Source organism: Lissotriton helveticus, chromosome 12 (genome assembly GCF_964261635.1).
Source record: "Lissotriton helveticus chromosome 12, aLisHel1.1, whole genome shotgun sequence".
Classification (NCBI taxonomy): domain Eukaryota; kingdom Metazoa; phylum Chordata; class Amphibia; order Caudata; family Salamandridae; genus Lissotriton; species Lissotriton helveticus.
In genome coordinates, this window is record NC_136073.1 from 36,050,349 (window position 1) to 36,122,437 (window position 72,089).

General features: G+C 50.0%; 1 protein-coding gene across 1 annotated transcript; it reads left to right on the top strand.

Moving 5' to 3' along the window:
• The first annotated feature begins 9,134 nt into the window (after nt 1-9,134).
• LOC144799333 (phytanoyl-CoA dioxygenase domain-containing protein 1-like) lies at nt 9,135-41,235 on the top strand. The gene is made up of 5 exons (XM_078670581.1): nt 9,135-9,223; nt 9,598-9,689; nt 14,523-14,662; nt 19,101-19,205; nt 41,215-41,235. The coding sequence occupies exons 1-5, from the start codon at nt 9,135-9,137 to the stop codon at nt 41,233-41,235; spliced, it is 447 nt and encodes a 148-aa protein (XP_078526707.1).
• The last annotated feature ends 30,854 nt before the right edge of the window (nt 41,236-72,089 follow it).

Sequence of the window (72,089 nt, forward strand, 5' to 3'; positions counted from 1 at the left end):
GAGTTATTCCATCAGTGAGAGCATTGCATGTGTTCCCCTCAGCATTCGCTTTTCAGTGTTGTCCTCTTCTAATACCCATTGTACCACGTATTGCAGTTGGAGACATAATAATACAGCTCCAAAGCCAGGAGACCCATCCCCCGTCTCGTGTGTCACGTTTGAGCTGTAACCAAGCTACCTGTTGGACTTGGCCCTTCTGGCAGGTTCACCCCTAAACTTTTAGCTTTGATATATGACTTTGTGTTGGTTGTTTTGGGCTTCTGCGCACTTTAACACTGTGTCCCAGTGTAAAGTACGTGCGCACTCTGAGTGCATGTTGTGAGGTAGGCCCGCCCTCCCATAGGAATGCATGGGGAATGTATGTGTCCATGTTAGTTTCTGATGTGTGGGGAGTGCAGGTTCGAGTTTGGTATGTGCAGGACTCGTGTGATTAAATGCTGTGCGATGATGTGTGCGGCGTTAAGGTGCCTAGTGTGGAAGTGCCACTTCTAGAAGTTGGCATGTCTGTGTAATAAAGGTGAAATGGCTGTCTTGCTTGTGATTGGCTGGAGCTGGCTGGTGTGCCTGGCTCCAGGAGTCAGGATGGTCTGCCCTGGTGGTGAATAGAGAGATTGAGAGCCATATGGGTGGGAGGAGTGCACCTGGGACCTGAATAGGGTTGGGCTTTCCCTACACAATGCTGGCTCTGCCCCCTGTGATGCGACTGATGACCCAAGCCTGTCCTCTGAATGGGGAGAAGGGGCTGAGCACAACAGAGTGCTCCAGAACCAGCTGCATCTGTTTTCCCCCACCCTGCACCTTCAGACAAAGGATTTAAGTGTATAAAAAGGGGCTGTTACCCCATGTAAAAGGTTCTCTTCCTGATCCTACCTTGAGGTGGGCCTGCTGCTGCTGGGCGCCAGGAGGACCGCCACTGGCGACTGCCTCCCTGCCTGGAGGGCCCTGTGAGCTGGCCCCTGGGCACAGCCTTTGCCCCCCACCTCCTACAAGACTATACTGGACCTCCTTTTGCCTATAGCGCCTGGGAGCACTTTGCTTTTCATCCTAGGAGTACTGCTGGGGGCCTGCAGTGCAGAGAGGCTGCCTGGGGATCCCCCCCTTGTTTCTTCATTTCAGAGCGCAGGTGCCCACCCTGCTTCTGCGTTATTTAAAATACACGGGTGCCTACCCCGTATTTTTCCGAGTTTTGAGGCACGGGTGCCACCTCGCTTCCTGTGTATCGAGAGAGACCCCACCTCGCATCTGTGCCACTCGTTGGCATATTTAAAATAGCGGGTGCCTACCCCGCTTGATCTTGCAATTTCTGAGGGTGCCTACCCCTTGGTTGCCCCAAGAAATATCACCGCCGATCGACCCAGGAGTCTCCGGAGCACTGCACTGGCTCCCTGCTGACATCAGAGGTGGGCCGCGCTGCCATTGAATTAGGCGACCCTGAGCCTGGCGGCTTGCCTGGAGGGCCGCGCTAGGATTGGCTGCCTCGCCAGCCTGCACCTCGAGCCGGGGGGAGCTTCCCCCGAGGGGAGGCTGCGCCGCTTGAGACCCGCGGCGGAAACCAAGAGACTGGAGAGCCCCACGGAGTCCGTGAGGCTCTCCCAAGCTCTGCCGCACAGCAGAACTGCCGCAGAAAGGAGCTGGGAAGCCCAGCGGAGACGCCGCCTCCCAACAGCCGTTGAGTGCGGGTGTCTCGGCGGGTCGCTCCTCTGCTAAAGGGTGCATTTGTTTAGAGCCCAAGGGGCCCCACCAACGACAGGGGCATTTTGTTATTTCGAGCCTGAAAGGCTCCAGCATCGAGGGCATTTCTTCTGCTAGTGAAGCGGCACCAGTAGGCAGTGGGCCGCTCCCCACTTCAATCTCAGTCCAACTTTGGGGGCTGCATTTTAGTTCCAGAGCCCACGAGGCTCCAGGGTGGCCTTTTCTATCACGAGTCCCCCGAGCGGGACTCCAACGTGTGGGGGCATTTGTATTTCGAGCCCACGAGGCACCAGCACGCAGTATAGCTATTCAGCGCCCACGTGGCTCCCACGTTGTTTTGGTCGCTACTGTTTATTTTGAGAGCCGCAGAAGAGAGCCAGGAGGCACGCTGGTGCCAGGCTCAGTTCTCCAGCTGCCTAGCACTTAGTGGGCAGCTGCTTCGTTTAGGCCCTAAGGAACCCTTGGGCATTATTCTTTGGCTGCGTGCGCAGCCAGCCCAGACATTCTGGACATTGGGCCTGTGAGCCCCTGAGAGGCCAAGTTGGCCTGGGGTCAGGTATGTAATTTTCAGCGCAAATGTGATGGCCTACCTAATGTGATTTCTGCATCATATGCAATGCCTTTTGCCTATACCTCTACATGTGTTTTTCCTGCCTAGGAGGTTGTTTTACCTAGTTTAGTTATACTAGTGAGGTTGTGTCCCTGCGTGATATATGCCTAAGGTGGTTAGGGTCGCGTAGTGTGTACCTACCATTTACCAGTAGTTACTGGTTGTGTTTTACAAGTGCTATTTTATGTTACAATTATCCTATGTTCTAAGTGCTAATTTCTACTAAGTGCTATTCCTGACAGTGGTCCACGTGGCCCTGTCCCATGTATATAATTCCCTGTAAATACTGCCCAGTGCCAGTTGGCACAGTGTACCTGTGTGATTATTATCTAATGTGTTTATGGTAATACAAAGGCTATTTTTATATATAATCTTGTGTGGAGTTCCTTTTGTGGGGGGCCTGGGATGTTGTTGTTGGTGGGGGCGTGCGCAAATACTTCACTTACATTGCCTCCGGGATCAGCCTTGCTGCTCGTGTCATGTTGCTAAGGGGGTGAGCAGGGGTTATCTTTGGAGTGTAACTTCCTTGCCCTACTAGAGTGGTGGTTTCTGCCTGACTTTGGCGCAAGCCGCAGCCAACCAAAATCCCATTTCTAACATCGCTCAAGTGGGAGGGGAAAGAGCACGGAACAGGCACCCTTATACCGCTCAGATGAAAGTACGCAAAGACATGCAAATGTTGGTGGAAAGCCAAAGCGGGAGGGAGAAGTTCACGGAAGACGCAAGGCCGCCATTGCTAAAAAAAAAAAAAGGAAGCGCTGGAGTGGGGGAGGAGCGCATTTGAAAATCAAGGTGAACGGCCACCAGTGGCTGCTACGCTGACAAAAAAAATCACGCGGCTGCTATTGTTCACATGTGCCGCCCCAAAAAAATGCTTTATCGATGAGAAGGTGCACGTAGGGCGAGCTGCGCATTTTGTAAATATCACATGCGGCCACCATTGCTATTAACAAGCTTTCGCCATTGCTGTGGCGGGGAGGGGCAGGGGAGCGGCAGCCTTTGAAGCCTGATGCCGAGGCACAGACAAATGGTGGTGTGCTATGAGCACGCGGGGGCGGGGGAGCGGCAGCCTTTGAAGTCTGATGCCGAGGCACAGACAAATGGTGGTGTGTTATGTGGCTGGCGATGGTGTGCACGCGCATAGATCAAGGGTTGGAGGGAACGAGCATATGGGGTGTGAGCGATAACCAAGTAAGAGGGGTAGCAGGAAGTGAGGCCGAGCGCGCGCTGGCGAAAGCAGTCTGCTGCTTTTAAGTCGATGCCAGATGCCAGCTTCGTGCTTGAATGCCTCACATGCACTGGCCATAAACCGCATTCCAAAGGTCTTTGGCAGACTTTACTTTTCCCCTTACTATAATCTCGCCAGCAATGAGCAAGCGCATTGGCTCAGCGAGACCTAAAAACTGCCGGTGCTCAGCACCGATCAGACCCGGCCCACTTACAGCCCTGGCCACAGCTTGTTTTGTATTTGCAGCGCGCTATGCGCGCTTTCACTTTTAGATGGCCATCTTGTTAGGTTTCGCACGTGGCGATTCCAGCACGAAAGCGATGTCTGGCCTGCAAGACCTATAGTCTCCGGCTCTGCTTCCCAGGAGACAGGAGATGGGCACGCGCATCCGGAATCGGATCAGTTTGCACGCAGACAGCATGCCGGAAACACAGGCGCACACACATAGATACGTGCACACACACAGACACACGCGCACACACACAGACACACGCGTGCACACACACACACACACACACACACGCGCGCACACACATACACATGCGCACACACAACCTCCCCCCCACTCACTGGGCTCTTTCCGCTACAGGCTCCGTCACTCCGCCGCATCAGCGTACCACGCTGGTTGTCCCTCTCTCCCTCGTCAGCGGGTCAGTGTCGGCAGCAAGCGGGGCTCTCCACGAGCACGAGAGCCCCGCTAGCTCACACGCTCACTTCCGGCTGGCTTCACGGGCACAGGAGCGCAGGGTAGGCTCCCGTCTGCTTGCTGTCTTTTTGCGGCCCTGCCCCCGTCCCAACACAGCTTGCCTGGCTTCCTGTCCAAGCCGGGCTGCGGCGGTGACTTTCTCAATACGTGACTTGTGTTTCTAGCGGCTGGTGTAGTGTTGTCCCAACTGCCGGTCCACGCGTCACTCTTGTTGTATATTCTTTTACGAGTAGTTGCTTTTATGGCAGCATGCCCAGGCGGTATCCGTTGCTTTGTTTCTCATTGCACCTTATGCAAAAAGAAGGGGTCCGGAGGGTTGGATACACGCAACCTTGTGTGGAACTCTTGGGAACTCACTTGTACAGACTGGCTTCTGATTAAAACCGGGACCATGGAGTAATGTGCGTGTTTTCATTGTGAAATGAAATTGAAGTTGCCAGGCCAAATCTGACTTAGGTCTTTTGATATTCGGACCTTTCTGTAATAATTGCGTCCCCGTTACTCATAATGCACCCATCAGACTTCTAACGGATGCAAGTTACTCCTAAAGATATATGTAGTGACACTTTTATTTTACCATCGACACAAAACAACTTTCGTGGCTCTAAAGCACCCAACAACTTCATGGTGTTTCTTCCCTTGAAGGCGAAGCTTCGAGTGACAGTGCTCCCATACAATCTGTCTTGCATTTGTGAAAGTTTGAGCTATTTGCGTTGTAAATTAAATTGTTTTTGACTTGTTTTTTGCTTGTAGTGGAGTGGATGTATGTTGTTTGCTATTTGTAAAAGTACTGTATACTGATGCATGGAGTACCAACTTTGAGCTATTGGCATTGTAAATGACAATGCCTTTTATTAATTAATTTACAACCTGCAATCGGTGCATAAACACGCACTTTGAACGTATAGTCCTTGCTTACGATGAGCAAGGCTGGCAGTAAAAGAGACTGCCTGCCTTGCTTCTCATAAGCATGGACTATAAGTACAAAGTGCTTGTTTACACACCGATGCAGATGAATAAAAGGCATTGTCATTTACAATGCCAATAGCTCAAACTTTAATAATGCGAGATCTATTGCATTGTAAATGCTTGTTTTTGGCAGGCATGGGTAGACTCAATGATTTACCCAGAATCACGGGATGCCGCCGCCGAGGCTCAAACCCAGTTCCCCAGCTCCAACGACGGCAGCTTTAGCCACAAGGCCATATCCTCTCCCTATTGCATTTTCAATGCTTGTTTTTTCATGGCAACAGCAGTCCCTTTCCGATTGCTACTGGCTTATGGTATAGAGTCGTAACAGTAACACCCCCGCCCCGCAGCAGCATTTTGCACGCCTTTCATCGGAAACATCTCCTTAAAAAGAAAGCAGGGGCCACTCGATCGATCACCCAGATCAGCCTCTTCAGGACTGACGTCACGGCATCAATAGCGTGTTATACCAGATCCATGTTACAACCAATAAAAAGCAAGAAGCGCCCTCTGCAGGGGGTTTGGGGTGTGGAGTGAGAACCTTTCTTAAACAAGTTTGGAGGGAATACGTCCCAAGGCAGCCTTGGGGTTTCCACTGTACCCCAGAGAGGTAGTGTCACTTCCCTGCAGGTGTGAACCGCCCCACACTGCAGCAGCCACGGGGAAGTCCCACTCGCCACTGTGGCCAGGGCACCCCGGGGCTCTATTCTGTTTCTGGAGGGACCCCTCCCCTGTTCATAGCAGGCAGAGGTGGCTAATTGTTTAACTCTTGCGATCACAATGGACATTTAACAGCAGGAAACAACACCCAGCCTTGAACCCGGACAGTGGCGAGTGCCCCGAGGCGGTTCACAGCACATCTGTCTCGAGCAATGAATGCCTCGACTCTGCCCCCCCCTGGGCCAGGCCTTACTGGCTCTGGGGTCAAGTTTACAGCCCCCACTGGCTGGGGAGATGCGTATCTCGAGTTCCTCCATCGGTTGAAGGGTTACTTGATGGAAGCTGTGTTCCTGTTCTTGGAATGTTTGTGTATTTATGACAAGGATGAGGCGTAACGGCCAGAGTTGCCGACTACGGAGCTGGGGAACCAGGCTCGAGTCTCGGCGTTGGCTCGGCATCCTGTGATTCTGGGCAAATCACTGAACCTCACTGTGCCTACCAAAAATGAATGCGTCCTCCAGTAAGGTATCTGGTGCTCATGGAAAAGGCTCCAATAATCTGCATTATGTTGGTTGCATCTTGTGTATGGTGGCTGTATCAAGAGTATAATTGCTGTATCTGATTTATGTTGCTTGAATCTTGTGTATGGTGGCTGTGTCAAGAGCATCATTGCTGTATCTGTTTATGTTGCTTGTATCTTGTGTATGGTGGCTGTATCAAGAGTATAATTGCTGTATCTGATTTATGTTGCTTGAATCTTGTGTATGGTGGCTGTATCAAGAGCATCATTGCTGTATCTGTTTATGTTGCTTGTATCTTGTGTATGGTGGCTGTATCAAGAGTATAATTGCTATATCTGATTTATGTTGGTTGTATCTTGTGTATGGTGGCTGTATCTGCATTATGTTGGTTGTATCTTGTGTATGGTGGCTGTATCAAGAGTATAATTGCTGTATCTGATTTATGTTGCTTGTATCTGCATTATGTTGGTTGTATCTTGTGTATGGTGGCTGTATCAAGGGTATGATGGCTGTATCTGGTATGTAAAGGCTGTATCAAGTGTAAGGTGGCTGTATCTGATTTATGTTGCTTGTTTCTTGTGTATGGTGGCTGTATCAAGAGTATCATTGCTGTATCTGCTTTATGTTGCTTGTATCTTGTGTATGGTGGCTGTATCGAGAGTATAATTGCTGTATCTGATTTATGTTGCTTGTATCTTGTGTATGGTGGCTGTATCAAGAGTATCATTGCTGTATCTGTTTATGTTGCTTGTATCTTGTGTATGGTGGCTGTATCAAGAGTATCATTGCTGTATCTGTTTATGTTGCTTGTATCTTGTGTATGGTGGCTGTATCAAGTGTATAATTGCTGTATCTGATTTATGTTGCTTGTATCTTGTGTCTGGTGGCTGTATCTGATTTATGTTGCTTGTATCTTGTGTATGGTGGCTGTGTCAAGAGTATACTTGCTGTATCTGATTTATGTTGCTTGTATCTTGTGTCTGGTGGCTGTATTTGCTTTATGTTGCTTGTATCGTGTGTATGGTAGCTGTATCTGCTTTATGTTGCTTGTATCTTGTGTATGGTGGCTGTATCTGCTTTATGTTGCTTGTATCTTGTGTATGGTGGCTGTATCTGCTTTATGTTGCTTGTATCTTGTGTATGGTGGTTGTATCTGCTTTATGTTGCTTGTATCTTGTGTATGGTGGCTGTATCAAGAGTATAATTGCTGCGTCTGATGTATGTTGCTTGTATCTTGTGCCTGATGGCTGTATCTGCTTTATGTTGCTTGTATCTTGTGTATGGTGGCTGTGTCAAGAGTATAATTGCTGTATCTGCTTTATGTTGCTTGTATCTTGTGTCTGGTGGCTGTATCTGATTTATGTTGCTTGTATCTTGTGTCTGGTGGCTGTATCTGCTTTATGTTGCTTGTATCTTGTGTATGGTGGCTGTATCTACATTATGTTGCTTGTATCTTGTGTATGGTGGCTGTAACGAGGAGAAATATCTTTATTTCTGCTTGTTTTTAGGTTTCCATGTCTGCTGCATTCTGCAGCACACCTAGAAAGAGGAAAATGCCTCCATGGATTGTTTATATGCTTAAAGGTGTCCCTTCCTGCACTAAAACAATCCTGCCTGTAACACAGGCAGTGTTGCACCATGGTGCAAGGGTGCCAGCATTGGCACTAGGCTTCAGAAACGGTGCCAGCGCAGGGAGAAAGGAAAACAATGCACCGTATTGGATAAATGCGGCACGTTCCTGCCCTTTTCCAGTGGCGCAGGGCAGCGCAGGAATGTTTTTTGCTGCGCTGCTCGGTGCCACCATTCCCATATATAAGCCCCTCGGTTTAGAGGCCTCTCGGTGTAGAGACTAACCTCCCCCTCCTTGTGTCCCCTGCAGGCTGGGTCTAAACTGGGGTGGCAAGGTGAGCAAAAGAACGATGGATTGAACCCAGACCTCTTGACTGGGGGTGAATGTTTGATTTGCTTTGCATTCCGTCCATCATCTGTGTGTCTTTTGCTTTCTCACCCTGCAGGGAAGGAGCACGCCCAGTACAGCCTGCACAACGCCCACCTGCGCCTGCCGTGGGTGCGGGGCCTTGCCACCCACCCGCACACCCTCCAGGCCATCACCGCCGTGCTGGGGCCCCACGTGGTCCTGCTGGACTCCAGATTCATCTGTAAATACCCGGCCTCCGACGTGCCCCACCGAGGGAACAGCGCCCCCTACGTGGCCTGGCACCAGGACATCAAGTAAGTCAGACTGCGGGGTGCAGGCTCCAGGGTGGGGGAGGGGAGGGCTCAGCAGGGGTGATGTGTCTGTTTGTACTTCAAGGGTAAGGCCAAAGGATGGCATTCCTGCCCCCTGAGCCTGGTGAGGTCTGATTAACAGGCTACCTGGTGGGCACCATGTGGTGTTTAATACACAGGGCGGTGCAGGGGGCACACACAGCGTAGATTACAGCATCTTTCATCTAGGCAGTTCATGAGGGCATAGGGCTGACTGCACTACCAGACACATATCACCCTGTGTCATCCTGTGCCCTGATGTGCCATCATGTGGCTTATTATGCCCTCATGCACCATTCTGTGTCATCTTCTGCCATCCTGTCCCTTCATGAGTTATCCTATGCCCTTTGTATGCCATAATGTGCTATCCTGTGCCCTCATGTGTCACCCTCTGCCCTAATGTGCTATCGTGTGTCCTCTTGTGCCATTCTGTGCCATCATATGCCATCCTGTGCCCTCATGTGTCAAAATGTCGCATCCATGCCTGATGTGCCATCCGGTGTCATGAATAGCCATCCTGTACCCTCATATGCCATCCTGTGCCCTAATGTGCCATACTGTGCTCTCATGTATTATCCTGTACCATCATGTTCCATCCTGTGCCCTCATGTACCATCCTGTACCCTCATGTGCTATCCTGTGCCCTCATGTGCCATACTGTGCTCTCATGGGTTATTCTATATCATCATGTGCCATCCTATACATCTATGTGCCATCCTGTGCCCGTTTGTGCCACCCTGAGCCCTCATGTGTCATCCTGAGCCCTCATGTGCTATGATGTGCCCTCATGTGCCATCCTGTGCCCTCATGTGCCATCCTATGCCCTCATGTGCCATCCTGTGCCATCATGTGCCATCCTGTGCCCTCATGTGCTATCCTGTGCCCTCATGCCCCGGGGTTTGTGGATGTTTGGCTGACAGCGTCCTCCTCCTTTTACTTCCAGGTATTGGGGCTTCGAGGGGGGCCCGGTGGCCTCAGTGTGGCTTGCCCTGGATGACGTAGACGCAGAGAATGGTGTCCTGCAGGTTATTCCAGGTATGGATAAACTCCGATAGTCAATGCATGCATCACAACAGCCTGGAGCTTTAACACTGATTGGCTGAGAATGGGGGATGGGCTAATACTCTACTGGTGAGCCCCAATGTAATCACATAGGAATCTAGGACAGGGCTCCACAGCATGGGAGATAGATAGGGCATCTCTTTACCTTGAGCTCCAGTGTCGTGACAGAGGGATCTGGGACAGGACTATACAGCAGGGGAGGAAGGCCATCTGTTAAGCAAGGAGCCTCAATGTCATGACATAGGGATGTGGGAGAGAGTTATCTAGAAGGGAAGATAATGCACCTCTTTGCCAGAGAGTCCCATTGTCATGACATGGGGATGTGGGAGAGAGTTATATAGAATGGAAGATGCTGCATCCATTTACAATGAGCCCCAGTGTCGTGACATAGGGATCTAGAACAGGGCTATAGAGCAGGGGAGAAAGGCCATCTGTTAACCAGGGAGCCTCGTTGTCATGACTTAGGGATGTGGGAGAGAGTTATATAGAATGGAAGATGCTGCATCCATTTACAATAAGCCCCAGTGTCGTGACATAGGGATCTAGAACATTGCTATACAGCATGGGAGGTAGGCCATCTGTTAACCAGGGAGCCTCAATGTCGTGACATAGGGATGTGGGAGAGAGTTATCTAGAGTGGAAGACACAGTGCACCCCTTTACAATGAGCTGCAGTGTCGGGACATAGGGAGGTGGGACATGACTGTACAGCAGGGGTGGCCATCTGTTAACCAAGGAGCCTCAATGTCGTGACACAGGGATGTGGGAGAGAGTTATACAGAATGGAAGATAATGCACCTCTTTTCCAGAGAGTCCCGTTGTCATGACATAGGGATGTGGGAGAGAGTTATCTAGAAGGGAAGATAATGCACCTCTTTGCCAGAGAGTCCCTTTGTCATGACATAGGGATGTGGGAGAGAGTTATACAGAATGGAAGATGCTGCATCCATTTACAGTGAACCCCAGTGTCGTGACAGAGGGATCTAGAACATTGCTATACAGCAGGGGAGCCCATCTGTTAACCAGGGAGCCTCAATGTCGTGACATAGAGATGTGGGAGAGAGTTATACAGAACGGAAGACGGTGCATTCATTCACAATGAGTCAGAGTCCAGGCAAGCAGGGGGTGCAGCAGGCTAATATTGTTGAAGCCCTTGTGCCTTGAGTCAGTGGTGTTGACAAATTGTCTACTTCTCTATCGGAGTCCACTGCTGTCCTGACACAGGGATGTTGTCCTAGTACAGAAAGTCTGGAGATAGAACGTGTGCTCCACACAGGTCCTGGCGCCCTCAGCACCATGTGGGTCACAACTATATCTCTGGATGGAGCAAGTCCAAGCTGCTATGTACGAGCGCCCCTGTGTGATCAGGGGGATCCGTGTCAGGGTAGGATTGGTAAGGGGGCACTCGGGCAATGGGCGATGGGCTGGTATCTGAGTTGCAGCTGTGGGCCGCTTTTTTGGGCAGCATGGTGGCCGATATGGGCTGTCTGTGCTGCTCCGCCCAGTGGGGGCCTGAGCAGCCTTTGCGGAGGCAGATGGACCTCTGTTACCCCCCTTTTACCAAGGGGGCGGAGGTATCATTCCCAGGGCCCGATTCACAGAACTAACTTAAGACAAAATCCAAAACTTACTACTTATGGTATTCACAGAAATTAGGATTTTGTCTTAAGTTTGTCTTAAGACAGACTTAAGACAGACTTAAGTTAGGATTCTGTCTTAAGTCTGTCTTAAGACTGTCTTAAGACAAACTTAAGACAAAATTCTAACTTCTGTGAATACCAAAAGTAGTAAGTTTAGGATTTTGTCTTAAGTTAGTTCTGTGAATCGGCCCCCCAGTCTCTGGCTGGCCCCGCCCATTAATGTATGCAGATTGTGCAGGGGCAGGGGGGCTGAGCAGAGGTGGCCTCACTTATATTCAGGTGTGGGTCACCAGTGTAAACTAATCCAGCAACACAGAGTCCTAGCAACATTCACATTTTTTACATCTTAGTCAAGTTAAGATAAAACACACCTCTCTTATAGAAATCACCCAACTTCTTTTTATAACACTTAAAACACTGAAGCAATGTTTTAAAAAAAGACGGGGCAGATTTACAAGCCAATTGCGTCACATTTACGCCGCTGTTGCGTCTCTTCTGTGACACAGCGGCGGCGTAAACCATGCGCCACATTGCGCCTTATTTACAACCTGACGCATCTAGGGAGATGCCTCACGTTGTAAAGCCCTGCACCACATTAAACCTGCGTCAGGTTTAATTTATGCTGGGTGGGCGTTCCGTCGGAAAAAGCCTCCTAAAAGTGACGCTGTGAAATCTACAAGATTTCACTGAGTCATATTTCAGAGGCTGCTGCGACGAAACCTTACGCCTGCTTGAAACAGGCGTAAGGAGTGGTGCAGCACGTTAGGTATGGGCGGTCCCTGAACAATGCTGGAGTTGCGTCGCGCCTGCGACATGACTCCAGCCATGCACCGACCTTACACCATTAGATGCGACACGCATTTGTCTATCCCTGCGCCACGGTGTGCCGCATTGTAAATGCACAAAATATGAAGGTGAGCAACCCAATATACCCTTGCGGGCTCGGGCAATACTTGTTATAAGAAAAAAGGCCAGCAAGGGATTTTGTTCTATTATTATTTATCAGCGTAGTTGGGGCCTGTTATGAAAATCAGGATTCCTAAAACTGTTCTTAATCAGTAGCTGTAGTGAATCGTTAACTTTAGGCAAAGAGTCACATAATATCTATAAATACAGTGTTACCACACTAACACAGTAAATAAATGTGAAGACCAGGATTTTATATTGTCTGAAGATTATTATTTGTTTTCAAGACAAAGAATCTTTTTATAAAAAAGAAGAAAACATTATTATAAAATAGGGTACATACAAAAGTATTAATTAGATATTCAAGGTATAGGTTATTTCCTCCTTTGATATATCTAAGAAAGAGTCCAGACTGCTAAACACAAGATAACACAATGATTTCAACTAAAAATCATTGTAAATGCGACGCATCCTTGGTGGCGCAAGGATAGAATTGCGTGTCGCATCGTTACTGGCGCATCCCTGCTAATCTGCAGGGATGCGCCAGTCCTTGTAAATCTTCCCCGCAATCCGCAAATGTGGGGCACTTTTTTCAGGGTGCCCGGGCCAACTTTTTTCAAAGCCAATCAAACCCTGACCCATGCTTTACTGTACAGCTGGAGCGGGGGACACGAGGTCCTAACAGAGGGACGCTGCTTATGGTTCCACAGGCAGAGATGTCTTTGCCTGTAAACACGGGCACCACTGCCTTGAAAGAGTGATATTGGACAGGGTTGGTCAGACAGGGCTCTAGTATGACCCTACAATCTTCACCCAGATTAGTGTCAGAGGCTATACTCCTGGGGGCTGGTGAGGCCTCGATGAAAGATCCCCGGGGTCCTCGCGGGGGGTTCTAGTGTTCAGAGATGGCTCTCTCTTTATTTTGAAGCCGCAATCCTCTGTTAGATGAAAAACATTCTTTATTATTATTATTGTTATTATATTTAAGTTTGTAGAGCTCTCAGCTACCCGGAGGTTTCCCGGCGCTACTGCGGCTTTACCGCGCGTCTTTTCCATGCAAGCCTTTGCCACGCTTCCTTTACCATGCAAATGCCTTTACCACGCGTCTTTTCCATGCATGCCTTTACCACGCTCCCTTTACCACGCAAATGCCTTTACCACGCGTCTTTTCCATGCATGCCTTTACCACGCTTCCTTTACCACGCAGTCTTTTCCATGCATGCCCTTACCATGCAGATGCCTTTACCACGCGTCTTTTCCATGCAGATGCCTTTACCACGCAGTCTTTTCCACGCATGCCTTTACCGCGCTTCCTTTACCAGGCAGATGCCTTTACCACGCGTCTTTTCCATGCAGATGCCTTTACCACGCGTCTTTTCCATGCAGATGCCTTTACCACGCAGTCTTTTCCATGCATGCCTTTACCGCGCTTCCTTTACCACACAGATGCCTTTACCACGCAGTCTTTTCCATGCATGCCTTTACCGCGCTTCCTTTACCAGGCAGATGCCTTTACCACACAGTCTTTTCCACGCATCCTTTACCACGCAGATGCCTTTACCACGCGTCTTTTCCACACAGATGCCTTTACCACACGTCTTTTCCATGCATGCCATTACCATGCAGATGACTTTACCACGCAGTCTTTTCCACGCATCCTTTACCACGCTTCCTTTACCACCCAGATGCCTTTACCACACAGTCTTTTCCACGCATGCCTTTACCGCGCTTCCTTTACCACCCAGATGCCTTTACCACGCGTCTTTTCCACACAGATGCCTTTACCACGCGTCTTTTCCATGCATGCCATTACCATGCAGATGACTTTACCACGCAGTCTTTTCCACGCATCCTTTACCACGCTTCCTTTACCACCCAGATGCCTTTACCACACAGTCTTTTCCACGCATGCCTTTACCGCGCTTCCTTTACCACCCAGATGCCTTTACCATGCAGTCTTTTCCACGCATGCCTTTACCGCGCTTCCTTTACCACCCAGATGCCTTTACCACACAGTCTTTTCCACACAGTCTTTTCCACGCATCCTTTACCACGCAGATGCCTTTACCACACAGTCTTTTCCACGCATCCTTTACCACGCAGATGCCTTTTCCACGCATGATAATTAAAGGTAAATGTGTGTATAATTATTGTGGGTGTGGCCCGTGCTGACACCTCATTTTAGTCAGAGGCGGGGACTGCATGAGTACCCAGGCCAGAAATCAGTGCCCCCCTAACTCCAATCCCCCTTTCTTTTGCAGGAAGTCACAATCAAGGTGTCCTGGAGCACCGCACAGCAATGACCCCTGGGAACATGCTGTCCACCAATCAGGAGATTCCGCGGCACCTGGTGGATGCAGAGAAGGCGGTGGAGTGTCCTCTTCAGGCTGGGCAGATGTCGGTGAGTTCACAGCGCTCTGTCGTTTCCTGGACAGGCAAACAAGCAAGGGGTTACTGCAACGTTACGAAGTAACATGAAAAGCCATGATACTCGAGCCCGGTGCATTGTGGGTGTCAGGCAGACCAGTGATTCCTCCACTTATAAATGAGGCAGCCGGGAAGTGGGCGGGGCCAAGACATCCATCAATTATGGCACCGCCCTTCCCATAATGAGCCTTTTGTCTCCATTACTGTGTACTCACAACCTCCCTTAAAAGTGCCCCAGAACTGTGTACTTACAGCCCCCCTTAAAGGAGCCCCAGAACTGTGTACTCACTACCCCCCCTTAAAGGTGCCCCAGAACTGTCTACTCACTACCCCCCCCCTTAAGGGTGCCCATGTACTGTGTACTCACTAGCCCCCTTAAGGGTGCCCATGTACTGTACCTCCCTGTACTTACAGCTTCCTTTGAGGGCGCGCCAGCACTGTTTTCTCACAGCTCCCCATGACAGTGCACCAACCTGTGTACTCACAGCTTTCTTTGAGGGTGCGTCAACTCTCTGTACTCTGTACTCACAGCTCCCCCGGGTGCACCCACACTGTGTACTCAGAGCTCCCCCTGGCCATGCACCAGCACTGTGTACTCGCAGCTTACCCTAGAGGTGCACCCACACAGTGTACTCACAGCTCCTCGTTTGAGTGCACCAGCACTGTGTACTCACAGCTCCTCGTTTGAGTGCACCAGCACTGTGTACTCACAGCTCCTCGTTTGGGTGCACCAGAACTGTGTACTCACAGCTTCATTTGAGGGTATGTCAGCACTGTGAACTCACAGCTTACCCTAGAGGTGCACCCACACGGTGTACTCAAAGCTCCCCACAGGGGTGCACCAACCTGTGTACTCACAGCTTCCTTTGATGGTGCGTCAACTCTGTGTACTCTGGGGCGGAGCCAGGTCGGCGACCAAGATGGTCGACCTGGCTCCCTGCTCCGTCGACCTTCTCCCCCTACTGTGGGTTCCGGTCGTCGAGGCGGCGCTGCCGACACTTTCTTGGATGACGGAAGGGGACCCGACCCGCTGAGAGTGACCTCGGAGGCTCTCCGAGCTCAGACGACGGAGATATGCCCCCCCGGCCGGGGTGGCCTGCGCGAGTCCCGCAGCCTGGTCCTCGCGTGCTGTTGTTGCTGGAGCGAGTGTGATTGCAGCGGCCGGAGGGACCCAGAGCATGCCGGTCACCCGCCGAGGCATCCTAACCCGCTCTGGACGCGCCCCCGACTTTCGCTGCTGCGAGTTGTTTCCCAAAGATGAATGGAGGGCCCCCTCCACCCCCCCTTTTTGATTGCTGCCCTGCGGAATAAGAACATGCAAAGCCGCTCTTTCTCCCCCCTGATGTTGCTCGAGTGACTCGCTTGCAGCTATCTGTCCCTTACACTCCTGGGGATCGGAACAAGTTGTTATACGCTGCTTTGGCATTGCCTGTGGGCATTGGGGGGCATGGATCAGATCAGCGGTGGGGGAGTGGAGGTGGCTGCCTCATCGTGTGCGACCGGGGAGACGCTCGGACGACACCTAAGATGGCGGCTTGATGTGAGCCCCGGCGGCACTTCTGAAATGGACCCCGCTTGGAATCATCATCCCGGGGAGCAGCACCCATCCGTAGGGATTGCGACGCACACCTCAACCAGAGCGCGCGGATCGGATGCCCCCCCCCCTGTGTATTGGTAACGTACAGTATGGATTGGGTTTATAAGGTGATCAGACCCTGGCACGCGTGGAAATGTGAGAGAGCCTGCTCCCGGCGCTTTTTCATGTGACTTTGGTTTGGTGACTCTCTCTGCGCATTTCTGGTAAGGCCTGAATGGATGTCTCTACACGACCCTGCCTGTTTTGGATAAGTGGGAATATGTGCGTGGGATTTTTTGGTCGTTTCGAAGTGACTTGTCGCAATGGTGCCTGACCCACGGATTCAAGGGGAGGTCGGACATTCCATCGGAAGTAATGCTGTGGAGTTTCAACTGTTGCACCCTCCCTTTTTCCGATGGCTGATGTCGTCATGTAACGTAGCCAAATGACCTGCTGACAATTTCTGAACCTGGACCTAATTTTGCTGCTCGGGGACTGGTTGTGGGTTGTGAATAGCCTTGGAGTGTGTTGAGTCCTCGTGTGGTACACTGTTTATTGCTCCCCTGGACATATTGTCTTTAGTACTGTTGCCACTCTGATTGATTGCCTTTACATCCGTATTGACTGTGCCGCGCCTTAGATTATGGCTGGGTGGGTCTGGATCCCAAGATGGTGGTCGTTCTCTTTGCTTTTTGACGGGGAGGGGCCTTCGAAGAGGGTGGGTGACTGGGTGGATTGATGTGGTAATCGCTGTTCTATCTTGGTCGGTGTCCTGGAAATTTTGCATTAGCGCCGCTATAATTGCAAGCTGAGCACTGGGGGGGGGGACCTAGACTGGAGACCCCTCGTTATATTCTTTTCCTTTCCACTTTCTCTCTCTTCTATATTTCGGGTTCTTCACGGGGCGACAGGCACACTGCTAAGGGGGAGGCCGTAGCCGTAGGCAGGGGTGCGGGGATTGGGGAAGGGTATTCTTGTTTTTCACCTTTTCTGTTTCTAGGGCCTCTTTTTTCTCCTTTGTTTCTCTCGGCTGTCCTTTACTTTCTTCTTCTTTTTCTGGGACTCGAGTAATAGGTTGTTCTATGTATGTTCTATAGGCTCGACTTACGAGGGTGGATGTCTTTCTGAAGCTTTACGTTATAGCGGGCTCATACTGTACTGGTGGGTGAATTGTTTGCTTATTGTTTATCCTGATTACTGCGCGTTAGCGCCAACGTCCTGCCTACGCCTATCCTGCTTGTTAATATCCTGTTTCTGTTAACCATCTGCTCTACTACTGCTCGATTGTGTGACACCAGATCCTTTTCTTTTTATAATTATAAAAGAAACCTCTTTAATCCTGGTATTATCCTGTTACAAGCACTGTCCTGTGTTGCATTGGGGCGTTTTGGGTGCGTATTGTTGCGTTCCTATGACATGATTGATTGCTTTATACACTTCTTACGTAATGGCCGGCCGTCAGGGTTGTAGGCCCACGACTGTAACTGCTTTTAATACCAATAAAGGTTTTAAAAAAAAAAAAAAACTCTGTGTACTCTGTACTGACAGCTCCCCCGGGTGCACCCACACTGTGTACTCAGAGCTTCCCTGGGCATGCACCAGCACTGTGTACTCGCAGCTTACCCTAGAGGTGCACCCACACGGTGTACTCACAGCTCCTCGTTTGAGTGCACCAGCACTGTGTACTCACAGCTCCTCGTTTGAGTGCACCAGCACTGTGTACTCACAGCTCCACGTTTGGGTGCTCCAGCACTGTGTACTCAGAGCTTCCTTTGAGGGTAGGCCAGCACTGTGTACTCACAGCTTACCCTAGAGGTGCACCCACACGGTGTACTCAAAGCTCCCCTCGGGGGTGCCCCAACCTCTGTACTCACAGCTTCCTTTGATGGTGTGTCAGCTCTGTGTACTCTGTACTCACAGCTCCCCGGGGTGCACCAACACTGTGTACTCACAGCTCCCCCTGGGCATGCACCCGCACTGTGTACTCACAACTCCCCCTAGGCATGCACCCGCACTGTGTACTCACAGCTCCCCCGGAGGTGCACCACCACTGTGTACTCACAGCTCCCCCTCGGGTGCACCAGCACTGTGTACTCACAGCTCCCCTTGGGGGTGCACCAACACTGTGTACTCACAGCTCCCCCGAGGTGCACCAGCGCTGTGCACTCACAGCTTTCCTTAGGGTGCACCCACACTGTGTACTCACGGTTCCCCTTGGGCATGCACCCGCACTGTGTACTCACAGCTCCCCTTGGGGGTACACCAACACTGTGTACTCACAGCTCCCCCTGGGGGTGCACCAACACTGTGTACTCACAGCTCCCCTTGGGGGTGCACCAACACTGTGTACTCACAGCTCCCCCTGGGGGTGCACCAGAACTGTGTACTTACAGCTCCCCCTGGGGTGCACCAGCACTGTGTACTCACTGCTCTCCCATTGGGGGTGCACCAGCGCTGTGCACTCACTTTCCTTGGGGTGCCTCAGGACTATGTACTCGGTTTCCCCTTGAGGTGCACCTCAGGGCGCTGCCTCTCTTTTCTCTGTCCCATATCCAGTGCTTAATTTGTGCCTGTGTTTTCCGGTGCTTTTCTGTAAACAAAGGCACATATGTCTGAGAAACCACCACATGGTGGCAGTGTGTGTGTATTTTTAACTAACTTTCATTAGCAGAGAACTAAATGATTTAATATAGCTTTAAAAAAATGACAAAACTTAAAGGTAAAAAAGTAACGCGGGCAGTGCCAGCTGCAGTGGACCAGTGAGTAACACATTGGGCCCTGGCACTTACATTTTTGGCAGATAAGCACGGCTCATATCCTACATTTCTCTCCTAAGATCCACGACGGGCTGACAGTCCACGCCAGTGAACCGAACACGTCCCACAGACGCAGATGTGGCTTCGTTATTCGCTACGTCCCCACCACAGCCTACCCCGTGGAGGTGAGTACAATCCTCTCCTTCAGACTGTCTGAGTATGGTTGTGTGTCAGTGGGTTTATTAGACGACAAGAGTGACAGTGTGGACTGTTTGTGTGTTTGCATCCATGCACGTGTTTGTGTGCGCGCATTTCTACTCGAAACTGTGTGTGTTTGGGGATTTAGATAGTTTTGATTGTTAGTTATGTAAGAGAGGCAGGTTTGAAGGTTCAATAGTTTGGGGATTTAGATAGTTTTGGTTGTTAGTTATATAAGAGAGGCAGGTTTGAAGGTCAGTTGTGGGATTTAAATAGTTTTGGTTGTTAGTTATATAAGAGAGGCAGGTTTGAAGGTTCAATAGTTTGGGGTGTTAGATAGTTTTGGTTGTTAGTTATATAAGAGAGACAGGTCTGAAGGTTCAATAGTTTGGGGATTTAGAATCGTTTTATATATATATATATATATCAAAACAAAACCCTTTCAGGCATATATATATATATACACTTATATTACCTACTGGCGATAGCCAGTAGGTATATATAGTTAGGACCTAGCTACCATAGGAAATCTGCAACATTCTATTGGGAATAACTTTGGCGCCGGTTGAGGAACTTGCGTGTAATTTTCCAAAATTTAGGCCAGCTCCGCTCCGCTTCTTCCCAGGAAGTTTTGGGGGGGATTCGTCATGCGGGGGCCGAGAAAAAAGAGGGGTCCCAAAACGTGTTTTCCCCATGTTAATTTCCATAGGACGAATAGACAAGGCTACAGCCCGAACTGCTGAATGGAATTACACCAAACTTTGCAAAATTGTAGGGGCTGGTATGCAGAAGTGCCTTTTCTATATTTGGTGAAAATTGCTCCAGTGGTTTTTATGAAAATTAACTTTAAAAAAATGTATATATCTGGGCGGAGCCTAACCACACATCTCATCGTGATCTAATGAGCAACTAGAGTGCTAACATTCAGAATTTATGACACATCTGAATGCCTTCTTGATGGAACCAAAGTAAACAAGCATTGAAAATGCAGTAGATCTCGCCCTCGTTTAAGTTAAAGCAATTCTGTTTGTAATGAGGTGGCTTTTTAGCTTTGCTTTTATTAGTGTTTTTAAAACTTTCATGTAAATAACATGCATATGTATGCATATATGTATGCATGCATTTATATTTGTATTTATATAGATATGCAGATTATATATGTTTATATATGTATGTATATATACACACATACATATATATAAATGCATATGCATATATATGCATATATATATATATGTATATGTGTGCATGTAGAGAGAGGTAGAGAGGTAGAGGTGTAGAGGTAGAGAGGTAGAGGTAGGGAGGTAGAGGTAGAGAGGTAGAGACTAGTAGAGAGAGAAGTAGAGAGAGGTAGAGAGGTAGAGAGTAGAGAGTGAGTAATAGAGAGTAGAGAGTGAGTAGTAGAGAGTAGTAGAGAGCAGTAGAGAGAGTAGCAGAGAGTGAGTAGTAGAGAGTAGTTGAGTGAATAGTAGAGTGAGTAGTAGAGAGTAGTAGAGAGTGAGTAGTAGAGAGTGAGTAGTAGAGAGTAAGTAGTAGAGTGAGTAGTAGAGAGCAGTAGAGAGTGAGTAATAGAGAGTAGTAAAGAGTGAGTAGTAGAGAGTAGTAGAGAGTGAGTAGTAGAGAGTGAGTAGTAGAGAGCAGTACAGAGTGAGAAGCAGAGAGAGATAATAGTAGAGAGTAGTAGAGAGTGAGTAGTAGAGTAGTAGAGAGTAGTAGAGAGTGAGTAGTAGAGAGTAGTCGAGAGTGAGTAGTAGAGTGAGTAGTAGAGAGTAGTAGAGAGTGAGTAGTAGAGAGTAGTAGAGAGAGTAGTAGAGAGTGAGTAGTAGAGAGTGAGAAGTAGAGAGTGAGTAGTAGAGAGTAGTTGAGAGTGAGTAGTAAAGAGTGAGTAGTAGAGAGTAGAGAGTAGTAGAGAGTGAGTAGTTGAGAGTAGTAGATAGTGAGTAGCAGGGAGTGAGTAGTAGAGAGAGAGTAGTAGAGAGTAGTAGAGTAGTAGAGAATGAGTAGTAGAGAGTAGTGGAGTAGTAGAGAGTAAGTAGTAGAGAGTAGTGGAGAATATTCCAAAGTTTGGCACAGCACCACTTGCGCAATAAGTCCAATCAAATCATATCACTTAGAGTCCTTATTGAAGCGCTGAATCTTGGTGTATATTGAAATGCTTTTATTTTCCTTAAGTTTATGTACCACAGCCAGCCGACGCGTTTCGTTCTGTACAACAGAACTTCTTCAGGGCGTTCTTATTTCCTTCAAGTTATGTCGGTATCCTGTTGTCATATAACAAGATATTTCTTCCAAATGTTAGACGAGACGTAAGTACATTCTTATACAAAGTGACTAGGTATCAATTTTACCCACTCAATTCGGGCAGACTTGAGTAATTTATAGCATCCTCAAAGTCAGTCTTTCAAAAATTCCAAAGTATAGGACATGATAATCGAAATCCAAATGTTTCTCAAGAAAAGCCATTTTCAATAGCTAGGAATATCGGTGTTTGGGCAGATATGACCCAGAGACCCCCAGTATGCAAGGGGAATTAGTCCCCCCTCTGCAAACGCGCCAGTGTCCTGTGTTGCAGAGAGGTGTAAAAAGGGACATAGCCTCATTACACCTCTGTGCAATGCAGCCCCCTGGCGCATACTGGAGGTTCCAGGTGGGCTAGTTGGCCCCCAGGGACCCCCAGTATGCAAGGGGAATTAGTTCCCCCTCTTCAAACATGCACGGGGGCTACGTTGCAGAGAGGTGTAAAAAAGGTTGTGGCCTCATTACACCTCTCTGCAATGCAGCCCCCTGGCGCATACTGGAGGCTCCTGGTGGGCTAGTTGGCCCCCAGGGACCCCCAGTATGCATGGGGAATTAGTTCCCCCTCTGCAAACGCGCAAGGGGGCTGCGTTGCAGAGAGGTGTAACAAGGGGCATAGCCTCATTACACCTCTGCAATGCAGCCCCCTGGCGCATACTGGAGGTTCCAGGTGGGCTAGTTGGCCCCCAGGGGCCCCCAGTATGCAAGGGGAATTAGTTCCCCCTCTTCAAACATGCACGGGGGCTGCATTGCAGAGAGGTGTAAAAGGGGCGTGGCTTCATTACACCTCTCTGCAATGCAGTCCCCTGGCGCATATTGGAGATTCCTGGTGGGCTTTCAGGTCTTATATAGTTAGGAATTAGCATTAAAAAAACCTTTGAAATTCACTGAAAAAAACATAGGTTTCAGGCCTTATATAGTTAGGAATTAGCATTTAAAAAACCTTGCAAATTCACTGAAAAAACCATAGGTTTCAGGCCTTATATAGTTAGGAATTAGCATTTAAAAACCTTGCCTGAAAAAACCATAGGTTTCAGGCCTTATATAGTTAGGAATTAGCATTTAAAAAGCCTTTGAAATTCACTGAAAAAAACATAGGTTTCAGGCCTTATATAGTTAGGAATTAGCATTTAAAAAAAGTTAAAATTCACTCAAAAAACTATAAGTTTTAGGGGTGTTATAGTTAGCTGGACATTTCACTCATACAAAACCATTGAAATTGCTCCTATATAGTTAGTTGCACTAACTATATTTCGCGCACCCGCAATCCACTGCTGATGATGTCACATATTACATCATTCATGACATGGTCAGTGACATCACTGATGACATCACTGATGACATCTCAAATGACATCACTGATGACATCTCATTTGACATTACTGATCACATCACTGATGACATCATTCATGTGATGATACGATGAACCTCTTCAGACTCTAATATAACCTTAGATACACTCAGTGTAAACAGACACTCACAGACTGTCACTCATCCATGGAGTTACTCACACACCTAGTCAGTCTTGCAAAGAATCAATCACACCTCCATTTCCTCAACTATATAGTTATACACACCTTACTTATTGGAACATATAATAACACATATTTACTCTGTTATACAATCCCTGATACAAGTTCACAATAATCCATACAGCCACTCACACATTCACTGGCTCTTATGCACAGTTATTTATATATGTCAACTATCACATGTACTGTGTTTTACATATGTACTTACTTTGACATGTAGCACTGAGATATCCATTCACTCACCAATACACTCATGCACACAGTCAACCGCCCATACAGCTGTTTCCACATGCACTTTTGAACCCATACATCTAGTGAATCAACTGCTCACACATCTATGCACAGAGTCATACACCTCCCAGACACCCACACACACACTCAGTCTCCCATACAAATACTTGGGCAACTAATCAATAACCCATATAGTTAGTCATATAGCTAATGATCAACACATGCATCAGATTACAAAACAACAGACACAATGATGCACAATTTAAAACAGTTTAGTCACTAACCCATGCACTCAGTGAGACACATTTAATCAGTCACTTATACAGTCAGTCATGCACCTACTAAATCCTTCATCCAGACACTTATACATCCACTCATTCTTCAATATGTAAGACATATTTTAACTTTACAGAAACATACAGTCACTGGATGTTGTCATCAGTGATGTCATCAGTGATGTCATTTGAGATGTCATCAGTGATGTCATCAGTGATGTCACTGACCATGTCATGAATGATGTAATATGTGACATCATCAGCAGTGGATTGCGGGTGCGCGATATATAGTTAGTGCAACTAACTATATATGGAATTTCAATGGTTTTGTGTGAGTAAAATAAGGTTTTGTAAATGCTAATTCCTAACTATATATGGTCTATAACCTATGGTTTTTTCAGTGAATTTTCAAGGTTTTGTAAATGCTAATTCCTAACTATATATGGTCTATAACCTATGGTTTTTTCAGTGAATTTCATAGGTTTTTTAATAGCAAATCTTTATAGTTTTAAAAAATAATACATTTTAAATCGAATTTTATATTGTATAATTATGTCATTTTTTTTTTTTATTCTTTTTGGTGCGCTCCCGGGGCGCGGACCGGTGAACGCACGGGTAAGCGCAATCTTGCGGCGCGCCCCGGGGCGCGTACTGATGAGCGTCCCGATAGCGCTATTGCCGCGAATGAAAACAACATCGTGACGTATTGCGTAGCCGCCACGCCTTGCGTCATAAGACACGTATCGCGTAGCCGCGAGATGCGTCTTACGACGCACCGCGTAAGCGCACCCGGAAGCGCATACGATCGCGCAACATAAACGCCCTGATGCGCTTACGAAACACGCCCCGGGACGCGCCCCAGGGCGCGTAGCGTAAGCGCGTCAAACCATGTGACTTTAAAATAACACTTTTCATTGGTTCAGAACTTTTTTTTCTCCAAATTGTGTGAAACCCACCCATTTCTCTCACTATTGCTTTGTACTTGGAGAGAGCAAGAGCTGTTCTGTGTACTTTGTTCATCTCCTACTTTTCTGATCTACAGCAATGGCTGCAAGAAAGTCATCCAGCAGTGATTCAGACGGATTTTTAGATGAGGACCCTCCTCAGCAGAAGAAAAAAACCCATTTCATCTGGAAATTTTATGACATCCCTGAAGGACAAAAAAAAGTCATCGCTCCAAAAGTAACCTGCAAAATATGTGGTAGTAGTTTATCCAGAGGCAATCCTCTGAAAAAATATAGTTTTGGAAATGCTAATTTAATCAGGCATGTGAAAAGAAGACACCCTAACAACTTTGCCAGGGAGAGTGTCAGAGAGCTGGCACGGAATTTACCCACAGATGGCGGCAGCACCTCCACTGGTGGAGCAACACCTTCGGGACCACCCCGTGGAAGAATGGTCCCTAACATTCAGCCGGTGTTTGCAGGCATCAAATTTCTGTGCACGGAGTGTGACGAACTGCTCTGCTATGGGGAGCAGAGTGTTGAACTCATTGCCATAAAGAAACAGCAACACCGCTGCCCTGCCAGTCCCTAAATTTTCACATTTTTTTGCTCCTGTTGAGCAGTTTTGGAATCCCTGTTTTTGTTTTTCCCCTGACAAAAATCCCAAAAAAATATAAAATCGTTTTAAAAAGTCTAAAAAAATATAAAACAACAAAAACAAAAAAAAAGTTCTTTTCAGAACTACCTCCAATGTATAAAAAAAATGCTTTTTTTTTTTTTTAAAAGTGTCATTTTTTATCTCCATGGTACGCTCCCCGGTGCGCGTACCTGGCGCTCCCCCTGCGAAAATCGAATTTTTTTTAATTTTTTTTTTTTACCCGCGGGACCCTTTTATGGCCCCCACATCAAAACTAGGGGGTCAGGGGGGTGTACCCTGCCCCCTTTTGCTCATTTCCCCCTTTGATTTTTGCCACCTCTTGTGTCTCAATCCTACCGAGACACAAGATGGCGGCCGCTGCGGACTGTTTCGAATGTTTACAGACACCCGAGAACCAATCAGCTTGCCGTGCACAAGTCGCGTGGCGCGCCTGGAGCGCTCCCCGGTACGCGCACCGGGGCGCGGCTCTAGATATATATCTTTTTTTAAACCTAATTTACTCAAAATTCACAGGAGCATATATCTTGAGACCTAGCAAAGGCACATCGGGCAAACAATATCTACAATTTTGCCAAGTTTCGTGGAAATCCATTCAGCCGTTCGGGCTAAAAGTGAGGCCAACCGCCCTATGGAAATTAACATGGGAAAAACACGTTTTGGGACCCCCCTTTTTTCTCAGCCCCCCCTTGACAAACCCCCCCCAAATTTTCAGTTGCTGCTCAGAAACAAAATGTTCCATTTTCCTGAAAATTTCAGCCAATTCCGTCCACAAACGCCAAAGTTATTAGACATAGAATTTTCAAAAATCCCATAGAGAAAAAATCCTAACTATATATACCTACTGGCGACCGCCAGTAGGTAATATATACACATATATATATATGAAACAAATTCTCGCCACACGCCAACACGTTTGCAACCCGTTTGCAACCCGTCTCCGGTTGAGAAAATGACGATGAGCAAACACCCGTTCTGGTGCCAGATATTTTGTGCTTTTATTCTTGCATTCAAACGCCCAGCTTGTCCGCCATTTATATATATATTTTCCATAAGATAAGCGTTGCCTGTATCTTTGGCGCTGTTTGACGAATCTTCACAAGACTTTCCAACGAAGGGTCATATTGAGTCTTGCTGTGCATGGAAAGTTTCAGGGAGATCGGTCAAGTAGGGGCTGAGCAAGAAGTGGGTCAACAAAAGTGCCTTTTCCATGCTAATTCCCCTGAACTCTTTAGACAGGGCTGCAGCCCGAACTGCTAATATTTGGTGTAAATCCATTCAGTAGTTGTTGAGAAATTTAAGGAAACCATATTTAGATATCTCCGATTGTTGGCTAATTCACGAATAATAACGAGCTTGTGCAGAGAACGGCATAACTGATTGGGGCTGCCAACACTTCAACCAGGAAGTGTTAACAGCCATCTTGGGACTCTGCCTCTGTCAAGTCCCCCCCAAAAAAGTAAAAAAAAGAAAAAGAAAAGGGGGCTGGGTAGGGATACCCTGACCTCCAAGCCTTGGTCTTGGGGTCCCAGAGGGACCCTGCAGGGTAAAAAAGCATTTTTTTTAAATGTGTTGTGAATTTATAGCAAATAATGAGAAAAAAAAGTGGGGGCTCCAGTGCTTGTTCATACAGCAGGAAGCCAGGAGCCAGCCGGAATGCGGGGGCCTTGAGGTTCCCCTCGCGATCCCCATTGTGCACACTGTGTGCCCAGGGCACCCAGGTGACATGGCCAAGCCCAGGGGGATGGGGAACTTGTGCCAGAAATTGGTCTGGGGAAAGGGTCATGCAGCCCACCTTCCCCATTTGTTTATGGCTGGGGAATGGGGTCCGCGGGGCCTAAATTGGCCCAGGGAGGGGGGCCATGCAGACCCCCGCCCCCATTAAAAATGTATATATTTATGCATGGGCCCTGGGGATGGGGATGCCGAATTTGTTCTGGGGAGGGGGCCACGTGGCCTCCATCCCCATTCAGTTAAGGCTGGGCCTTGGAGGATGGGGTCCCCTACGGCTAAAATCGGCCCGGGAGGGGGGCTGAGTGGCAGAGTATTTGTATGGGTGTGTGACTGTGTGTGTGAATGGTTGTATGGTTGTGTAAGTGGATGTGTGAGTGGGTTTATGAGTGGTTGTGTAGGGTTGTCAGTGGGGGTGTGAGTGTTTGTGTGAGTGGGTGTTCTAAGTGTTATATGGGTGTGTGAGTGGTTGTATGGGTGTAACTGGGTGTGTGAATGGTTGTGTGGGTGTGTGAGTGGTTGTATGGGTGTGTAAGTAGATGTGTGCGTGGGTGTGTGAGTGGTTGTGTACGAGTGTCAGTGGGTATGTGAGTGTTTGTGTGAGTGGGTGTGCGAAGTGTTGTATGGGTTTGTGAGTGGTTGTATGGGTGTAACTGGGTGTGTGAATGGTTGTGTGGGTGTGTGACTGGGTGTGTGAATAGTTCTATGGATAATGTCATCAGTGATGTAATATGTGAGGTCATAAGCAGTGCATTGCGGGGGCGTAACTTATAGTTAGCTCTCGTAACTGACTGCTGAATTTCACTGGTTTTGTACGAGTGAAAACTGAGCGCAATTGTAATGTCCTACCTTTGTTTTTTTAGTGAATTTCTAAGGTTTTTGAAAATGTTATATCTTATGTCTCTTTAATTTCAGTTTTTTTATTGTGAATTTCGAAGCTATTGTTTTTAAATTATTTTCCTGATGGAAACTGTATTGTTTGAGAGTGGGTGACTGTATAGGTCAGTGAGTGGGTGTGTGAGTGGCTGTATGGGTCTGTGAGGTGAGTGGGTATGTGAGTAGCTGTAGGGGTCTGAGTGGGTAGCTATATGGGTCGGGTTGTGGGTGGGTGTGACTGTTTGGGTCTGTGAGTGGGTGTGTGTCTGTATTGGGTGTATGAGTAGTTTGAGGGTGTTTGCATGTCTTTGATTTGGTGAGTGACTGTGTGGGTGTATGAGTGGGTGTGTGAGTAGTTTTGAAGGTCTGTGAGTAACTATATGGGTCAGGTACGGGCTGTATGAATGTGGCTGTGTGGTCTGTGAGTGGGTGGGTGTGTCAGTATGAGTGAGTAGTGTTGAGGGTGTGTGAATGGATATGCGAGTAGGTGAGTGGGTGTGTGAGTGGTTGTATGGGTCTGTGAATGTGTGTCAGTAGCTCTGTGGGTGTGTCAGTAGCTCTGTGAGTGACTGGGCCAGAACTGAACCTCACCTGCCCCTTTATCCAACAAGAGTCCACAGTTTTGCACAAAATATGTACCCAACTGGAGTAATTTCAATTGGTTAATTCGTAAGTGCTAACTCGCTGGGTATATGTATAGTGTATATTCTACACTACATCTGCCTAATAGATAGGCTGTCTGGAATTCGGTTAAAACCGACTCTCAACGACAGTACACCTCCGGATGAAAATCAGGTGACCCGGTTTAAACCGAGTGTCACTGATTTTCATAGCTGACGTGGGGGGAGAGGAGCTGTTGTGGTCTGCCGTTTGTTTAATTGCGGCCGGCCGCACCAGAGTACTTCACGGTCTTTAAAAAGACCATTCACTTAATGAGGCTTTGTTGTTCTGTTGCCCCTTCTCAGAGTCCCTGGGGGCTCTGTTGGGCCTCAGAGTGTGTGCAGGCCGCCTCCACAGAGAGAACGCGGTCGGGCGCCCCTCCCCTCGCTGCCCCATATTCTCTTCCATTAATACGAAAGAGAAATGAAGTCCTGTCCTGTGAAGTTGGCCGAACACCCCGAGGGAGTCGAGACTCCCCTCCGCAGGAGCCGGCGCCTGGGCGGCCGAGGCCCGCAGGGTGTCACTGTGGACGCCAACACCAGCTCTGTGGCAGAGAAAGCAGCACTCGGGGATGTGGGAGATGGAGAGCAGAGCGTGGGAAATCGGAGCGAGGGCACTCTGGCGTCTGTGGAGGAAGAGGTGGAAACCCAGCGAGCACAAGAAAGCTGCAAGCAAAAGGAAACCCAAAGTCCTGAAAAAGCCTGTGGCAGAGGCGGAGCCAAGCATGGGCTGACTGCTGTGACTTGGAAGGAGACATTCACCCTTTCTCTGCCCACACTTCCTGTGATTCAGAGCTACACACTGCTCCTAGCATAAACAGGTCCACCTATCTGGTGTGTGATGCTTCTGATGCCTTCCTGTGCACATGGGCACCCTGATTGATGTCCTTCATGAGTAGGATTAACCCTCTTATAGAGGTGCGAAAAAGGGCCAGTATTAACTGGTGATATGCATAAATATTTGTGTATTAAACGCTCTTCCATTAATAAAAATCTCACCTGTGCACACCATATGTGTACTTCATGTGGACACCTCTAATTGCTGCTCTCCACCTCCAATCTTTAGAATCAGTGGCTTTCAAGCGGTTTTACCATCCAAGTATTGCTCAATGTGAAACGGGTGCAGCTTTAGACATCACTAGCTCTCCCACAGTCCAATCTACCCATTCTCTGACTGTTTATCGGCAGGTCTGTGGCAATCATCTTATCAGATACTCCAATTGTTGAGAAGAAAGCAGGGGTGGCTGTTGAACTTTAGAAGTGGTGGGCATAGCCTCAGAGTGTGTGCAGGCGAGAGGAACAGCCGCCTCCACAGAGAGAACACGGGCGCCCCTCCCCTCGCTGCCCCATATTCTCTTCCATTAATAACAAGCATTGGAAATGCAATAGGTCTCGCAATAGAAAAGTTTGAGTTTTTGGTGTGGTAAATTTAAATATTATTTGCATTTTTTTTAGGTTGTGCAAATTATAAAAGTTTTTTTTTGTTATTATAAATGCCAATAGTTATAAAATTATCAAATGTGACATCTATAGCATTAGTAAAGGTACATGTTTAGTTTTCCCCTGTCTTACATGTATTGATCTGACAAATCACAATGTTTAAAAAATTAATAGCTTTGTTATTTACAATGCCAATAGTTTTATCTTTCGCAATTGTGACACCTATTGTAACACAATATGCGTTGTAGCACTGAGTGGTATTTGGAGTGTATGTTGCATTGAGTGCAGTGTAATTATGTGGCATGTAATTATGTGGCACTCAGTGGGATTTGGAGTGTATGTTGCATTGAGTGCAGTGTAATTATGTGGCGTGCAATTATATGGCACTGAGTGGTATTTGGAGTGTATGTTGCATTGAGTGCAGTGTAATTATGTGGATTCTAATTATGTGGCACTGAGTGAGATTTGGAGTGTATGTTGCATTGAGTGCTGTGTAATTATGTGGGGTGTAATTATGTGGCACTGAGTGGCATTATGAGGAGTGTATGTTGTATTCAGTAGAGTTTAATTGTGTGGCTTGTAATTGTGGCACTGAGTGGTATTTTGTGGAGTGTGTTGCATTCAGTCATGTGTAATTATGTGGTGTGTAATTATGTGGCACTGAGTGGTATTTGGAGTGTATGTTGCATTGAGTGCAGTGTAATTATGTGGCGTGTAATTATGTGGCACTGAGTGGTATTTGGAGCGTATGTTGCATTGAGTGCAGTGTAATAATGTGGCGTGGAACTATGTGGAACTGAGTGGTATTTGGAGTGTATGTTGCATTGAGTAGAGTGTAATTATGTTGCGTGTAATTATGTGGCACTGAGTGGTATTATGAGGAGTGTATGTTGTATTCAGTAGAGTTTAATTGTGTGGCGTGTAATTATGTGGCACTGAGTGGTATTGTTTGGAGTGTATGTTGCATTGTAATTATGTAGCATATAAGTATGTGGCACTGAGTGGTATTGTTTGGAGTGTATGTTGCATTGTAATTATGTAGCATATAAGTATGTGGCACTGAGTGGTATTGTGTGGAGTGTGTGTTGCATTCAGTAGAGTGTAATTATGTGGTGTGTAATTATGTGGCACTCAGTGGTATTTGGAGCGTATGTTGCGTTGAGCCCAGTGTAATTATGTACAATATAATTATGTGGCACTGAGTGGTATTGTGTGGAGTGTATGTTGTGTTCAGTAGAGTGTAATTGTGTGGTGTGGGTTCATTGACATTAAGTAAGGCAATGGCTGAAGAAGGCAGAAACACTGCCCCTCTCGATATATATTGTGGGGTGATTAGAATGTGAGTGACACTTCAAACAAGAGAGAGAGAGGGAAGGGAGAGATAGGGGAGTGCAAGAGAGAGAGGGAAGGGGAGAGAGAGCAGAGTTCAAGAAAGAGAGGGAAGGAGAGAGAGAGGGGGTGCAAGAGAGAAAGGGAAGGCAGAGAGAGGGGGTGCAAGAGAGATAGGGGGATAGAGGGGGGTGCAAGAGAGAGGGGAGTGCAAGGGGGATAGGGAGAGAGAGGGGGTGCAAGAGAGAGGGAGAGAGAGGGGAGTGCAAGAGGGAGAGAGAGAGGGGAGTGCAAGAGAGAGGGGAGAGAGAGGGGAGTACAAGAGAGAGGGCGGAGAGGGGAGTGCAAGAAAGAGGGAAGAGGGAGAGAGAGGTGAGTGAAAGAGAAAGAGGGAAGGGGGAGAGAGGGGAAGGGAGAGAGAGAGGGAAGGGAGAGAGAGAAGGGAGTGCAAGAGAGAGAGGGAAGGGAGAGAGAGAGAGAGGGGAGTGCAAGAGAGAGAGAGGGAAGGGGGAGGGAAGGGGGAGTGCAAGAGAGAGGGGGAAGGAGAGAGAGAGGGGAGTGCAAGAGAGAGGGAAGGGGGAGAGAGAGGGGAGTGCAAGAGAGAGGGGGAGAGAGGAGTGCAAGAGGGATAGGGTAGTGGGAGAGAAAGAAGATGAGGAGAGCGCTGGAAGAGGGAGAGAAAGAGGGAGTGTGAAGAGGGGAGAGAGAGCAGAGGAGGGAGAGGGTGGGAAGAGAGCAGAGAGGGAGGGAAGGCGAGAGAGGGGTGGTAGAAAGAGTGGGAGATAGAGGGAAGAGAGGGAAGTGGGAGGGAGAAGAGGGTGGGTGGAACAGAGAGAAAGAGGGAAGAAGACAAGAGCGTGGGCGAGAGACAGAGGGAAGATGGAGAAAGGGAGGGAGGGGGGATGGAGGGAGAGATGAGGGAGTTATTGAGTGAGTGTGTGTGTGTTTTTAGTTAAGTTATGCTGAGTGTTTTCCCGGCACTTTCTGCACACTGTAGTAAGATTAACTCGAAGCCTTCAGGAGGAACAGGAGAAATGAAACAGAGGCTCAGAGACAAGGGAAAAGAACAGATATGGGACTGAGGAAGAAAGTGCAACCTTTAGGGATGGAGTGGTTTGTCTCCAAAAAAGGTATGATCTTGTCTGAAGCCTGGGTGTTGCTGAGAGTTTTGTTCTACGCATGTGTTTGCCTAGATCTCACATAAAGTGTTTTATGTCTGTTAATTAGTCCTTCTCATTAATACACCACTTAAAACGTTTTAGTGAAAAATAAATTATCATCTTATGAATCAGTTGTTTCCTAATAGGCAGATACCCCATTAACATATGTGAAATAAAATACATACAATATTGCACGTGAGGTGATTGCATATGGAGGAAGGAACTACACGTACCCACAGATGTCAGTGAGAAAAGTTCACTCGTGTGTGCATTAAATGTGGGCAGATCTATATTACAAGGATAGAAATCTGACCACTGTGCTATGGTTTTACTACGAAATATTTTTCGAGGGGGCGGTGTGGCGAGCAGTGAATTGCAGGGGGCAAGCGTGATTAAGGACAGCTGGAAGCCGTGCCACAATGTAGGGTTTCCTCTGGTTTAATGTTGTACCTGATAAAGTGAGACAGAGAACCCAGCCGCAGAGCCAAGCTAAGCCCACCCCCTCCTCACCCGGGCTGTGCCCACTGGGCGGATATACTTGGACCACGACATCGGTGTTTGTAACAGAGACCGGTCATACACTCGTCACACACCGGCTGCCATTAAAATGCCATTAACCCACCTTGACTAGCACTGATCAGCACGGCACATGCTTCATTTTCCTAGCACAAAATATAGCGCTTCCGCGTCTAGTCAAGGGTGCCTAGCGCTACATAACTGTAATTTCAATGCAGTTCAATACAGCGCCTAGGCGGATGCCATCTTATTTCAGGAAGATTTGGAAATAGATGGTATTTCCAGGAAACCTGTTGTAAGCATATCGATGTCAACTATATCATGAGGCAAAGAGATGGTCACGAGATGTCCTCGGGTTCCGGGAGGCGCGTGCTGACTCCTGCCTGGCGATGTACCCGTGGGAGAAGATACTGCATCGACGCACGATTTAAAATGCTGGAAGAGAGAGGCTTAGATGGAGAGCAACGGAGGCCTGGTGGGTTAAACAGAGAAGGGCAGAGAGAGAAACAAAGAGAGGTAAAAAGGGGAGGTAACAAGAGAGAGAGAGAGAAAACAGGCAAGACATGCAATAAGAATTGGAGAAAAAGAACAAGGGAAGTAAGACACATATAGAGCTCGATTTTAAAAGGCAAGAGTGTTAGATTGAGAGCGAAGAAAGGGTAAAATGGAGAAAGTGAAATATGAGCAAAGAGAAACAAGTACGGGAAATGCAAGCGGCGGGGGGGGGGGGGCGGGGATGCGGATCCCTTTAAAGTAGCTCATGGCCTCGCGGCCGTGAAAGTGAAAGCAAAGCAATTAGGGGGGAGGTGGGAGGGAGGCTGATGGCTTTGATGTGTGAGCGCACGCTGATAAGCTTGTGGGAGGGAGGCTGGGCTGCCTTTGATTTGGTAATGCGAGGCAGGCAGGCAGGCGGCTGGTGGCATTGTAGGGCTCAAAATGAGAAGCAGGAGGAACAAGCAATAGCGACTTTGTAGACATAACATCATTTTACTTAATATACCTACATTTCTGTTCCACTAAAGAAAAAGTGTATACTTTTCAGATCACATTTAATTTTGTGGCTATATTTATTTTATATATTCGCCCAGTCTACGGTATGAAATCAGGTGACGTGTGTGCTTCTTGTCCATTACAGCACTCTAATTTCATGTGTTCCCTAAATACCATGCGGGGCAAAAAATTAAGCGATCTAAAATAAAAGACAAGAAGGAGATGCATTCTGTTTCTACTTCGTTCGGATAAGTGCGTCAGCAAAACCTATTGCGTTGTTTCATATAATTACATTATGTGATATTGACATGCCAGGGCGCAGATAAGGAAAGTGAGGCGGTCGGAAAGACAGGGTTAGAAAGACAGAAGGAAGTAACGGAGAGAGGCATCGAGAGACAGAGTTGGAGGAGTGAGAGACAGGGATAGAAAGACAGAAGGAAGTAACAGAGAGAGGCATCGAGAGACAGAGTCTGAGAAGCGAGAGACAGAAATAGAAAGACAGAAGGAAGTAACAGAGAGACATTGAGACTCGAGAGACAGGGTTGGAGGAGCGAGAGAAAGGGATAGAAAGACAGAAGGAAGAAACAGAGAGAGGCACAGAGAGACAGAGTTTGAGGAGCGAGAGACAGAAATAGAAAGACAGAAGGAAGTAAAAGAGAGGCATCGAGACTCGAGAGACAGGGTTGGAGGAGCGAGAGACAGGGATAGAAAGACAGAAGGAAGTAACAGAGAGAGGCACAGAGAAACAGAGTTTGAGGAGCGAGAGACAGAAATAGAAAGACAGAAGGAAGTAACAGAGAACAAGACGGAGGGCATTGCTGTGGGGAGGGGGAGGAGAAATACGACACGGGGCGGAGCAGGGAGAGCGGCGAGTGTGAAGCAGCAGGGGCCTTTGAAGTGAAGCTAAGCTTCACTTCAAAGGAGTGGGAGGAGTGCTGCTGGGGAACAGATGGCGATTTGATGATGTGCACGCGCATTTTAGGTCAATGCGCTTGCACATTGACCTAAAAGCGCACGGGCACAGCATCAAATCGCCAGTCTAGGTAAACCTTGTTTAAGCCCCTATAGTCTCGCTCAATGCGCATGAGCATTGAGAGGCGAGACCTAAAAATCAAGCGAGGGGGGGGGAAATAAAAGACAAAACTTGCAGCCAAACTCACTGATGCCTATGCCCAGCAGGTGAGAGGCTGTGGCATAACCTCCAGAGCTACTGATTTTGGGACATTAGGAAAACGGACTCAAGTCTCCGTGTCGGTAAAAATGTGTCTTAAAGAAAAAAATGAAACGCAGACGGGCACGTGGAGGGATCATAAAAGAAGGAAGAGAGGATGGAGCATTGGGGCTGTATGCTGTGTATGATGGCTGTATGCTGTGTATGATGGCTGTATGCTGTGTATGATGGCTGTATGCTGTGTATGATGGCTTTATGCTCTGTATGATGTCTGTATCTGGCCTGTCAGCCGTGGTGTCTGCGCTTGGTGTCTGTATTTGGTGTGTGAGCGCTGCACTTATGCTCGGGTCAGTATACCCCTTTCACGTCATGGCTTCACCTCTTGTCACGTAGTTGTGGCAAAGCCTTTGTGACGTCACTTCCTCATCTTCTCGTATTTTGGAGAAGAATTGACGTCAGTTCCCATGAGGTCAGATGTACTTTCCCGCCTTTCACTGCTGCTTTTACTGACCTGTTCTTTTCAGGTCTGGCCTAGACCCAGCTTTAGCTCTCGGGACCCCCTCGGACCGGTAACTCCCCGATACTGGCTTCAGTGTAAATAAGGCATGTTTATTTATACAGTCACACCTGAAAGTCCCTTCATTTAGGGGTATCACTGCACGACTCCCGCGTGAACCCCATTGTGGCAGCCCCCTTGGACCACCAGGAAACGTCCGAGCTGCGTCTGCAGTGCCCCTCCTCTGACTCCTCCCCTGTGGATATGCCCAAGATTACACAATGCCAGTCAGCCTGGGGCCATGAGCTGGGATTAATGTGAGAAACCGAAAGCAGCCCCCCGGCTGTGGTGACGTCATGGGAGTGCACCCCCGGCCTGGGGCGGGGGGGAGGGGCGGGGGCTAGCAAGCGCTATATTCAATCAATCAATCAATCAATCACGACATTTTTAGAGCGCACTACTCACCCGTAGGGTCTCAAGGCGCTGGGGGGGGGGGTGCCGTTACTGCTCGAACAGCCAGGTTTTGAGCTTCTTCCTGAAGGCGAGGTGGTCTTGGGTCAGGCGCAGGTCAGTCGGGAGGGAGTTCCAGGTCTTGGCGGCCAGGTGGGAGAAGGACCTTCCTCCTGTTGTCGCTCTTCGGATGCGGGGGACGGCGGCGAGGGCGAGGCTGGTTGATCTGAGGTGGCGCTTGGGAGCGTAGAAGTTGATTCGGTTGTTGAGGTAGCTCGGGCCTTGGTCGTGTAGGGCTTTGTGTGCGTGGGTGAGGAGACGGAATGTGATTCTTTTCTTGACGGGGAGCCAGTGCAGGTCTCTCAGATGTCCGGAGATGTGGCTGTTTCGTGGGAGGTCGAGGATGAGTCTGGCTGAGGCGTTCTGGACCCGCTGGAGTCTCTTCTGGAGCTTGGCGGTGGTTCCGGCGTAGAGAGCGTTGCCATAGTCCAGTCGGCTGGTGACGAGGGCCTGGGTGACGGTCTTCCTGGTCTCGGTGGGGATCCACCAGAAGATCTTCCGTAGCATGCGTAGGATGTTGAAGCATGATGAGGAGACGGCGTTGACTTGTCTGGTCATGGAGAGGGAGGAGTCCAGGATGAAGCCCAGGTTACGTGCGTGGTCAGTCGGTTTGGGTGCGGTGCCCAGGGCGGGGGGCCACCAGGAGTCGTCCCAGGCGGAGGGCGAGGAGCCGAGGATGAGGACCTCCGTCTTGTCCGAGTTCAGTTTCAGGCGGCTGGTCGTCATCCACTCGGCTACGTCTCTCATCCCTTCGTGCAGGTTGGTTCTGGCGGCGGCGGGGTTGTTGGTCAGGGAGAGGATCAGCTGGGTGTCGTCGGCGTAGGAGATTATGCTGAGGTTGTGTTTGCATGCGATGGCCGCGAGGGGGCTCATGTAGACGTTGAAGAGGGTGGGACTCAGCGAGGATCCTTGGGGGACGCCGCAGATGACTTCGGTGGCCTCTGACTTGTACGGTGGTAGGCGGACTCTCTGTGTTCTTCCGTCGAGGAAGGAGGTGATCCATTCCAGTGCCTTCTCCTGGATTCCGATGTTGCCGAGGCGCTGTATTAGGGTGCGGTGGCAGACAGTGTCGAACGCCGCGGAGAGGTCAAGGAGGATGAGGGCCGCTGTTTCTCCGTTGTCCATCAGGGTTCGGATGTCGTCGGTGGCAGCGATGAGGGCGGTCTCGGTGCTGTGGTTGGCTCGGAAGCCAGACTGTGAGGGGTCGAGGGATCCATTCGTCTCGAGGAAGGCGGCCAGCTGTTTGTTGACGGTCTTTTCGATGACTTTGGCCGGGAACGGGAGGAGCGAGATGGGACGGTAATTCTTGAGTTCGGTGGGGTCCGCTGTGGGTTTCTTGAGTAGAGCGCTGAGTTCTGCGTGCTTCCAGCTCTCCGGGAAGGTGGCGGTGTCGAAGGAGGTGTTGATAATGTCCCGCAGGTGGGGTGCGATGACCGCGTCGGCCTTGTTGAAGACGTGGTGAGGGCAGGGGTCGGTTGGAGATCCGGAGTGGATGGAGTTCATTGTGCGGATGGTGTCTTCGGTGCTGATCGGAGTCCAGGCGCGGAGAGTGGTGGTGGGTGGCGTTGCTGTGGTCGTGGCGTGCGTCGGTTGGGTGCTGAAGCTGTTGTGTATGTCCGCGATCTTGTTGTGGAAGAAGGAGGCGAGGGAGTTGCAGAGGTCTTGCGACGGGGTGATGTCGTTGTTTCTGGCGTTGGGGTTGGAGAGCTCTTTTACGATGCTGAAGAGTTCCTTGCAGTTGTGTGCGTTGTTGTCAAGCCGGTCCTTGTATGCATTTTTCTTGGTGGCGCGGATCAGTTGGTGGTGTTTCCGGGTGGCGAGCTTGAGGGTAGCCATGTTGTCCCTTGTTTGTTCCCTTCTCCACACTTTCTCGAGGGCTCGGCAGTTCTTCTTGGAGCTCTTGAGTTCGTCGGTGAACCATGGGGCTTTTCTGCTGCCGGGTCTGCTGGGCGGGGTCCTCAGAGGGGCGAGTTCGTCCGCGCAGTTGCTGATCCACTTCGTGAGGTTGTCGGCGGCCTGGCTGGGGTTCGTTGAGCCGGCGGGAGGGTGCTGGCTCAGGGAGGCGGTGAGCTGGTCGGCTGTGATCTTGTTCCAGCTTCTTCGGGCAACCTGTTGCTGGTGGTGGTGGATCGTCGTTCTTTTGAAGGTGAAGTGGACGCAGCTGTGGTCCGTCCAGTGGAGTCCTGTTGCGTGGCTGAACGCGATGTCTTTGCTGGATGAGAAGACGGCGTCGAGTGTGTGTCCGGGGAGGTGGGTGGGGGTGGTCACCAGTTGCTTGAGTCCGAGGTTAGCGAGGTTGTCGAGCAGGGTGATGGTGTTGCGGTCGCTGTTGTTCTCCAGGTGGAAGTTGAGGTCCCCCAGGAGGATGTAGTCGGCGGAGGGGAGGGCATGCGGGCTGATGAAGTCGGCGATGTCCTCGCTGAATCGTGTGCGTGGTCCCGGGGGTCGGTAGATCAGGGTGCCTCTGAGGGTGGTCCTCGGGTCGGTGTGGATCTGGAAGTGCAGGTGTTCGGCGGTGGTTAGGGTGTCGTCGGTGTTGGTCGTGATGCGGATGGTGTTTCTGTGGATGATGGCGATGCCTCCTCCCGTCTGGTTGGCGGTGCGGTCCCTCCGTGTGATCTTGTAGCCTTCTGGGATGGCGATGGCGATGTCGGGCGCTGAGGAGGCGTTCATCCAGGTCTCTGTGAGGAAGGCGACGTCAGGGGCTGTGGTGTCGAGGAGGTTCCAGAGTTCGATGGCGTGTCTGTGGATGGAGCGGGTGTTGAGCAGGATGCACTTGAGGTGGTTGTTGCTGGTGTTCGGCTTGGCGGGTGCTGGTGCAGGGTCGCTCCGGATGCAGGTGAACTTGCAGGCGTGGCAGCTGAAGGGTCCGTGGGTGTGCTTCGGGGCGGCTCGGTGGCATCCTGGGGTGCGGCCGGTGTTGAGTGCCAAGAGAGCTGCGGCGTTGTAGGTTCGTCGGGGAGGCTTCCGTCGGTGGGGGCCAGGGGTCCTGGCACTGGGCGCGGTCCAGGCGCGGACGGGCTTACCTTTGGCGCGCCTTTCGGCGCACAATCGGCGCGCCCGCTGCGCGTCAACGCTGCGCGTTCACACGGTCACCATATAAGGCCAAGTGCGCGGGTGGGTGGAGCAGCTGGGAGGCGGGAGCGGGGAGGGTACAGAAGAGAAAAAGGGGCGGGGTAATCGGCGGTGGCGGGAAGCGGGGAGGGAGAGCGGAGGGCGGCGAGGTAGGCGGGCACACAGGAAGGAAAACGCTAACACGGGCACAAAATTACAGGAAAACAGGCACAAATGGAGAGAAAAACAAAACAAAAATAACAACAGTTAAGGCAGGCGAGCACGGACCACGCCGCTCGGAGGAGGGGGGCGTGGTCAGCGGAAGCGAGGCAGGCAGCGAGGCAGTGGCAAGGCAATGGGGCACACGCAGCAGCTGGTGGCCGTGCGGCGCGGGGGTGTCCCACAAGTGGGTCACACTCACCTGCGTCGCACGGTCGCCATATAAGGCCAAGTGCGCGGGTGGGCGGAGCAGCTGGGAGGCGGGAGCGGGGAGGGTACAGAAGAGAAAAAGGGGCGGGGTAATCGGCGGTGGCGGGAAGCGGGGAGGGAGAGCGGAGGGCGGCGAGGTAGGCGGGCACACAGGAAGGAAAACGCTAACACGGGCACAAAATTACAGGAAAACAGGCACAAATGGAGAGAAAAACAAAACAAAAATAACAACAGTTAAGGCAGGCGAGCACGGACCACGCCGCTCGGAGGAGGGGGGCGTGGTCAGCGGAAGCGAGGCAGGCAGCGAGGCAGTGGCAAGGCAATGGGGCACACGCAGCAGCTGGTGGCCGTGCGGCGCGGGGGTGTCCCACAAGTGCAATATTAATATTAATGCAAACCTTTTTCCCTCTTCTATCCCTCCGCTACCCTTCTCAATCCAAATAACTGACTAATATCCACCACTCAAGTTACTTTCATATTTCACTATATAACAGTTGATAAACACTTGATACTCTGAGAACCTTACGGACGATTCCAGTGTGACGAAGCATTGGAAATACCTACCTTGTTTTCTACTTACCTGCCTTGAAAAAGTCAAGATCGACGAAACACGTGTTGGCTGAATTCTTTCTGGTGGCTGAGTTTGTTTCCGAAATAAACCAAATTCAAATAAAAAGAGGACTGTGTTTATTGGGGAAACGGATCCATATCTGGACTTACCGATGTCATTTGAGTGAAAAGAAAAAAGTTCCTTTTCAGTAACTGAAATGCATTACTCAGTAGGCGTCATTCTACACATGGCTTTACTCAGTGGGCATCAATCCATACAAGGCATTTCTCAGTAGGCGTAACTCTACACATGGCATTACTCAGTGGGCATCATTCCAAGGCTCGGGGTTCCCCTATGCCTAACATGCTGCTTCGACTCTTACGCCTGCTTTAAGCAGGCGCAGGGTTTTGACGCAGCATGGCCGTAAAAGTGACTGAGTGAAATCCTTTAGATTTCACTCAGCCACTTTTAGGAGGCGTTCCAGCGCCGGAACGCCGCCCCTTGTGCCGGAACGCCCACATGTGCTCAGGGCTTTACAACGTGACGCATCTCCCTAGATGCGTCACTTTGTAAATACCCCGCAGCATGGCGCTGGCTTTGCGCCGCCGCTGTGTCACAAAAGTGAAGCAACGGCGGCGCAAATGTGGCGTACGGGGCTTGTACATCTGCCCCTTCATGTCTAGCCTCTTTACGAAAAGGAGACCAAGAAATATGGAAGGGACAGGATAGCGAATAGTTAACCTTGAAACACCTTAAGTAATAACAATGGATACCTAGTTACATCGGGTGATCGATGCCATAATTAATTTATGCTTAATTGTGTGCATTGTTTGGCTGCCCCAGTTTTTATCTTATCTGTGTTTTCGTGTGTGCTTTCTTCTTTGCCAGTGTGCTCGAATCCTTGGCTGCATGCCTCTCTATAGATGTGTGTACTCTGTTCCTTTCACGTCTGTCTGCAGGTGTGACTGTCCTGCTGTCTAGCTTCTGATTGGTTGTGTGAGTGTGTGGCTCACACGGGTGGCCTCCGGTCTGTGTGCCACCGGGTGCCCATGTTTAGAGTCACCCCTCTGATTCTTTTCTACTTAGTCTGCTCTGAGTATGACGTCATGACTTCAGCTTCAATGTGTACATGATTTATCACTTTTACTGACAGGTAGAAGCTGCTGGTGCCTGAGACGACTGTTTATCGATGCATTTTCCTTCCACCGCTTCCTGCTGGTGCGTCCGGGCTGGCGTGGGCACTGGCGCCCCTGGTGCGTGCCACTTTCATTGGCGCGCTCTTGTTACTCTCCCCGCCCCAGCCCTCCCGTCAAAGAGAGGTGCCAGAAACCCGTTGTCATGAAATGGTGAGGCTGCTGCGGGTTTGCTTCTGGCGGCGGCTAAATCCAAAGGCACAGAACACATGTGTCAGGAGCAGGCCAGATGTGCCACCTTCATCTGTTCAAACTCTCCTAAGATCTGCGCGTCCTCTGAAGAACAGATGCAGCTTAAACCCTTTAATGTTATGTTATGTTATGTTATGTTATTAAAATTTCTAGAGCGCACAGCTGCCCCAGCAAAGGGGCGTCCTGGCGCTTTGACAGATGCTATAACATAACACACTAAAAAGATTAGCCAGAAACTGGAAAGAGGAAAGTTTTAATGGCCTGCCTGAAGGCGAACATATCCTCAAGAGCTCGAATGTGAACTGGTAGCGAGTTCCATAGGCCAGCCGCTAGAACCCTAAAAGAACGGCCACCCATCCTGCTCAACCTGAAGCGTGGACAGACAGCCAGATGAAGACCCTCCGATCTTAAAGATCTCGACGGCACATAGGGCGTAAGTAGAGTAACAAGTGCCGGTGGCGAAGAAGTTTTCAAAATTTTGAAGGCCAGACACAGCGCCTTGAACATGATTCGCTGTCTGACCGGGAGCCAATGCAAGGCCGTGATGGTACCCGACACTGAACAGTGTCTGGGAAGGCCCACAATGGCTCGTGCCGCGGCGTTTTGTACTCTTTGGAGCCTAGAGGCCTCCGCTTGATTCACCCCTAACAACAGTGAGCTACCGTAGTCCAGCCTAGATAGTATTGAGGCCTGAACTACAAGCTGTCTGGTAGGGGGATCAAAGTACTTCAAGACTGGCCTAATACCACGCAGTATTCCGTAACATGTGGCAGCCACCTTCATGGTGTGGTCCTTGAAGGAGAGCGCAGAGTCCACCCAGACTCCTAGATTTCTCACTCCAGCCACTGGAATAGGTGTGACACCAAGCTCTGACGGCCACCACTGATTACCCCATAGCTCAGCGTGCTTCCCAAGAACCAATACCTCCGTTTTGGTGGCATTCAACTGGAGGCAGTTGGTGCGAAGCCAGCTGGCTACTGCCAAGAGACCCGCACGGAATCTCGGAGCTGCTACCTCGGGGTCTCCGCTAAGTGTCACCGCTAGCTGTGTGTCGTCCGCATATGAGGCCATCGTAAGACCCCACTGTTTGACGACACCAGCCAACGGTTTCACATAGAGGTTGAATATAGTCGGGCTCAATGAAGATCCCTGTGGAACCCCCGTCTTCAGGGGGTAAGTGGTGGATTGGCCAGGTGGTATAGCCACTTTAAAAGTACGATCAGCCAGAAAGGACCGAAACCATTGGAGAGCGACATCCGTCATTCCCGCCTCCTGTAAGCGCTGGATAAGTATTTGGTGGGACACAGTGTCGAAAGCAGCGCTTAAATCTAATAATATAAGCGCTGCAGTATGACCTAAGTCAAGTACCTGGCGAAGATGTTCCAAGATGTAAAGTAGTGCCGTCTCGGTACTGTGTCCTGACCGAAATCCATTCTGGCTGGGGTCCAAGATCTGGTTGCAAGCCAGATGCTCGGACAGAACCGAGTTGACATGCGCTTCTGTTACCTTGGCAATCCACGGCAACAGGGAGATAGGTCGGTAATTTTCTGGCAGTCGGGGGTCAGAATTTGCTTTTTTTAATATGGGGGTAACCACTTAATTAGAAAGAAAAACAGAAAACAAACTCTATGTTCCAGATTACAGGCCTTCCTCTGCCTCATTCACTCAACCCAAGATATTGGGGCCTTTTCCATGGGCACCAGATACCTTACTGGAGGACGCTTTCATTTTTGGTAGGCACAGTGAGGTTCAGTGATTGGCCCAGAATCACAGGATGCCGAGCCAACGCCGAGACTCGAGCCTGGTTCCCCAGCTCCGTAGTCGGCAACTCTGGCCGTTACGCCTCATGCTTGTCATAAGTACACAAACATTCCAAGAACAGGAACACAGCTTCCATCAAGTAACCCTTCAACCGATGGAGGAACACGAGATACGCATCTCCCCCAGCCAGTGGGGGCTGTAAACTTGACCCCAGTGCCAGTAAGGCCCAGGGGAGGGCAGAGTCGAGGCATTCATTGCTCCAGACAGATGTGCTGTGAACCGCCTCGGGGCACTCGCCACTGTCCGGGTTCAAGGCTGGGTGTTGTTTCCTGCTGTTAACAGTACCACTTCCTTTCCCCAACTTCCCTTTCCCTCAAACCCCCCCACTCTGCCAGATGCCCGTTCCCTCTCAGCCTCCTCTCCTACCTGACATGCCCTCCACAACCACCTCACCTCTTCTCCTCCCAAACGTCCTTCATTCCCATGACTCCACACAGTCCTCCCCTCTCCTTCTTCCCTACGGCTGTGTTCCGCACCCTTCTCCCCCTAAAGTTATCCCTAATTCCTCTCCTTCTTGCAACACCAACAAAGGCAACTCTCCCTTAACCTCCGTTTCATTAACTTCCGCTCTCAACCTCCACCTTTCCCCACTTTTGAACCTTACACCCCAACTCACCTCCTATCCCCCACCTCTCCCTGCCTTCCACCACCAATTCCACCCCCACCTGTTTCCATCGATCCACCCAACCTTCCGTGCTCTGCATTACTCTCGCTGGAAAATATGCTAGGTTCCCTTATCACCTCCATCTCCCAGCTTACAGCTGCAATTTCACTTCTAAGCTCTAAGATTTCCACCTTTCCGTGCACCCCCGCTCCCTCCCAACTTCCCACGAGATGCACCTCGCCCCCCTCACCTCAATTTAGCAAAGCTCAATCAGTCGTCTGCAAACTTTGTTAACTCGCACAAGCCTTTAAACGCCGCCCTTCCTCAACCTGCATACCCTAGCAACCCTACTATCTACACTATTCCAACCATCTCCTCTGTCAGAATCAAGCGTCCACCTAAAACCTCCCGAGCACCCCCACATAAGCACAACATCCCGATCACCCTTCAGAGCCTAAGTGCCCCTGCAACCAAAACAGTCCTGACAGAGTTGCGCTGTCTGCTCCACAACTGCAGATCTGCAGTAAAACACAAACTTGAAATCTCAGATACCATCACCTACCACAATATTGACATGCTCTTCCTCACTGAGGCCTGGTTCAAAGATACCTCGCATTCTACGTTTGATCTCCTATTACCTACAGGCTATTCTGTACTTAGGAATGACAGAACTGTCAACACGGGCGGAGGTGTTGCAGTCATCTTTAGAAACTCCCTTCAACTCAAGGCCTCTCCTATCAGCTCCTTCCATACCTTTGAATGCCTTTCTTTTGAGCTACAAGTACACCACCATTCACCCCTTAGATTCCATGTCATTTACCGCCCGCCTCGTAGTGGCCCTTCGTTTTTGGAGGAACTCACTGACTTCATCAGTGACCAATACTCGCAAAGTGACAATCAGACCTTCGTGGGTGACTTCAATCTCCACTGGGGCTCACCGCAAGACTCCTCCGCAAACTCCCTGGCCACCTTCCTCTCTGTTAACAATCTCATCCAACACTGCACAGAATCAACACACTCTAAGGGCTCAATCCTGGACCTTGTTATTTCTAAAGCAGGCATGCTTTCCATCACTACCCCTATTTATGTAGACTGGTCTGACCACCTCCTCATCCCATTCTCTTTTCAACTTTCACACGCTATAACACTTGGCCAACCCAAGAGGGCTATCTCCTGGTTCCGTGATGTTAAAAATATTGATGTCGGTCCCCTCTGTGAATCAGCTTTGTTATCACTTCCAAAGCTAGACCCGAACCTAGATGTTGACGATCTCACCTCCCAATGCCTCACAGTTCTTGCAGATGAAATTAACAACGTCGCTCCACGCAAAAGCAAAAGGTTAAGGCCCACCCCCTCAGCACCTTGGTTCAACAAATTCCTCTATGAAGAAAGGAAGCAGCTAAGATTCCTGGAGAAACAATGGAGGCAAGTGCCCTCCACTGATAACTTGTCCACGCTTCGCTCCGCAAGATCCAAGTACCACAAGCACATCTTCCTTGAGAAAGCGGCAAATTTCAAAACCCTCCTTGACTCAGCCAAAAATAGACCCAAAAACTATTTGATCTCATCAAGAGTCCTGACTGCTCTCCCCCTTCCTCCAAGCTGGAGGATTCTGCAAAGAGAGCAGCGGATTTCGCTATATTCTTCGACGAAAAAGTGAAATCACTGGTGGATCAGGTCGCTCATCCTACCTCTCCAGAGGAGTGCAAATCCTTAGCCATTTGGCAAAACTTTGATCCCATATCTGAAGATGCCCTTCTCAAGTGCATCCGCGAAACAAAGCCCCCCAATCATCATCTGGACCCCAGTGCCATTGCCATTGACTTTTATACCCTTTCCCTCTCCTACTGGACCACTCTGGTCAACCTCTCCCTCTATCAAGGTTCCCTTCCCGTCTCCTTCAAAACTGGGCAGGTCACCCCGCTTCTTAAAAAACCAACTGCTGATGCGTCTGACCTCAACAACGTCCGCCCCATCACTAACCTACCCTTTCTTGCGAAAATTACAGAAAGATGTGTAGCAAAACAACTCTCTTGTCATATCAAGGACAATGATCTTCTTGACAATTTCCAGTCTGGCTTCATTCAAAACTGCAGCACTGAAACAGCCCTACTGCAAGTGGTTGATGACGCGCTGAGGATCCTCGACTCGGGGGGTCTTGTCTTCTAATTCTCCTTGACCTTTCTGCAACCTTTGACACTGTCAATCACAACACCTTTCTCAACATTCTCAAACAGAGAATGGGCATGGAGGGCACTGTGCTTAAATGGTTTGCCTCCTTCCTCTCTGATAGATCACAAATGATTAAAATAGCGAACAGCCTTTCATCTCCTGTGGCGGTAGGTCAAGGTGTTCCTAAGGGCTCTATACTTGCACCCACATTGTTCAACCTCTATTTAGAACCACTAGGAAATCTCCTAAGTAAATCCGGGATCCACTATCATCTCTATGCTGACGACACTCAAATCTACCTCAAGGTTGCCTCCACTCACGATCTCTCTATCCTAAGCTCTACTCTCGACTCCATTCATAACTGGATGTTTACTCATCAACTCATTCTGAATCCCTCCAAAACCGAGTTCCTCCTCTTCTCTTCTTCAATCTCTCCTCCCCTGGTGCAATAATGGATTGATCAGTTGAATCTACTGAACACTAAACCCATCATTGCCGACAGTGCAAAATCCCTGGGTGTCATTCTCGACAAAAAAATCAATCTAACCCCCCACATCAATTCCATTGCAAAGTCTGCTCGATACCATCTGCGCCTTCTTTGGGGGATCCGTCGCTTCTTCCCGGAGCAGGACCTTATAACCCTGGTGCAATCGCTGGTCCTCTCCAGACTTGACTACTGCAATTCTCTTCTTACTGGCCTCCCCAAATCCCACCTGTCCCCCCTTAAATCTGTTCTCCATTCAGCAGCTCGTTTCATTTATGGGGCCAAAAGAAGCGACCACATCACATCGATGTTATCCACCCTCCGCTGGCTTCCAATCGAGGCTAGAGCTATCTACAAGACTGCTTGTATCACCCACAAAGCCTTGCACTCCTCCTCTCCTCGCTACCTGGCGAATAAACTGAAACTCTCTGGAGGCTCTAGACCATCAGGTAATGCGGAAAATCTTCTGCTTGAACCTCCCACTTTCAAGAAGGAAAGAACGATGGCACAATCCTTTTCAGGCAACGCGGTGAGAATCTGGAACTCTCTTCCGCCGCAGCTTCGGACCACCACCTCCTGCCAGGCCTTCAAAACTAACCTCAAAGTTCTCCTCCTTCAAAGACACTTCCAAATGTAATCCATGCCCTCTCTATTATCTGAAGGAAGCCCTTCCATTATAGAAAAATCTACTGTACATGACTATGGAAGTGTCTTCCCAGTGTGTTCTTGTGGTTTGAGTGTCTGCCATTTATTGCGGTATTATCTTTCTACCTGTGTTTGGTACTCGTGTGTAACATGCACCTGTCACTTTCTCTTGTAACACACTGTTTTCTACCTCTTACATTTGTTTATTTTCGATACCTGCACAAGTGCCACCATGGCCTACGTAACGTTTGTTCTTGTGCTTGAGGGCCCTCCATATATTGCAGTATTATACCTCTGTTTACTTTGTACGCTTTTGTAACCTGCACACGTCACTTTTTCCTCCTGTAATGCACCGTTTGCTATCTCTTGTATTTTGTTGGCTCACGATTGTCACTTTTGTAATGCACCGTTTGCTACCTCTTGTATTTTGTTGGTTCACGATTGTCACTTTTGTAATGCACCGTTTGCTACCTCTTGTATTTTGTTGGCCCACGATTGTCATTTTTGCTTCATTCAATGTAACGTTTGCTTTTGTTTTTTGTTCACTTGTAATGTGTTCGTGTATCAGTTCTGTTCCTATTGTGAAGCGCTCTGACACCTTCGGGTAAAGTCTGCGCTATATAAAAACGCACAAATAAATAAATAAATTAATGTCCATTGTGATCGCAAGAGTGAAACAATTAGCCAACTCTGCCTGCTATGAACAGGGGAGGGGTCCCTCCAGAAAACAGAATAGAGCCACGGGGTGCCCTGGCCACAGTGGTGAGTGGGACTTCCCCGTGGCTACTGCAGTGTGGGGCGGTTTACACCTGCAGAGAAGTGACACTTCCTCTCTGGGGTACAGTGGGAAACCCCAAGGCTGCCTTAGGACGTATTCCCTCCAAACTTGTTTAGAAAAAGGTTCTCACTCCACAACCCAAACCTCCTGCAGAGGGCGCTTCTTGCTTTTCATTGGTTGTAACATGGATCTGGTATAACACGCTACTGATGCCGTGACGTCAGTCCTGAAGAGGCTGATCTGGGTGATCGATCGAGTGGCTATGAACAGCGACCCCTGCTTTCTTTTTAAGGAGATGTTTCCGATGAAAGGCATCCAAAATGCTGCTGCTGGGCGGGGGTGTTACTGTTACGACTCTATACCATAAGCCAGTAGCAATCGGAAAGGGACTGCTGTTGCCATGATAAAACAAGCATTGAAAATGCAATAAGGAGAGGATATAGCCTTATGGCTAAAGCTGCCGACGTTGGAGCTGGGGAACTGGGTTTGAGCCTCGGCGGCGGCATCCCGTGATTCTGGTTAAATCATTGAGTCTACCCGTGCCTGCCAAAAACAAGATGGCATCTAAAAGTGAAAGCGCGCATAGCGCCCTGCAAATACAAAACAAGCTGTGGCCAGGGCATTAAGTGGGCCGGGTCTGATCGGTGCTGAGCACCGGCAGTTTTTAGGTCTCGCTGAGCCAATGCGCTTGCGCATTGCTGACAAGATTATAGTAAGGGGAAAAGAAAAGTCTACCAAAGACTATTGGAATGCGGTTTATGGCCAGTTCATGTGAGGCATTCAAGCACGAAGCGGGCATCTGGCATCGACTTGAAAGCAGCAGACTGCTTTCGCCAGCGCGCGCTCGGCCTCACTTCCTGCTCCCCCTCTTACTTGCATTATCGCTCACACCCCATATGCTCGTTCCCTCCCACCCTTGATCTATGTGCGTGCACGCCATCGCCAGCCACATAACACACCACCATTTGTCTGTGCCTCGGCATCAGACTGCAAAGGCTGCCGCTCCCCCGCCCCCCGCGTGCACATTGCGTACCACCATTTTTCTGTGCCTCGGCATCAGACTTCAAAGGCTGCTGTTCCCCCCCCCCGCCACAGCAATGCTGAGAGCTTGTGTGGCGTGGTACCAATAAGGGGCTTGAGACCAGTTCTGGGAAGATAGGATTTTATTTTAGTTAGCGTCTTTTTGTAACGGCTGGTAAGTCTGTCCCTCGGGTATCCGGAGGGATTCGTGTTGAATTTAAGGTCCACTCGGGTTCTTCGGGTACTTGGTGAAGCAATCTTCTCCCTGTCGAGGAGCTCAGGCTCTGGATGATCGTCAGGGTTCTCCCTCGGGTGGTTCACTGTAAGCAAAGAGAAAGAGACAGCCTGTCAGGGACTTGGTTCAATGTCTGCTATCCCAAAGGGAACCGGGGTAGTGAGGGGGACACCAGTGAAACTGTGCTTCACAAAGCAGGTCACAGTGTAATGCTAGAAAGTGGAGGAGTACATGAAGGGTTATTTACACTAAGGAGGAGGAAGGGATTGTAAGCATAAATATCTCGGTGACGGTCGGCAAAATAATGCAGTATTACTGAGCCGAGGATCCCCGTCTCCCGACCCACCCCGCAAACCGCTGCCGTACCTGCTGCAGCCACTCTCCTCCCTCGGGAGTGTGGCACGGCGCTGCGCGGAAACGTTGGCCTCCTGGCTTTCTTTCCTCATCCTCTCGTCTCACCTCCACTGGTGAATCTCCGTCCGCTCCTTCGGTTCTCCACACACCGTCTTCTTCCTCCACCGTGGTGTCGTCACCCGCCAAACACGGGATTTCCTGACTTTTACCCAATCCTGGGCTTATGACGTCATCGAGGGCGGGGCGTCGTCCTCCGTGAATCTCCAATTAAAGGTGCAGTCCTCCTGTTCCACGTTCGTGTCCGGCCATGGGCTGATTTCTTCGCGGTTCCACTCGCTCTGGTAATGATGCAAAGAGGGAGGGGAATCAAGGTTAGCCTTCCACCAGTCCGAACAGGGGGAATCCCCGTCTACTTGACCGGGCTCATTGTTGCAGCTTGTTAATAGCAATGGTGGCCGCATGTGATATTTACAAAATGCACAGCTCGCCCTACTTGCACCTTTTCATCGATATAGCATTTTTTGGGGGCGGCACATGTGAACAATAGCAGCCGCGTGCTTTTTTTTGTCAGAGTAGCAGCCACTGGTGGCCGTTCACCTTTATTTACAAATGCGCTCCTCCCCCCACTCCAGCGCTTCATTTTCTTTTTATTAGCAATGGTGGCCTTGCGTCTTCCATGAACTTCTCCCTCCCGCTTTGGCTTTCAACCAGCATTTGCATAATGTAGTGTTGCTGCCAGTGGGGTGTACCACTGCAGCACACGCCCCCTCCCCACTGTTGTGCTGGCAAAAACCCCTATAGCGTAGACGGACCTGGTTTGGTCCAAACGTCAGTGTGGACACGCAAGGCTGCCAATAAAAGGCCCAGGGGAGCTGGGCGTGGTTAGGTTACGCACTGCCACTACTGTTACTCCACGTGTCCTGTGTCTCCTTGCAAGGGCCCACACCAGGACACCACACTGGCGACGAGGTGGTCAGCAATCCACCCAGTGGCACACGCCACTTCACCCACGAGCCCCCGGCGTGCCCCGCCGCGGAGCATTGTGCAGGCCTGCACCGAGCGCCCCGCCCGTCAACCAGCGATCTACTTACGGCGGCCTGCCGACGCCGTGGAGCCGCTCCGCGTGCTGCCCGCTCTGCTGCTGCTCTGCTGACGGGGCCACCACCAGCCAGGTACCCCGCTGCTTCTCGCTGCCCTCAGCCCCTCTCTGCACCGTGTTGCACGGCCCGCTGGCGCTTGCCGGCTCTGGACATTTCCCGCGCATGCGCGGTGTGTTCTCGCACCGCGCTCCTGCTGCCCGGCGCGGCGGCCCTACCTTTCCTCACGCATCCCGCGTGAACACGGACTTGCCGTTCCTCACGCATCTCGCGGAACGGGCTTCCCAGATCCTTCTGTTCAGCGGAATCCGGTTTTGGGCGCCCAAAAGTCTACCTGGTGCCTCCTACAACCAGCCTGCACGACATCCACCAGTATCTCAGGCGTCATGGCCACCGTACCACATCTGGAGCCTTTCGCTGTCACAGGGAGCCCCCCCTCTCAGGCTGCCCGCTGGAAATCATGGGTTGAGCGGCTCGAGAACTATTTCGTCGCGGCGAACATCGCTGTGGGACGTCAACGGGCCATGCTGCTCCACCTAGGGGGTGAGGCTATCCACGACATATCAAAGGACATTAATGAAGGTGCCCCACCACACACATACGCAACCATGCGTGACGCCATTACGAGATACTTTGAGCCATTTACTAGTGCGGACTACGAACCGTTCCTGCTACGCCAAGCGCGCCAACTCTCGGATGAGTGCGTCGACGTTTTCTATGCTCGGCTCAAGAAATTAGCGAGCACGTGCACCCTCCCGGATGCCGCGGATGAAATTCGCGCGCAATTTATTCAAGGGTGCTCCTCCCTGAAGCTGCGAGAGAGGATACTGGAAACGGACGCAATGCCCATGCGCGACATCCTTGCTATGGGACGATCCAAAGAACTCTCCAAAGCACGTGCCGCGCACATGGAACCTTCCCCCTCAGTGACGATCAAGGCGGAGCCCGTGTGTGCCATCAGGTCACGTCCTGCAGACGGCAGGGTGAAAACCCCCAGGAGAGAGCGACCGAAACCGAGCAAATCCAACCACGACCAAGGTTGCATGTGGTGCGGAGGTGTGACCCCCCACAACGGCACCTGCCCGGCCCATGGGAAAATATGCAGCGCATGCGGAAAAGCTAATCACTTTGCAAGTGTATGTTTGTCATCCCAACGGAAGAAGCCAAGTGCCCCACCCAGAAGAGTGCGACAAGTGGCGCCACAGCCGAACACGTCAAACAGCAGTGACATGGAAGACGACGAGGAAGACGCCAAGACAGTCCACGTGGTGCGCATGCTCAACGCCTTAGCTGCCGCATCGTCCACCGAACCAATGTGCACTGTCCAAGCACATGACCAGTCTGTCAGGGCCGTCATCGACACCGGCGCCACAATAAACCTCATGGCTGCCAGCGTGTACCAAGGCCTCGAAAACGCCCCCATGCTTCACCCCACCGGGGTGCAAGTATTTGCCTACGGGACTCGGCGCCCGTTGCGCCTGTGCGGAGTATTCCAAACCACGGTGGCCCATGACTCGATCCAGCTACAGACAAAAATCTACGTCTCCCAGGAAGGGTCAGGTTTCCTTCTTGGCTGCAAGACAGCACGAGAGCTCGGCCTCATACACTTCGCCTTAACAGTACAAGCCCAAGGCGTAGACCAGCTGGTTACCGAACACTCTTCACTGTTTGAGGGCATCGGATGCCTACGGGGCCCCCCCGTGAGACTTCACATTGATCAGTCGGTTACCCCAGTAGCCCTCCGCCACAGACGGATCGCTTTTCACCTCCGGCCAAAGGTCGAAGCCGAGCTGAGAATGCTTGAACAGGCCGGCATCATCGAACGAGTAACTGGACCCACGCCGTGGGTATCCCCTATCGTCGTAGCCAAGAAGCCGAAGCAACCTGAGGCCGTGAGGATATGCGTGGATATGCGCATCCCCAACCTAGCGATCAAGAGGGAGCGTCACCTGACACCGACCATCGACGACATCATCGGGGAGCTAGCAGGATCAAAATGGTTCTCCAAGATGGACCTGCGGTCGGGGTACCATCAGATCCCTCTCCACCCGGACTCACGCCCGATAACGACTTTCTCCACCCACGCTGGCCTGTGGAGATATAAGAGGTTGAACTTCGGGATCTCAAGCGCCGCAGAGGTGTTTCAGAACATAATTCACAACGTTCTCCACGGCCTGGACGGTGTGCTCAATGTGAGCGACGACATCCTTGTGCATGCCCCGACGCTGGATGAACACGTTACACGCCTCCAAGCAGTGTTTGATCGGCTTAAAGAGAAAGGACTGACCCTCCACAAAGACAAATGCGAGTTCCTACGCAAGGACATCAGCTTTTTCGGTTACAAGTTCTCCGACCAAGGAGTTTGCCCCGATCCAGACAAAGTCACGGATATTCACGACGCACCAGCCCCCACTTCCGTAACAGCCGTCCGCAGTTTCCTAGGCATGGTGACGTACTGCGGACGTTTCATCAAGGATCTGTCAGACCTAACAGGTCCACTCCGAGATCTGACAAAGTCGACTGCCACGTGGAAGTGGGGTCCAGACCAGCAAGAGTCGTTCGTGAAAACCAAAGCGGCCCTGTCGGCTGACACGACGCTAGCATACTTCGACCCGCAATACGAATCGCAACTGCTTGTGGATGCCAGTCCCACCGGGAGCCATACTATCGCAACGTCAAGCATGCGGAGAGTGGGCACCTGTAGCATACGCCAGCCGCACGCTGACCCTGACCGAACAACGGTATTCGCAAATCGAACGGGAAGCGATTGCCATACTATGGGGGTGCCGCCATTTCCACGTCTACCTCCATCCAAGCCATACAATCCGGTGACTGGAAAGCGCTACAAAGCCCGGCATCGTTTCGCACTCCGGACGCCCAAGCGGTCCTAAAGGCCCTGCATCAGGTCAAACATGAACTCTCAGGCGAAGGATGTCTACTGAGAGGCCCGCGCCTGGTGCTGCCCAGCAGCCTCGCCCAGCAAGCGGCTTTGTTAGCCCACGGGTCACACCAAGGAATCGTCAAATCCAAAAACAGGCTCCGAAGTAAATTATGGTTCCCTGGACTCGACAAAGCCGTTGAAGACATAGTTCATAGCTGCCCAGTGTGCCTGGCAACGAGTTTGCCAAACCCTCCAGCACCGATCATCACTGAAGAAGGACCGACGTCCCCGTGGACTCAAGTGAGCGCGGACTTTGGCAGCCTCCCGGGAGGCAGGTACATGCTAGTCGTTGTGGACGACTACTCCCGCTACCCTGAGGTAGAAATTGTAACTTCTACGTTTGCACTAGAAGTAATACCAAAATTAGAAAAAATCATCGCCACCCACGGGATTATGAAGGAAGTCCGCACAGACAATGGACCCCCATTCAACGGCAGTGAATTCACGGACTACCTGCAGAGCCATGGCGTCAAACACAAACGAATAACACCAAGATGGCCATAAGCCAATGGGGAAGTCGAACGGCTGATGAGAACTCTGAATAAAACAATCCAGATTGCAGTTGCTGACGGTCACTGTCTGGAGATGGCTATCTACCGGTTCCTCCGCGAATATCGCCAGACTCCACACTGCACCACTGGCGTTGACCCGAACAGACTCTCTTTCAACCGAGCTGTTGCTGACACCATTCCACACCACCCCACGTGGGAGTTAGCCCCAAATCCCAGTAACCGATCCATGGAACACCGCACGAAAAACAACCAGGAAGCGTCCCGAAGACGGAGGGCTGCAGACAGCCCCATTCAAATCGGAGACGCAGTTCTTGTGAGAGACCGCCATCCCGGCGGAAAGTTCTGTTTGCCGTTTGAACTAGATCCATGGAAAGTAACCGAGGTGAATGGAACCATGGTCACTGCAATCAGGAATGGAGAAGTGGTCACAAGGAACGTGTCATTCTTTAAACAAGTGCCAGAAAGAAGAGAAAACCCAGAACAGAACGACAGAGACGTCAGCCCAGAGAGATCCACTGATGGGCCCAGGGCCACAGAGTCCGAGGAAGCCGGAGAGACCCCCACAGCGACGGGAGGAGATCGCAGCCAAGCAAGATACAGCCTACGCCCATGCCCCAAGCCTTCCCAAAGATACCGAGACTTTGTGGCCCAGTGCTGGCGATGAGAATCTCCTGATGGCTGACCCCGCCGAGAATACAAGTAAGAATGTTCCATGTTATATCCAGTTTGTCACGTTTGTTAGAATAACTCAGAGACTGCCTCAGAGACTATTCCAGTTGGACTTTATTAACTCTTGCCGATCCAGACTGTCCCAGCACCTCCGCTGTCCACCAGATTCTGTTTGTATCCCACTGTGTTTCTCTTTTGTCCTACCCTTAGGTAAAGGAGGAATGTAGTGTTGCTGCCAGTGGGGTGTACCACTGCAGCACACGCCCCCTCCCCACTGTTGTGCTGGCAAAAACCCCTATAGCGTAGACGGACCTGGTTTGGTCCAAACGTCAGCGTGGACACGCAAGGCTGCCAATAAAAGGCCCAGGGGAGCTGGGCGTGGTTAGGTTACGCACTGCCACTACTGTTACTCCACGTGTCCTGTGTCTCCTTGCAAGGGCCCACACCAGGACACCACACATGTCTTTGCTTACTTTCATCAGAGCGGTATAAGGGTGCCTGTTCCGTGCTCTTTCCCCTCCCATTTGAGCGACATTTGCACTTCTTTGTTTTTAATGCTCCACAACGTGATCACCCGATCCTGGATGGTTTACAGGCATTCCCTACATCGTGCGTAATTGTGTATCACGATAATGGATCCGTACTCCGGGAATGATTAATATTTCTTTTTTTTCACGCTATGCATTTATAAGCTCTGTGAATAACGCTTGCCTTTATTTACAAAATACGCGCCTCACCCTCCATTGCATAATTTTTATTAGCAATAATGGCCTTGCATCTTCCGTGCAATTCCCCCTTCCGCTATGGCTTTCCACCAGCATTTGTTTGTTTACTTTCATCAAAGCGGTACAAGGGCATCTGTTCAGTGCATTTCCCTCTCCCGCTTCGGCTTTAAGCTGCATTTGTATTTTTAATGCCCCACGTTTGTTCACCCGATCCTGGGTGGTTTACACGCGTTCCCTACATAACGTGTAATTGTGTGTCCCGAGCATGGGTCCATACTCTGGGGGTGAATCCTACTCCTTCTTTTTTTTTTACACATATTGCTTTAAATTTCTACATGCATACAATATTCAGGTAAGTCACCCATATATGCTCTTCCGATTGTCTTATGTTATCACACCACTGCAACAAAAAAAAAATACTGCACAATGCAATGGGTCTCGAATTTCTAAAAGTTTGAGCTATTGGCGTTGCAAATAATAACACAAAGCTAATAGCTCAAACTTTCAGTAATGCTAGACCTATTGCACTGCAAATGCTCGTTTTTTTGTTGGCCTGCCTCTGCTCTTAAGTGTTCTGTTTACTTCCTGCAAGGGGGTTTGCCCTTCAGTGCCATGATGTGTGTTTCACTTTTGCTGCTACTTAATCCCCCAGCCACTCCCACCTCACAACAGTTTTTTTTATTTTTTGGCAGTATTATATAGCGTGAACTCAACCCTGAAGGTATCAGGGCGCTGAACATTACCACCAGTTGCATTACAGATGGGAGACTGAAACCTGGTTGCCCAGCTTCAAGGTCAGCCTCAATGGCCCTTAACCCACATTCAACCAATGCTCCATCGTCTCTTCCTTCTTTTATGGTCCCTCCACGTGCCCGTCTGCGTTTCATGTTTTTTTTAAGGCACATTTAACCGACACGGAGACTTGAGTCCGGTTCCTCAGTCCCATAGTCAGCAGCTCTGGAGGTTATGCCACAGCCTCTCACCTGTTGTGAATAGGCATCAGTGAGTTTGGCTGCAAGTGTCGTCTTTTATTTCTTTCCCCGCTTGAGTTTTTTTTGCTAGGAAGTAACTTTAGAATAGCGTCATTTCCAACTCAAACAAACATAGCTCAGCATAAAAGCAACTCATAAATAAAGGCCTATTGGACAAAACGTTTTTGTAGCAATTTTATCAGCGGGTTTGTAGCGTGGATAATAGGTGAGTTTCTGTCACTTTCATGCACTTCTCTATCATTGCAGGACATGCAACACCCAGTGGCCATGGCTAACAGTGCTTCAAATTACGGAACGCCAGTGTCTATTAAACACGGTGCCTTGATAATATTTTTTAGGTCTCGCCTATTCCATTCTGCAAGGAATGAATATGCGAGTCTAATGCAGCTAAACCACTACTTAAACCAAAGGCTCACCAAAGGCTCTTCCAAGGCTCTCAAAAGACTCTCAAGCGGATTTTCAACAGTTCACGCGAATCACGTGACCACACAAGCACGCGCATTTCCCCTACAGGCTTCCCCAGAGTGCTTAATTGCATCAGACCCATTTGCTCCTGGGCTTCCCCGCCCACTGCGGTCGTGACTCGCATTTGTGCCTTTCTTCTTGGCCAGCCCCCCCTTCACTGCCCACTGCTTCACATTCACGGCTGACAGGCCGTGACTCGCATTAAGTGATGACTTCAAATGCTTTTAAAAAAGTGTTGCAAACTGATGCTGCTTTAATCACAATTGACGAATGTTTCACAAACTGTAGACACCGCTTAGTCTACATCAGACCCCTGTGCTGTGAACCAGTGACTGCAGTGTAGAGAACAAGCACGCGCTTTTCCCCCACAGGCACCATCTGTGCGTCCACATCACATCAGGCCGTGCATTTCTCTTCCCCCCCATCTCCCCACAGCAATGCTGTTTTGTACGGCTTTGTTTTAATACATTTTGGGAAGCTTGCCTCTGTTTTTGTGAAGCTTACGCACATTAGAGGGCTTTGGTTCTATATGTTTTCTGAAGGTGGCCACTAGTTTTGTGAAGAGCTCGGTGCAGTGACAGAGCTCTCTGCCTGCAGCTTTCAGGCAGACTGCCTGTTGCGTCCTTCCTGGCCGTACTCCTCCCATTCCCATTCCCTCTCCCAGCAGCTTGGTATTTGATCCTGTTTAACTCCACATCACCGCTCAACTCCACATCACCGCTCAACTCCACATCATCGCTCAACTCCACATCACCGCTCAACTCCACATCACCGCTCAACTCCCCATCACCGCTCAACTCCCCATCACTGCTCAACTCCGCATCACCGCTCAACTCCACATCACCGCTCAACTCCACATCACCGCTCAACTCCACATCACCACTCAACTCCACATCACCGCTCAAATACCCATCACCGCTCAACTCCACATCACCGCTCAACTCCACATCACCGCTCAACTCCACATCACCGCTCAACTCCACATCGCTCAACTCCACATCACCGGTCAGCTCCACATCACCGCTCAACTCCACATCACCGCTCAACTCCACATCACCGCTCAACTCCACATCACCGCTCAACTCCACACCACCGCTCAGCTCCACATCACCGCTCAACTCCACATCACCGCTCAACTCCACATCACCGCTCAAGTCCACATCACCGCTCAACTCCACATCACCGCTCAACTCCACATCACCGCTCAACTCCACACCACCGCTCAGCTCCACATCACCGCTCAACTCCACATCACCGCTCAACTCCACATCACCGCTCAAGTCCACATCACCGCTCAACTCTACATCACCGCTCAACTCCACACCACCGCTCAACTCCACACCACAGCTCAACTCCACACCACCGCTCAACTCCACATCACCGCTCAACTCCACATCACCGCTCAACTCCACCACATCACTGCTCAACTCCACATCACCGCTCAACTCCACATCACCACTCAAATACCCATCACCGCTCAACTCCACATCACGGCTCAACTCCACATCACCGCTCAACTCCACATCACCGCTCAACTTTTGTGAAGAGCTCGGTGCAGTCACAGAGCTCTCTGCCTGCAGCTTTCAGACAGACTGCCTGTTGCGTCCTTCCTGGCCGTCCTCCTACCATTCCCATTCTCTATCCCAGCAGCTTGGTATTTGATCCTGTTCAACTCCACATCACCGCTCAACTCCACATCACCGCTCAACTCCACATCACCGCTTAACTCCACATCACGCTCAACTCCACATCACCACTCAACTCCACATCGCCGCTCAAATACCCATCACCGCTCAACTCCACATCACCGCTCAACTCCACATCACCGCTCAACTCCACATCACCGCTCAACTCCACATCACCGCTCAAATACCCATCACTGCTCAACTCCACATCACCGCTCAACTCCACATCACCGCTCAACTCCACATCACCGCTCAACTCCACATCACCACTCAACTCCACATCACCACTCAAATGCCCATCAGTGCTCAAATACCCATCACCGCTCAACTCCACATCACCGCTCAACTCCACATCACCGCTCAACTTCACATCACCCCTCAACTCCACATCTCCGCTCAACTCCACATCACCGCTCAACTCCACATAACCGCTCAACTCCACATCGCTCAACTCCACATCACCGCTCAACTCCACATCACCGCTCCACTCCACATCACCGGTCAACTCCACATCACCGCTCAACTCCACATCACCACTCAACTCCACATTACCGTTCAACTCCACATTACCGCTCAACTCCATATCACTGCTCAACTCCACATCACCGCTCAACTCCACATCACCGCTCAACTCCACATAACCGCTCAACTCCACATCGCTCAACTCCACATCACCGCTCAACTCCACATCACCGCTCAACTCCACATCACCGCTCAACTCCACATCACCGCTCAACTCCACATTACCGTTCAACTCCACATCACCGCTCAACTCCACACCACCGCTCAACTCCACATCATCGCTCAACTCCACATCACCGCTCAACTCCACACCACCGCTCAACTCCACATCAGCGCTCAACTCCACATAACTGCTCAACTCCACATCACCGCTCAACTCCACATTACCGCTCAACTCCACACCACCGCTCAACTCCATATAACCGCTCAACTCCACATCACCACTCAACTCCACATCACCGCTCAAATACCCATTACCGCTCAAATACCCATCACCGCTCAACTCCACATCACCGCTCAACTCCACATCACCGCTCAACTCCACATCACCGCTCAACTCCACATCGCTCAACTCCACATCACTGCTCAACTCCACATCACCGCTCAACTCCACATCACCGCTCAGCTCCACATCACCGCTCAACTCCACATCACCGCTCAACTCCACATCACCGCTCAACTCCACACCACCGCTCAGCTCCACACCACCGCTCAGCTCCACATCACCGCTCAACTCCACATAACCGCTCAACTCCACATCACCGCTCAACTCCACACCACCGCTCAACTCCACACCACAGCTCAACTCCACACCACCGCTCAACTCCACATCACCGCTCAACTCCACATCACCGCTCAACTCCACATCACTGCTCAACTTCACATCACCGCTCAACTCCACATCACCGCACAAATACCCATCACCGTTCAACTCCACATCACCGCTCAAATACACATCACCGCTCAAATACCCATCACCGCTCAAATACCCATCACCGCTCAACTCCACATCACCGCTCAACTCCACATCACCGCTCAACTCCACATCACCACTCAACTTTTGTGAAGAGCTCGGTGCAGTCACAGAGCTCTCTGCCTGCAGCTTTCAGACAGACTGCCTGTTGCGTCCTTCCTGGCCGTCCTCCTCCCATTCCCATTCCCTCTCCCAGCAGCTTGGTATTTGATCCTGTTCAACTCCACATCACCGCTCAACTCCACATCACCGCTCAACTCCACATCACCGCTTAACTCCACATCACGCTCAACTCCACATCACCACTCAACTCCACATCACCGCTCAACTCCACATCACCGCTCAACTCCACATCACCGCCAAACTCCCCATCACCGCTCAAATACACATCACCGCTCAACTCCACATCACCGCTCAACTCCACATCACCGCTCAACTCCACATCACCGCTCAAATACCCTTTCACCGCTCAACTCCACATCACTGCTCAACTCCACATCACCGCTCAACTCCACATCACCGCTCAACTCCACATCACCACTCAACTCCACATGACCACTCAAATACCCATCACCGCTCAAATACCCATCACCGATCAACTCCACATCACCGCTCAACTCCACATCACCGCTCAACTTCACATCACCCCTCAACTCCACATCACCGCTCAACTCCACATCACCGCTGAACTCCACATCACCGCTCAACTCCACATCACCGCTCAACTCCACATCACCACTCAACTCCACATTACCGTTCAACTCCACATCAGCGCTCAACTCCATATCACTGCTCAACTCCACATCACCGCTCAACTCCACATCACCGCTCGACTCCACATCACCGCTCAACTCCACATAACCGCTCAACTCCACATCGCTCAACTCCACATCACCGCTCAACTCCACATCACCGCTCAACTCCACATCACCACTCAACTCCACATTACCGTTCAACTCCACATCACCGCTCAACTCCACACCACCGCTCAACTCCACATCATCGCTCAACTCCACATCACCCCTCAACTCCACACCACCGCTCAACTCCACATCACCGCTCAACTCCACATAACCGCTCAACTCCACATCACCGCTCAACTCCACATCACCGCTCAACTCCACACCACCGCTCAACTCCATATCACCGCTCAACTCCACATCTCCGCTCAACTCCTCATCACCGCTCAACTCCACATCACCGCTCAAATACCCATCACCGCTCAACTCCACATCACCGGTCAAATACCCATCACCGCTCAAATACCCATCACCGCTCAACTCCACATCACCGCTCAACTCCACATCACCGCTCAACTCCACATCACCGCTCAACTTTTGTGAAGAGCTCGTTGCAGTCACAGATCTCTCTGCCTGCAGCTTTCAGACAGACTGCCTGTTGCGTCCTTCCTGGCTGTCCTCCTCCCATTCCCATTCCCTCTCCCAGCAGCTTGGTATTACATCCTGTTCAACTCCACATCACCGCTCAACTCCACATCTCCGCTCAACTCCACATCACCGCTCAACTCCACATCACCGCTCAACTCCACATCACCGCTCAACTCCACATCACCGCTCAACTCCACATCATCGCTCAACTCCACATCACCGCTCAATTCCACATCACCGCTCAACTCCCCATCACCGCTCAAATACCCATCACTGCTCAACTCCACATCACCGCTCAACTCCACATCACCGCTCAACTCCACATCACCGCTCAACTCCACATCACCGCTCAACTCCACATCACCGCTCAACTCCACATCCCGCTCAACTCCACATCACTGCTCAACTCCACATCACCGCTCAACTCCACATAACCGCTCAACTCCACATCACCGCTCAACTCCACATCACCGCTCAACTCCACATCACCGCTCAACTCCACATCACCGCTCAACTCCACTTCATCTCTCAACTCCACATCACCGCTCAACTCCACATCACTGCTCAACTCCCCATCACCGCTCAAATACCCATCACCGCTCAACTCCACATCACCGCTCAACTCCACATCACCGCTCAACTCCACATCACCGCTCAACTCCACATCACCGCTCAACTCCACATCACCGCTCAACTCCACATCACCGCTCAACTCCACATCCCGCTCAACTCCACATCACTGCTCAACTCCACATCACCGCTCAACTCCACATAACCGCTCAACTCCACATCACCGCTCAACTCCACATCACCCCTCAATTCCACATCACTGCTCAAATACCCATCACCGCTCAACTCCACATCACCGCTCAACTCCACATCACCGCTCAACTTCACATCACCGTTCAACTCCACATCACCGCTCAACTCCACATCACCGTTCAACTCCACATCACCGCTCAACTCCACATCACCGCTCAACTCCACATCACCGCTCAACTCCACATCACCGCTCAACTCAACATCACCGCTCAACTCCACATCACTGCTCAACTCCACATCACTGCTCAACTCCACATCACTGCTCAACTCCACATCACCGCTCAACTCCACATCACTGCTCAAATACCCATCACCGCTCAACTCCACATCACCGCTCAACTCCACATCACCGCTCAACTCCACATCCCCGCTCAACTCCACATCATCGCTCAACTCCACATCACCGCTCAATTCCACATCACCGCTCAACTCCCCATCACCGCTCAAATACCCATCACTGCTCAACTCCACATCACCGCTCAACTCCACATCCCCGCTCAACTCCACATCACCGCTCGACTCCACGTCCCGCTCAACTCCACATCACCGCTCAACTCCACATCACTGCTCAACTCCACATCACCGCTCAAACTCCACATCACCGCTCAAATACCCATCATCGCTCAACTCCACATCACCGCTCAACTCCACATCACCACTCAACTCCACATTACCGTTCAACTCCACATCACCGCTCAACTCCATATCACTGCTCAACTCCACATCACCGCTCAACTCCACATCACCGCTCAACTCCACATCACCGCTCAACTCCACATCACCGCTCAACTCAACATCACCGCTCAACTCCACATCACTGCTCAACTCCACATCACCGCTCAACTCCACATCCCTGCTCAACTCCACATCACCGCTCAACTCCACATCACTGCTCAAATACCCATCACCGCTCAACTCCACATCACCGCTCAACTCCACATCACCGCTCAACTCCACATCACCGCTCAACTCCACATCCCCGCTCAACTCCACATCATCGCTCAACTCCACATCACCGCTCAATTCCACATCACCGCTCAACTCCCCATCACCGCTCAAATACCCATCACTGCTCAACTCCACATCACCGCTCAACTCCACATCCCCGCTCAACTCCACATCACCGCTCAACTCCACGTCCCGCTCAACTCCACATCACCGCTCAACTCCACATCACTGCTCAACTCCACATCACTGCTCAAACTCCACATCACCGCTCAAATACCCATCACCGCTCAACTGCACATCACCGCTCAACTCCACATCACCACTCAACTCCACATTACCGTTCAACTCCACATCACCGCTCAACTCCATATCACTGCTCAACTCCACATCACCGCTCAACTCCACATCACCGCTCAACTCCACATAACCGCTCAACTCCACATCTCTCCACTCCACATCACCGCTCAACTCCACATCACCGCTCAACTCCACATCACCGCTAAACTCCACATCACCGCTCAACTCCACATCCCGCTCAACTCCACATCACTGCTCAACTCCACATCACCGCTCAACTCCAAATAACCGCTCAACTCCACATCACCGCTCAACTCCACATCACCCCTCAATTCCACATCACCGCTCAACTCCACATCACCGCTCAACTCCACATCACCGCTCAACTCCACATCACCGCTCAACTCCACATCACCGCTCAAATACCCATCACCGCTCAACTCCACATCACCGCTCAACTCCACATCACCACTCAACTCCACATACACATACATGACTTTCATCTGGTCCCCCGATTACTCGTTTTCGAACTGAATAAAGTGATGACTTCAAATGCTATTAAAAAAGTGTTGCAAACTGATGCTGCTTTAATCACAATTGACGAATGTTTCACAAACTGTAGACACCGCTTAGTCTACATCAGACCCCTGTGCTGTGAACCAGTGACTGCAGTGTAGAGAACAAGCACGTGCTTTTCCCCCATAGGCACAATCTGTGCGTCCACATCAAAGCAATCAGCCTCCCTCCCAGCCTCCCTCCCACTGGCATCTGAAGCTTCCCCCAGGGTGCGCTCTCCTCCCCTAATTCTTCACTTCACTTTCACGGCCGCCAGGCCGTGCATTTCTCTTCCCCCCCCCCTCCCCACAGCAATGCCAAGAGCTTGTTTGTGATTCGTGACCCTTGTGCACGATGTTTTGTACGGCTTTGTTTTAATACATTTTGGGAAGCTTGCCTCGGTTTTTGTGAAGCTTATGCACATTGGAGGGCTTTGTTTCTATATGTTTTCTGAACGTGGCCACTAGTTTTGTGAAAAGCGCGGTGCAGTCACAGAACTCTCTGCCTGCAGCTTTCAGACAGACTCCCTGTTGCGTCCTTCCTGGCCGTCCTCTTCCCATTCCCATTCCCTCTCCCAGCAGCTTGGTATTTGATACTGTTCAACTCCACATCACCGCTCAACTCCAGATCGCCGCTCAACTCCACATCACCGCTCAACTCATCACCGCTCAACTCCCCATCACCGCTCAAATACCCATCACCGCTCAACTCCACATCACCGCTCAACTCCACATCACCGCTCAACTCCACATCACCGCTCAACTCCACATCACCGCTCAACTCCACATCACCGCTCAACTCCACATCACTGCTCAACTCCACATCACCGCTCAACTCCACATCACCGCTCAAATACCCATCACCGCTCAACTCCGCATCACTGCTCAACTCCACATCACCGCTCAACTCCACATCACTGCTCAACTCCACATCAGCAAAACATAGCATAGCATACCAAACACAACAAAACATAGCATAGCATAGCATACCAAAACATAGCATAGCAAAACAAAGCATAGCATAATAAAACACAACAAAACACAGCATATCATAACAAAACATAGCATAGCCTAACAAAACACAGCATAGCATAGCATAACAAAACAAAAAATAGGACAGCAACAAAATATATAGCATACAGCATCACTCAGCACCACCACAGCATCACTCAGGGGCACCACAACGTCACTATGAGCAACCACAGTATCACTGAACACCACAGCATCACTCGTTTGCCATCAAAACATCACTCATCGCCACCACAGCATCAATCTGTGCAACAATTCAACAACAACTGGTTCAAATATGTTCTCTCAAAAAGATGTTAATATTTCACTTCTGTTCTTGGATTTTCGTCTTAATAAAATACACTGAACATAATCTTCACAAAAGGTATTTACAAAAGTTTAAGCTATTGCCATTATAAATTACAATAACTTTCATTTAAGTGTTAATTATTAAAAAAAATTAAAAGACATTGTTATTTGTAATATCAATACATGTAAGTCACATAAATACAACACAAATTGCATTACAAATGCTATAGGTGTCACATTTGCGAAAGTTATAACTATTGGCATTGTAAATGACAAAGCTATTAATTTTGCTATTTTCAAAAACAAAACATAAATAAAAAAATTGTCATTTACAATACCAATACCTCAAACTTTCCTAATGCGAGACCTATTGCATTGGAAATGCTTGTTTTTTAAACGATTCGTCTACAGTCATGTTGATCATGGCATTTAAATATTGTTGTAAAGGAATATTGAAGACCTGGTTCCGTCAATGAGATATCCGCTGCTCTGACCGAATTCCAAATACACATTGTTTGTGGTAGCAGCGCCCCCCAGGGGCAAAATATTTTAGTCATGCGAAGGCTGCAGTGAGTCCCCCGAGAAGCTCCATGCTGGTACCGTACACCAGTATGCAGGATTTTATTGAAAGCAATAACCGAGCCTGCTCTGTGGATCCTGGGCAGTGACAAGAACATTCATTGTACATGACATGGTCTGTCCTCTCTGCATGCACACGGTGGTGTTCGCACTCTCTCCCTGTGCACCTCATGTCTGTGGTACTTAGTGGACTCTGTCTTGGGTGCATGGTATGGTGGCTCATCTTACTGCCCTCATGATCCTCCTTTGTTTTTGCTTACTCGCACCTCTACTATGTGCCTTCTTACTGCCTTTCATCATTTGCTCTGTCTCTTGCCAGTAGCTATATTGAAGTAGGCCATGGGTTTTCCGATGTGTACTGTTCATTCATTCCCTTTCTATGCTCATCCTTTCGCTCGCCATTGCCTGTGTATGCTCAACAGGTTGTTGCACTTAAACACCCCCCCCCCCGCCTCGGTGGTCTGTGTTTTTTTTCACTACTGTGTGACTCTTGATTCCTTCTGTCTGCTTGTTCCGCCCTCCACACTCTTCACCTCCCATCTGTGCCTGGCACCCCATGGTCACTCCTTTTGCTTTTTCTCTGGACACTCATACCCCGTCTAACGTACTCACACTCCTTCACTTTCACGTATTCACACTCACTCTCAAACTCTGACTCTCTCTCACTTTCACTCTCATTCGCACTCATAAGCACACACACCCTTCCACTCTGATCCAGCGGTTCACTAGCAACAGATACTCCACTACCATATGCTCACCTGGGCCCATAATCTCACAATGTGGATAAACCGCTGGGTGGTGGGGGTTTTTGGGAGTTAAGTTTTATTAAAAACCTTCACAACCTGTTTAGGATTAGTTTATAAAATACCTTAGTTCAATTTTCAATGAACCCTCCCCAGATCAACAAGTTCTTTCCTCTGGTCGTTGGACCATTAGTTGAAAATCGTTGATGGCGATAATTAACATAAACTAACGTTTCTATACTTTAAGTAAATCACCACAGGCTCAATGTTGGACCCGGCCTCATGGCGTGGCCCTACCCCTCCCGCATGGCGGGCCCAGGACGACATCGGCCCTCCACCCAGCATCGGGCAGCCCTTTTGCCCGACACTGCACGCCCCAACCTTGCTGGTCCGGCCACCATCCCGGACCCCCACTACCGACCTGGCTCCAGCGTGGGCCTCTCACGACCTAAGCACGAGGCTGCGCCCGACTCCATCTTGGGCCCACCACGTCACGACCACGTGGCCTCGTCCCCGGCCCAGGCCTCTGCACAGCCCAGACATCAAGGCACCAAGATCCACCCAGGTGGTCGAGTGGCCACTCGACAGATCCCGGATAGAAGGGTGTTTCGATGGCCCTCCAGCTGTCCCCGGACGCCTGGTTTCGATCGCCCTCCGGCCTCCCTAGGCGCTGGCTCCACCCCCCTGCTGGGTGTCTGGACACCATCATCCCGGCCCCTCTGACCCCCAGGCGCGAGGGTCCGGGCATCAAAGGACTCCAGTCCTATATCTGGGCCAGCCCCGGAGTAGGACGGCAGTTGTATCCTGGACTGGAAAGCCCTGCTGACGCTGTCACGGCCGACCCCAGAAGAACTCGTTTTCCTGGAACCTGAAGAGATCTTGAGAGCCTGCTGGCGCTGCCGCGGCCCACCTTTGCCGAACCATCTTGAGAGCCTGCTGGCGCTGCCGCGGCCCACCTTTGCCAAACCATCTTGAGAGCCTGCTGGCGCTGCCGCGGCCCACCTTTGCCAAACCATCTTGAGAGCCTGCTGGCGCTGCCGCGGCCCACCTTTGCCGAACCATCTTGAGAGCCTGCTGGCGCTGCCGCGGCCCACCGTTGCCGAACCATCTTGAGAGCCTGCTGGCGCTGCCGCGGCCCACCTTTGCCGAACCATCCTAAGAGCCTACTGGCGCTGCCGCGGCTCACCCTCTCGGAACCCCCGGCTCGAGGATTGAGAGCTGTGCGCAAGATATCCCTTCCTACTCCCCAACCGAGACTGTCCCGCTACCCTGATCCCCTCTTGCGAGACTTTACAGACCCCTCGGTCTGCTTGTACATATCGCTGAGAACCAGCAACCTTTATTTCCTGATAAAGCTTACGAACTCGACCTCTGGTGTGGTGTCCATCTGTAGTGTGTGGTTACTCAGCTGTGCGATCCTAGGAGAGGGCCCTCACCCAGGAGGACTCTCAGTAACGCTCGGCTACTTCTTAACGGAGAGGTGGACCTAGGGGTGGTCAGTCAGACATCTTCTGCCTCCCCCGGGGTCGCCTTTCTAACACTCAATAAGTTTTAAAAATGTTTATCTAAAATTATATGTGCTTGTGAACAGTCTCAATACAGTGCAGTCACCATCATTCATGGGAGAGAAAAATTCAATAAAAAAACACAATGCATTTATCACTGACTCAAACAATAATCAATGCCGGAAAGGAAGAGGACAGAGAGAAAAGATCAAAACATTTATAAATAACTGAAATTTATAATTACCAAGGATGGTGTGCAAGACCAACCCCCTGGCCAAAGGGCTGGTGGGGTCCCCTGAGATAGATTCAGGAGACAAAGTCTTCAGGACAAGAATCAGGACAGGATAGTTACCCTCTCTAAGATACCGAGTTTTGTGCCACACCCCTCTCTGACACTCTCTTCCTCCTCGAGATTCTTCTGCAATCTTCGAATCTATCCCAAATTAATTTAGGATAAAAAGTTCTGCTTCAGGTTCTGCAATCGATTCTTCATCAGCAATTCAGCCTCTCACAGCATCAGCTTCTCTCCCCAGCATTCTCATTTCTCCGCTCTCACTACCTAGCTAAAGCTATCTTAATTATACCTTTCGTTCTGCATATTCCACCCATTAATGTTTCAATATCGGGAAAATACTAAATCTGATTGGTCTGGCAAAGGGAGGTCTTCATCACACCATGCTTACATGTCCCAAAATTCAGTCAGACCATTGTTCGCAACGCCAACCCCTTACTTTTTATTCATAAATGTTATTCCCATATACTACATGTATCCATATGGCAACATTAAAACATTACAATGACTAGAACATTTCCCTGCTGAACTCAGCACCATCTGTTCCCAGGCTATAGCACTCGATCCTTGGCTTTCTTTAACCGGGCATGCGCAGACTTCGCGTCACTCAGCTCATTTATTTATTTATTTATTTTATTTTCAAAGTTTTATATAGCGCGAACAAGATCTTTGCAGATATCAGAGCGCTTTACAGAAGGAAGGGGTAAGGGAAACAAGAGGGTGATTGAGCAGACTTTAGTTACAATAATAGTAGTAGGTAATATGTGAGTAACACAATAAGGTCGCAGTCTGATAAAGGCATGAAACAAGTAGATAATAAGGTAAACAGCTAATAAAGAGACGGTGTATAGTCTTAGATCAGAACAAAATAGAGTTCAAGTGAATTTAGCCATTAGGATGGCTTTAACTTCTTTCTTAAAAAATGCAGTGGAGGAGATCAGCCTCGTTTCGGAAGGGAGTGAATTCCAGATCCTAGGTGCCATTCCTGAGAAGGAGCGTTTGTATGTTTTCTCCTTCCGGAATCTTCGAGGTTTCAGGAGGAGATTTTTTGAGCTTCTGTTTGTTCTCGAGCCTCCTGATACAGTCAGCTTTTGGGTGAGGTAGTTGGGTGACTTGTGGTGTACAGCCATGTGTGTCATGCAGGCAATTTTCAACTGTATTCTAGCTTCAAAAGGCAGCCAGTTCAGGGATCTGAAGTCAGGGGAGATATGCAAATGTTTTCTTGATCCAGTGATCAGTCTCGCAGCAGCGTTCAGGGAGGCTCTTAGTGGTGCGGTTGTAGATAGGGGGAGTCCGCTGAGAGCCACAATTCCGTAGTCTATGCGTGGGATGACTAGGGCTTGTACTGCGGTTTGGAAGTCCTTAGCTGGGAAGAAGGGTTTAAGTTTCCTCAACGTGTTGATTTGGAAATTAGCTCCCTTAGTTGCTTTACTGATATGCTGCTGCATGTTGAGATTGGTATCAAGTGTGATGCCTAAGGATTTAGCTGAGTCCACGATGGTGGGTTGGATATTGAGTGCGGTTAGGTGCTTGAGCCAAGATTGGGTGGTGGAGATTTTCGCAGGAGGTGAGATCAGAAGGATCTCAGTTTTCTGCGCATTAAGTTTGAGGTGATTATCGGCCAACCAAGATTGGGTGTTTCTGAGCGTGGAGTTCAGAAGTTTGATGTCATCCGGGGATTCTAGTTTGAGGTAGAGTTGAGTATCATCAGCGTACATGTGGAAGTGCACATTCGATGCTTGAAGCAAGGTGGTGAGTGGTTCCATGACTAGATTGAACAAAGTGGGGGATAGGGAAGATCCTTGTGGGACGCCTAATGTTACAGGTACAGATAAAGACAGCAAGTTGTTGATCTTGAACTTCTGAGACCGGTTATGTAAGAAGGAAGTGAACCATTTGAGAACAGTCCCAGATAGACTCATTCTGGTGTTTAACAGCTCAAGTAGATTCTCATGTTTGACGGTGTCAAATGCTGAGGAGAGATCAAGTAGGATGAGAAGGCAAGAGTCATTGTGATCAAGGAATTGGAGGGCGTCATCAATTATGTGCGTCACAGCCGTTTCCGTACTAAGGGGCCGATTAGGATGGCGGTTTTTCCGCATCCTCCGGGCCGGCGGAAGTGTCCGCCGGCCTGGAGGATGCGGAAAAACCGCGGCGGAGACTCCAAAGACCCACCGCCAAATTAGGATGGCTGGTGGGTCTGATAATCTGTCCGCCGCTTTTCCGCCGCGGTCGGAAGGCGACCGCGGCGGAAAAGCACTAACATGTCTGGTGGTGTCTATCAGACACCGCCAGGCATATTAGGATGTCTGAAAATATATGCTTTTCCGCGGCGGCTTTACCGCCGTGGAAAAGCATACGGACCTTCACTTCGGGGGCCCGTTGCGGGCCCCCTGGGTGAAGGTGGGGTGGGGGGTGCACATGGGGGGTACCTATGGTACCCCCCTGCATTTGCGTGCACAATGCAGCAGGCACCGCGCGGTGCCTGCCGCTTTGTGCACGCAAATGCTGTGCATGGATTTTTTACATTGCGGCGGGTGCAGCTTGAAGCTGCACCCGCCGCAATGTTAGAGATAGAGGATGTGACCGCCACCCTGGCGGTCACATCCTAATTTGATCGGAGGGAACGCCGCAGCCCATGCGGACGTTCCCTCCTCCTCAGGGGTTGCGGACGGACTCAAGTCCGTCCGCGATCCTAATCGACCCCTATGTCTTGCTCGGAAGCCTGATTGGTGAGGGTTGAGGAGGTCAAACTGATCAATGTGTTTTGTCAGTTGGAGTTGTACGCATTTTTCCAGCAGTTTGGCCAAGGTGGGGATATTGGTGATAGGGCGGTAATTGTTTAGGTCGAGCGGATCAACTGTAGGTTTCTTGAGTATAGGCGAGACTTGTCCTACCTTGAGGGAGTCGGGGATGAGCCCTTGTTGTAGGGAACTGTTGATGATTTTAGTTCAAAGTGGGAGGAGCAGGGGGATAAAGTCTTTAACAGCATTAGCAGGTAAGAGGTCTGTGATGTGATTGGAGGGTTTCAGGGTGCCGAGCAGTTTGTTAATTGATTCTTCTGAGTAGGTGTCGAAGGACGACCATGCTGAGTTATTTTTAGGTTGAGTGGTGGTTCTGCTGATGTGGCTGGAGTATCGGTTTACATCATTGAGGAGTTTGCTTTTTATATCATCAGTTTTTTGCTTGAAGAAAGCAGAAAAGTCTTCACAGGATGGTATATTACTTGTTGTGCTATTAGATTTTAGAGGTTGTTCCTTGGTTAGCGTTTTGACTAGTTGAAACAGTTTTCTTGGTCGATTTTTTGCTTGGTCAAGCTGGAGGCTGAAGAAGTCTGTTTTCGAGCGCTTGATTTCCCTGAAGTAGGCGTTCCTCTTTTTCTTGAGCGTTTTAAGGTGCAATGCCGAGGGAACTGATCTCCATGTGCACTCTGCCATGCGCATGGCACGCCTATCTTCATTGAGTCTGCCGTCATACCATGGGTTCGAGATCTTGGTGGAGGCT

Bases quoted from the DNA above. Each gene is read 5' to 3' on its own strand.
- LOC144799333 (XM_078670581.1), top strand. From the start codon at position 9,135: ATGCCTGATGTGCCATCCGGTGTCATGAATAGCCATCCTGTACCCTCA. The intron at 9,224-9,597 runs GTATTATCCTGT...TTTTACTTCCAG, and splicing joins GTGCCATACTGTGCTCTCAT to GTATTGGGGCTTCGAGGGGG. The intron at 9,690-14,522 runs GTATGGATAAAC...TTTCTTTTGCAG, and splicing joins TGTCCTGCAGGTTATTCCAG to GAAGTCACAATCAAGGTGTC.